Raw genomic sequence first — 65,017 nt, forward strand, 5'->3', positions numbered from 1 at the left:
TTTCAATTTGGGAAAGGGAACAATAAATGAATTAGAAAACTACTACAATGAAAGAGGAATCTATCTTTGGAAACTATTTTCTCCTAAATGATCCAACTGTGGACCAGAGATCATGCGGCCCAAGTTGGTCAAACAGTCCATCCATATAGTCCAATAGCATAGTTCAAAATCCCTAAAACCCGACTCGTTTTGAGGTTCGGTCAGGTTGGGTCGACTCAAAGACTCGCCTGACTCAGGCAGAAATTTGGTAGTTATAAAATAAATAGAAGAAAAAAAAAAACTAAGATTAGGATAATGGAGAAAAAACAACATCGCACCTGAGTAGGTCCTGATAATGTATGCTGCTTCTCTCAAGGTGGGACCCACTTGATGGATGGCCTGAATCTCACACAGGCATGCCACATGGGCACATCAAGCTGTGCGGGGAGGGCTGCGATCTACATGACTCTGAAATTAACAGACTTCTGGTACATAAGTGTTTCCGATGATTTATTTAACATGAAATAAAATCAGCTGGGGTAAACATGATGCATTGATTAGAAAATTTGGATTACCATTAATTTTCCTTCTTACATTAGGAAAGCATGAACTTACATATTTCAAGCAAGCGACTATTGCTGAAACCATTGTTTCAATTTCTGAAAGGTCACAGGCTTGGACGCAGCAGAATACTGACATCCATTCCGGTACCCTCTTCACTAATGCATTTGGCCTCATCTGCAGGAGACAGGAAGAGAAGTCATTCCAAAATAACATGCACCCATATGATTGCAATTCAATTTGATATAGCACGAAAATGCACCCTAATTGTAGTAATCATTCCTAATCATTAAAACTGAATGTTTGCAATTCAATTCACTTATGCATCCAAATATACGCTTGAATATTCCATTATTCCTACAGTTTTCTTGCCATCTCAAAGAAATTGAATTAATAGTTGCAGTTCAATTCAATAGTGCGCGCCAACACAGCCACTAATCATGAATATACCCTCTCTCTCTCTCTCTCTCTCTCTCTCTCTCTCTCTCTCTCTCTCTCTCTCTCCTTATAAATACGAACCCAAAATCCCCTCCCTCAAAACAAAATCTTCGTTCTCACCTTCTTAGCTACTTACATTTGGAGAGAGAGAGAGAGAGAGAGAGAGAGAGAGAGAGAGAGAGAGAGAGAGAGAGAGAGAGAGAGAGAGAAGATGAGTGTAGAAGTGTTAGATGGCGCCACCATCCGTGCATTTGTGGAGGACGAGCTTGCCTTCAATGTCTCCGTCAACAACCATTTCGCAAGCCTCGACATAGACCACGACGGTCTCCTATCCTACACAGAGATGATGAAAGAGCTAAAGAGTCTTAGGGTCCTAGAGACCCACTTCGGCATTGACTTTGTGGAGTCAAGTCCTGATGAGATTGCACTCCTCTACCGTTCCCTCTTCCTCCAGTTCGATCACGACCACAATGGGACCGTGGACTTGGAAGAGTTCCGGGCAGAGACTAAAGAGATGATGCTTGCTATGGCGAATGGGTTAGGATTCTTGCCTGTTCAGATGGTGTTGGAAGAGGATAGCTTCCTCAAGAAAGCCGTTGAAAGGGAATCTAACATGGTCGCTGCTTAAGTCAAAACTAGTGTTGAACGCTTATACATCAGGGAATTCCAATTTTGTTTTTTATTTTTAATTTTTCATAATATGTATCCATTTCAATCTATGCTTTGAGAAATAAGTGTTGGGTTGCTCGAGGGCTTGTCCACACATTTTTGTCATATCTTTCATCCCACTGACAGAATATCAAATAAGGAAACAGGTGATGGTCCAACTGGAACTGTTTGGTGGACCCACCTTAAAGTGGTCCTATACTCAAAATTCATGATCAAACGATCCTAACCTGTGATTAGCGGACGTGTTATTCATTAAATTTCGACCCTTTATCACTTATCCTTTCATTCATTAGAAAATAGAAGCACAAGAATCAAGAAATAAAGATCAAGACACACGTGGACACTCACCACGTGTCAACTCACTGTTGAGGAACCGTGACAGCATGAAGAAACAAATCAAGCAAAGTAGATACAATTGCACAATCAAGTCCAAACAAGAACAATTTGAATTTTATGTGGAAAAATCATTGCGGAAAAAAACTATGGCATAAAGCGACTGATATATACTATGAAAGCATAAATTAAATGAGATAGAGTGTTACTGATTCGAACAAGCCTCCAATCCACTTCACAAGTCCTAGGTATGCCCTTGAAACCCTTAATAATGAATTAAAAAGTCATTTCTATTCTTCTATGCTACTCTCAAATCTTGATTACACATGATCTATAAAGTATCACAATTGGAGTAGGAAACAAATTGCACACTTACACAACTCTACGGGCACGCTCGATGTGACTTTTGACGGCATCGACATCCCATTGAAAACCTCATCAAAACTTCTTCAATGACATTGAGTAGCAATGAAAACCTCAGTGGCATCAAAACTTCTTTGATGACATTGAGTAGCAATAATAAAATGTTCCAGCAACCAATATTAGATTTTTGAATTTTTTTGATGAAATCGAGTATCTATCAATGACATCGAGTGGTCCGTTAATGACATAAACAAACTCTGTAATTGACAGATTTAAGACATAAACAACACTCACCAAGTATCTAGCAAGGATTTGTGCTACCAATGTCTCTCTCTTTTTTAATCTTAAAGATATGCTTGTATATGAAGAGGATACATTAATTGAGGCATGTTTATTATTCTTGGGATTCAAACACAAGAACTTCTGCTTTGCTACCATGTTTGGAGTCTTTAGCTACGGATATAAACCGTAAGTATATTACTATGGATTAAATCCGTAGCTAAAGACTCCAATCATCCGTAGCCTTTGCTCGTATTGATGGTCTCTTAGAAGTTCTACGGGGGGCCCTCCACAATTTTTGTGTTCAATCTAATCCGTCCATCCATTTTGACAAATCATTTTAATGCGTTAGCTCAAAAATTAGATAAAGTTAAAGCTTAAGTGGACCACACCATAGGAAACAATGGAGATTAAGCGCCTTTTGTTGATTTGTGGTGTGGTCCATGTGAGTCTTCTATTTGCCTCATTTTTTGGGATAAATCCCTAAATAATTCTTTGAATTGAATGGAAGGCATAGCTAAATGACATACGTCATGGTGGGCCACACGGAACCCCTAACATGACCGTTCATCTCAATTTGGCGGCCGCGCGCACAAAAAACAAAAGAGCCCGCCCGCCCGCTGCATTTTTCATTCTCGCGCCCACCTCTCTCTCTATCTTCTCTCGCTCCTTTCTCTCTATCTTCTCCCCACTTCTCTCTCTCGCTCCCTGCCCATCCTTGACTGCGTGAGGGACTCGTTCTAACGGCTCCACTTCTCTCTCTCACGACCTCCCTCTGTCTCTCTGAAGCTCACTTGAATTAGATTCACGAAGGCGAGGTATTTTTTTTCTCTCTCTCTCTCTCAATCTCTCTCAATCTCAAGGTTGATTTATGAATTTGGGGATTTAATAATTTATGGATTTCCAATTCGAATGTGGACCCTCATTTAGGGATTTGGGATTTTAGGGCTTACAGATTTGAATGTGGACCCTGAATTTGGGTTTTTTTGATTTTACAAATTGGGGATTTGGGGATTTGGGGATTTTGTTTCATGGGCCGTCGATATTGTGAAGGAAACATTGATGGACCTTTTAGATTATGAAGAAAATGTTGAATCAATGGTTTTGTCGAATTTCAAGAACATCGAACGGTTAACAGCAAGTTTTTTTTTCAGCATCTGCATACTCACGCATCGAAGCACTCTCTCACTATCTAGTTCTATGCTTGCCTGTTCAGAACTCACAATGCTTTCCACCAACTTTCCATCTGATTCCATGGCCTTCTCATTTAGAACAACATCGATCCCAGTAGCTAGATCGATATTTTTGCATTTCGTGTCTCCACCCACATCTGAAGTAGAATGAGTGACCATTTGAATTTGATCAACCTCATTGGTCATCACCTTTTCTATGTTCCCTACAGCTGTTTGAGTTTGATTAACCTCATCCATCACTTTCTCTTCCATCTCCACTGCAGCCAAGTTACCACCGTCTCCTGCAGCAGCTGTCAAGGGATGACCAACTTGCTTGATGGGAAGAGCATCTCGGTTTTGGCCTTCTGAAACAGAGGAATGATCCTCAACCAGTAACTTAGATTCAACATAACTATTACTATTTGCTGCAGTATGTTCTTCACCTACAGCTTCAACATGGTTTCCTAAATCACAAGCTTTATCTTCCTCTACAACTTGAACATCATTTCTAGAATCACCTGCTGGATGATCAACTGGCATCTTCTCCTCCCTAGTCATTGAATTCAGAATGGCAGTCCCATTAAGACCCATGTCAACTTGAAAAGGAATAGAGGGATTTTCGACCAAAGCGCCTATCAGGTTGTCGCTACTCCCAACAGGGAACTGATCTCCACTAGCATTAATCTCTTTGTGATTCTCACTGTCTAACAGAGTCGCCTTTTCCTCATTCACAGTGGCAGCACCATTATCAGACAGGCTCATATTCATGCTAGTAACAAACATGAAATTAAAATTTAGATCGGGTAACACAGACCTTGTTAATTCCACAAGCGTACACACAGCCCCTCTACAAGCTGCCACATCTCTCAAATTGGCATGTGTGCCAAACAAGAAATCCCCCATCAGGTGGGCTTGCTCGTGTATATGCTCTATCACCAAAATAGGCATGTACCACCATCGGGTACACTAGTCTATGAAACAAATGGATGACTAGAAAGAAAGATATTCGGCCAAGTTTCTTCGGTCATCTATTTGTTAGGTACACTTTGCATAGCCCACATGAAAACTACAGCTTGATCTTTTCGCGAGGGAATATACACATAGGGCCTGCTTAATGGAATGCTTGGATTCTTACATGCATATGCCACATTAGTATATGTGATCGCTTGTAGAGAAACTGATAGATGGTTTGGATCTCAAGCATGTACCACAATCCATAATGGTACTATGTGGCTTTTAGAGTTGCTGGGATATACAAGCATCACAAGGATACGAATGAGGATTCTGTGGATTTTCTTGCTTTCTTTTTTATTTGTGATGTATGCATTTCTATTCCCCAACTTCTAAGAGGGCATTATTGCAATCTTCTCTTAGGCACTTCACAAATAACCAAATTGTGGAAATTCATCAACCATGAATTTGTATATCTGCATCCAGACTATCCACATCTTGTGCTCATAGTTGATAGAAAGTAAGCTGAAAATTACATCCATCAAATGATTCGAACCATCCATTTTGTGGTTGATGTCATACTTGGGCAGAGTGTTGGACCATGTAAACCAACAATATCTTTGCATCAATACCATGGAGTTTAATAAACTAAATGCGTACCAGGAGATGTTGGGTTGTTGTTGAATCTTGAGGAGGCTCAGAGACTTGTTCTTGCTCGCCTTCTCTCCCTTTACATCACTTTCAAGATAGGGAAGAAGTGGAAGACATAAGAGATGCTTGGGGACCAACACTTCTATATACAGGGGACTCTTAAGAACATTCAGCCCATCAAGGTTCCTTAGCCCTCAAGTCTCTATGCTTTTAGAATGCCCACACTTGCTAAGACCCCACCACATGAGTGTCTATGATCAGCCCATATTATGTAGGATATGATCAAATCATAAGTGGGGCTCACAAACATGCTCATTAGTTAAGATCCAACAACTTGATTCAATCTATTTAATCAAATCATTGATCTATGATGGCCCACTAAACGGACAATAGTCTTACATTCTCCTCTTGAGCCACATAGATCGATGCTTTACTTGTAAAAATGAGTTAAGTGTTAACTGACAATAGTCTTGGTATTGATTCCCTAGTGGGGGTGGCTAACAGTGAAGTGTTAACTGACAGTGGGGTGTACTAACAAGCTATAAAAAAATTAAAATTTTTTTTATTAAAAAAAAGAGTTTGGAAATATTTTTTTTATTCAATTTTCTCATACCATGGAGGAATCTGGGCCATTTTAGGATGCAGTCCCAAAACTCAATCAGATCCAAATCTCAACTGAAACACACAAGATCTTGTTTTTAGCACGATATAACTTTGTGCTTAGCATCTCCAAACTTTAGTGTCAGGTTGATTTTGTCCAAGAGGTTTATATGGTGCCTAGCTTGTTGTTTGGTTTTTGGTTTAGAAACTTGACACTTACACATGCTTCATATTAGTCGAAGCTCGAATTGTTTTAATTTTTAAATCTTGTTAATTTTGAAAAGCTTCTCCATATTTATCTTTTTCATTTGAATGCATTTCAAATTGTATTGGATGATATCAAGGTTTTATTGATGTTAAGGTTTACCTACTTGTCTCCTCTTTTATTCAACTATGGAATGTGGGTTTTTTTGTGTGTGTGTGTGTATGGTTTCTTTTGCAAGAATAATACTTGATTTATATTTGATTCCAAGCAGATCTCCTTTTGTCATATGGCTATGAAGATGACTTAAAAGCCCTTATCCCACATGTCCCTCGACGCTACCAATGCCTTCTTATATCTCTACTTCAAGGTATGGTATCTCAATTCTTTGTGTACTGGATTTGAAAGCTCATTCCTTTTCATTCATCACTTACTGCTACCAGCTTTTAAAGTTCATATCTATGTTCTTATACTACTTTAAAAAAAGTTCTTGGAATACTTTAATGGTTGTCAATGTTAATAGCCTTAAATGGTCATGTAAAAGAAATCAATTATACCTATTTACAAGTGCGGGCATGGTTTGGTGATCCAGCTTGTTGATCTGATGGACCACACCTTGGATGGAATGTGCTCCAACCAATTCTAGTTAATTTTTAACCAAGTTACTGATTAAAGTCAGCCAAGTTGGATGGAGTCGATCTGACTGGGCCAGTTTTTTAGTACACGATAGTTTTCAGGATACTGCGTTAGTTGTAGTTTATCAGCTAACTTTGAAACTGTGCACAGGTTGCAAGCTGGGGTGCTTACCTGTTGAAAAGAAATGTATTGGGAATGTCCTTTGCACTGAGGGACTCACACGAGGCACAAGTGCAATTTTCTTTGGAAAGAGGTGTGCCTACCAAGGTACCCCAATTACTAAACTTGTTGCCGCTGCATGCGATTAGAACTTGGAACCGTAGGGAGCAACCTAGATCTAAGTCTCTTCATAACTTTTTATTGATTTTATGCATGTCTTCTATATTCTAGGACTTATCTGGTAGTTGCTAGTTGACCTTCCAGCACTGATACAACCAGATATGGTTATTCATCTGGGATTTCTTTCTGATGGATCTACTTACACTTGTTTACATCAAGAAAATTTTAGCTCCGGAAAACATCTATTAACATCCTTTTGGAACTCAAGACTGCAAAAGATATTCATAAGACACTGATGTGCGATGCTCTTCACACTGTGATTGATTGACCTCATTGGTGGAGCCTGTACTTCCCTTCTTATAATTCTTCTAAAAATGTCAACAGTGGCCAGATTTGGTGTTATCTATTAATACCTTTAAAGTATATGGATCTCTAATAACTTCAACTTCCAAGAAGCATTTAATTTGGCAGGTGCTATTTGCTTTAAAGTATAGGTGGATGTTGTACATTCATGTATTGATTACTCAAGTATGACGGTTATGCGCATTCTTTCAGGTGGATGTTGCATGTGGGAGGGTTGGAGCTGCATATTTCAGATTCAAGCATCTGGTACGTCTCTTGTCAAGAATGCACATATGTAGTTCATCAAACAATACATTATGTGATATCGTGTGCATGATATCTATGTTGTAATTTCCCTCATGTATTTTGCTTAAAATCCATGTTTATGCATGATTCTCATGCATTGACATAGATTTGGGCCAAAAAGATCGAAATAGAAAATTTGAGAAAACAGGGGAATTTTCTTTTATAAAGTAAGTATTTGGGGCCAAGTGGTTATGTATTTGTTCCATTAAATTTGCTTGAAATTAATGGAGTAGACCCGGATGTGCGTTGAAGCTATCCGGATGTGCGTCGGAGCTATCCGGATGAGCGGGGTCTCTGGAAGGTGGGAACCTGTTATGACCATGATGAAGCTATCCATTTTCTATGAAAACGACATTGGACGGGCCTGGCCATTTGGACAGGACGTGTTTATGTATTTGGTCGAAATTAATGGAGCAGACCCGGATGTGCGTCGGAGCTATTCGGATGAGTGAGGGTCCCTGGAAGGAGGGAACTGCTGTTATGACCATTATGAAGCTATCCATTTTTTATGGACAACATTGGAAGGGCCTGGCCATTTGTGCCGGATGGCCGTGTTTATATCTGTATTTGCAGGGACCATACCCTTAACCTAAACCAAAACCTATATCCTAAATCCTAAACCCGAACACATTCTCAAATCCTATAACCTATAACCTAAACCTATAACCTATAACCTAAACCAAAGACCTATAACCTAAACCAAAACCAAAACCTATAGCCTAAACCCGAACCCATTCTCAAATCTAAAAAACCTATAACCTTAACTTAAACCTTAACCTATAACCTAAATCAAAACCTATAACCTAAACCAAAACTAAAACCTATAACCTATAACCTAAACCCAAACCCATTATCAAATCCCAAAACCTATAACCTAAACCGAAACCGAAACCAAAACCTATAACCGAAACCTAAACCCATTCTCAAATCCCAAAACCCAAACCTAAACCTAAACCTATAACCTAAACTCAAATCCCTAAACCTAGACCTAAACCTAAACCTATAGCCTAAACTCAAATCCCTAAACCTTAACCTATAACCTAACCTAAACCTATACTTATAACCTAAAACTATTCTCAAATCCCAAAACCTATAACCTAAACCTAACCTTTCCCTAAACCTATAACCTAAACTCAATTCCCTAAACCTAAACCTTTAACCTAGACCTAAACCTAAACCTATAACCTAACCTAAACCTATACTTATAACCTAAAACTATTCCCAAATCCCAAAACCTATAACCTAAACCTAACCTTTTCCTAAACCTATAACCTAAACTCAATTCCCTAAAGCTAAACCTACACCTAATCCTAATCCCAACTCCCTAACCTAAACCCAAACCTAAACTTGAAAATCCAAACTTAAACCCAATCCCGAACCTGAACCCGATTTCCTAAACCTAAACCATAACCCATTCTCAAATCCAAAAACCTATAACCTAAACCTAAACCAAATCCAAAACTTATAACCTAAACCCGAACCCATTCTCAAATCCCAAAACCTATAACCTAAACTAAAACCAAAACCTATAACCTAAACCCGAACCCATTCTCAAATCCCAAAACCTATAACCTAAACCTAAACCTTAACCTAAACCTATAACCTATCACCTAAACCAAAACCTATAACCTAAACCAAAACCAAAACCTATAACCTAAGCCCGAACCCATTCTCAAATCTCAAAACCTATAACCTAAACCAAAACCAAAACCTATAACCTAAACTTGAACTCATTCTCAAATCCCAAAACCTATAACCTAAACCTAAACCTTAACATAAACCTATAACCTATAACCTAAATCAAAACTAATAACCTAAACCAAAATGAAAATTTATAACCTAAACCCGAACCCATTCTCAAATCCAAAAACCTATAACCTAAATCAAAACCTATAACCTAAACCAAAACCAAAACCTATAACCTAAACCCGAACCCATTCTCAAGTCCCAAAACCCAAACCTAAACCTAAACCTAAAACCTAAAATTCAACCTATAACCTAAACTCAAATCCCTAAACCTAAACCTAAACCTAATCCTATAAACTAAACTCAAATCCCTAAACCTGAACTTATAACCTAACCTAAACCTATACTTATAACCTAAAACTATTCTTAAATCCCAAAACCTATAACCTAAACTCAATTCCCTAAACCTAAACCTATAACCTAGACCTAAACCTAAACCTATAGCCTTAACGCCAATCCCTAAACCTTAACCTATAACCTAACCTAAACCCATACTTATAACCTAAAACTATTCCCAAATCCCAAAACCTATAACCTAAACCTAACCTTTCCCTAAACCTATAAGCTAAACTCAATTCCCTAAACCTAAACCTAGACCTAATCCTAATCCCAACTCCCTAACCTAAACCCAAACCTAAACTTGAAAATCCAAACTTAAACCCAATTCGGAATCCGAACCCGATTTTCTAAACCCAAACCATAACCCATTCTCAAATCCAAAACCTATAACTTAAACCAAAACCAAAACCAAGACTTATAACCTAAACCCGAACCCATTCTCAAATCCCAAAACCTATAACCTAAACTAAAACCAAAACCTATATCCTAAACCTGAACCCATTCTCAAATCCAAAAACCTATAACGTAAACCAAAACCTATAACCTAAACCCGAATCCATTCTCAAATTCCAAAACCTATAACCTAAACCTAAACCTAAACTTAAACCTTAATCTAAACCTATAACCTATAACCTAAATCAAAAGTAAAACCTAAACCTAAACCTAAAACCTAAACCTATAACCTATAGCATAAATCAAAACCTATTACCTTTCCCTAAACCTTAACCTAAACCTATAACCTATAACCTAAATCAATACAAAAACCAATACCTATAACCTAAACCTATAACCTATAACCTAAATCAAAACATATAACTAAAACCAAAACCAAAACCTATAACCCAAGCCCGAACCCATTCTCAAACCCAAACCCATTCTCAAATCCTAAAACCTATAACCTAAACCAAAACCAAAACCTATAACCTAAACCAAAACAAAAACCTATAGCATAAACCCGAACCCATTCTCAAATCCAAAAACCTATAACCTAAACCTAAACCTAAACCTTAACCTAAACCATAAACCTATAACCTAAATCAAAACCTATAACCTAAACCAAAATCAAAACCTATAACTTATAACCTAAACTCGAACCCATTCTCAAATTCCAAAACATATAACCTAAACCAAAACCCATTCTCAAATCCCAAAACCCAAACCTAAACCTAAACCTAAGCCTAAAACCTATAACCTAAACTCAAATCCCTAAACCTAGACCTAAACCTAAACCTATAGCCTAAACTCAAATCCCTAAACCTTAACCTATAACCTAACCTAAACCTATACTTATAACCTAAAACTATTTCTAAATCCCAAAACCTATAACATAAACCTAACCTTTCCCTAAACCTATAACCTAAACCCACGTCCCTAAAGCTAAACCTAGACCTAATCCTAATCCTATGGCCTAAACTCAAATCCCTAAACCTTAACCTATAACCTAACCTAAACCTATACTTATAACTTAAAACTATTACCAAATTCCAAAACCTATAACCTAAACCTAACCTTTCCCTTAACCTATAACCTAAACCTATACTTATAACCTAAAACTATTCCCAAATCCCAAAACCTATAACCTAAACCTAAGCTTTCCCTAAACCTATAACCTAAACTCCATTCCCTAAACCTAAACCTATACCTAATCCTAATCTAAACTCCCTAACCTAAACCTAAACCTAAACTTGAAAACCTAAATCTAAACCCAATCCCGAACCTGAACCCAATTTCCTAAACCTAAACCATAACCCATACTCAAATCCAAAAACCTATAACCTAAGCCTAAACCAAAACCAAAACTTATAACCTAAACCCGAACCCATTCTCAAATCACAAAACCTATAACCTAAACCAAAACCTATAACCTAAAGTTGAACCCATTCTCAAATCCCAAAACCTATAACCTAAACCTAAATCTTAATATAAACCTATAACATAAACCAAAACCAAAACCTATAACCTAAGCCAGAACCCAGTCTCAAATCCCAAAACCTATAACCTAAACCTTAACCAATAACCTAAACCAAAACCTATAACCTAAACCAAAACCAAAACCTATAACCTAAACTTGAACTCATTCTGAAATCCCAAAACCTTTAACCTAAACCTAAACCATAACATAAACATATAACCTATAACCTAAATCAAAACCTATAACCTAAACCAAAACCAAAACCTATAAACTAAACCCATTCTCAAATATAAAATCATATAACTTAAACCATAACCTATAACCTAAACCAAAACCAAAACCTATAACCTATACCCGAACCCATTCTCAAATCCCAATATCTCTAACCTAAACCTAAACCGTAACCTAATCCTATAGCCTAAACTCAAATCCCTAAACCTTAACCTATAACCTAAACCTAAACCGTAACCTAATCCTATAACCTAAACTTAAATCCTTAAACCTTAACCTATTACCTAACCTAAACTTATACTTATAACCTAAAACTATTCTCAAATCCCAAAACCTATAACCTAAACCTAACCTCTCCCTAAACCTATAACCTAAACTCAATTCCCTAAACTTAAACCTACACCTAATCCTAATCTCAACTCCCTAACCTAAACCTAAACCTAAACTTGAAAACCCAAACTTAAACCCAATCCCGAACCTGAACCCGATTTCCTAAACCTAAACCATAACCCATTCTCAATTCCCTAAAGCTATAACCTATAACCTAAACCTAAACCTAACCTAAACTTATAACATTTTCCTAAACCTTTAACTTAAACCTAAACTATAAACCTAAATGTATTCTCAATTCCATAAACCCAATACTAAACAAAATCCTAATCTCAACTCCTTAACCTAAACCTAAACTTGAAAACCCAAACCTAAACCCGATCCCGAACCCGATTTCCTAAACCTAAATCTTAACATATAATCAAGTTCCCAAAAGCTATAACCTATAACCTAAACCTAAACCTAAACCTATAACCTAAACCTAAACCTTAACCTAAACCTAAACCAAAACCTATAACCTAAACCTTAACCTATAACCTAAACTTAATTATAACCTATAGCCTAACTTTAACCTAAACCTATAACCTAAACCTAAACCAAAACCTATAATCATATGGTGAGACCATTTCTTTTGTGTCAATTTCATTCCTCTTTGAGTTTTTTTTAATTCATTAAGAAAAAAAGTGGTTATACGTGATGCACTTCTTTCACTGTCTTTCTTTTCCCCAATGGGCATTCTAATTTATGAATGACATGACTGTTTGTAGGATGATGGAATATACGAAGCTGTTGAAATTTCAGGGTGAAGTCGAGCACATTTCTCTAATGAAGCCAAAGATTTGTATTTTCAGCATTATTGTAATTGTAACTGTAATTGATTGTAATTGTAATTGATTGAATGAAGGATTGTAATTGTAATTGATTGAATGAAGGATTGTAATTGAATGAATGAATGAAGGATTGGAGTTGAATGAAGGATTGTAATTGAATGAATGAATGATTATGCAAGTGGTAATTGAATGAATGAATGATTATACAGTGGTAATTGAATGAACAAAGGATTTAATTTTTAGTGTACAATATAGCTACGGATATTGACCATAGCCACTAATCAACAAGTGTAGCCTTTTCAATTTTGGTATATTGCTACGGACTTTCAACTACAAATAATATCCGTAGCCGTTTGAAAGTTTTCGCTATAGATATAATTGTTACGGATTATATCTGTAGTTGTTTAACTATAGCTATGGATTAAATCCGTAGCCATAGGTTCCAGACTTATTATTACGGCACCTACGACTTGACGGTCGTGTTACGAACTAGCTATGAACTAAAATCGTAGCCATAGGTTTATGGCTACGGCAAGCCGGTGAGCGTTCCTCACGCGGCTCACTTCAAGCTTTCCTCAGAACAATGTCCTAAATCTAATGAGGAAAAGCAGGTTATGTCTCATGTGCCCTATTCGAATGCGGTTGATAGTTTAATATATGTCATGGTTTGTATGAGACCGGATATTTCACAGGCAGTCGGTGTTGTGAGCAGATACATGTCAAACCCCGGCAAGCAACATTAGGAAGCGGTGAAATGGCTACTTCGATACATTCGAGGTACGAAAGACTACGTTTTAACTTTTGAAAAGACATGGACAAAGTTGGTAGGGTATGTGGATTCTGACTATGCAGGCAGTATGGATTCCAGGAAGTCTACTTCAGGATACTCGTTTATACTAGCGGGTGGAGCAATCAGTTGGATGTTGAAGCTTCAGTCAGTGGTGGCTCTTTTCACGATCGAAGCGGAATATATGGCAGTGACGGAAGCGTTTAAAGAAGGTGTTTGGCTCAGAGGCATGATAAATCAGTTGGGACTTCAGCAGGAGGCCGTGCCGGTTAACTGTAATAGCGAAAGCGCTATCAATTTGGCTAAAAATTCTGTTTATCACTCACGTCCTAAGCACATTGATGTTTGTCACCACTTTATCCAACAGGTGCTTGAGGAAGGAGGCGTCATACTGGAAAAGATTCACATCAGCGTGAATCCAGCAGACATGCTCACCAAGGTCGTTAATACAGAAAAGTTCAAGTTCTGTGCAACTTCTCTGAGCTAGGCGATGGCATAAAAGAAGGACGGAGTGTGCACGAGAAGCGTTGATTGAAGCTATGATGAAATGAAGAAATAAGATAAGAGGTCAAGGAGCTATATAGTTAAAAATTGAAGACTTAGTGGAGATTGTTGTCTCAAGCCTTAAATCTTTAGATTTTTCTTCGCTTCAACCGATGGTCAACCACTACCGGTCGAAGTCCAATGAGCTCACTTTTTAGTGTCTCGGGACTCACGACCGGTCGTGGTGATTGCTCGACCGGTCGTAGGGGCCTACGACTAGTCGTAACCTCGGCTCGACTAGTCGTAGCTTGCATTCGCTTCGAATCGATGTGGATCTGAAATTTGAGCCGTCTTTCACAAGAGTGCGAAAGGAAGTTGCCTAAACTATAAATAGGGGTCCCTAGGGCTTTTTAAATGATGAAAAATAATTCTAAAGCTTTCTAAAGGGGTTCTAGGGAAATCAAAAGTGTAGTAGGGTGAGATTCGAGGTTGTTCGAATCGGGTAAGTCCTCTCTCTTGTAAGTTTTTTTCATAGTGGATTTCTGTCACTTTGTGCCGTGGTTTTTTCCAGCAAGGGTTTTCCACGTTAAAACTTTATGTTCTTCTCAAATTGCTTAAATTTTATAGTAATTAAGTATCATTCTTTGAGGAGATATAGGTTTGAAGCTTAAGTAGGTCACAGATTAGTAATTTGCATGTAGCTTGCACGATAGAGAGTTTTAAACAAAGGCTCTGTGAGACCCATTGTAACGATCATTGTGTGAAATTTATATTATCCATATGTTACTCCAGCTCATATTAAAATGTTAACCCAAAAACGAGATAGGTCTTAAGTCCCAGTATGCTATAGATTAGGAAAATATAAAGATGGGTCGACCACCCTTTTGTCTTTTGCTTTGGTGTTGGTGGCACATGTCACCTCCCCTGGTACGGTATAAAGAGAAATAGAGACAACACGGAATGCGACCAATCCAAAACATCGCTTGGATGTATTGGATGGCCATTCCGAACACGTGGAAGAGGAGTAATTAAAAAAAAGAAAAGTAAGAAATAATATTAAATGAAGGCAGTAGATAAAGACAACAGACAAGGAGCTGCAATCATGGCACAAAAAGGACAAAACAATAAAAGCAAGTCAATATCTTTGTGATAATTTGAACCAGACATGTCATGGGCTTTGCCATTCGATTGGAAATTAACCAAAATTTACCTTCACGGAACTCAACCTAGCCATCTAAAATACATGACTTTTTTTCTGTTTTTTTTTTTTTTCCATTGAATGTGAACGTGAGCCATTGCTATTTTCATCTCCACTCCGTTCGCTTTTGGACCTACAAATGAACGGTTCTCACCTAGACCAGGCATGCCATGTGTGAAGTAAATGACATGGATCCATTGTAAGGACTCAGATTGCATGGTGTGGTAGACGCCCACTGATTTATGTGGTGCGGATTTGGATTTACCTTATTTTTGGGTTCATTCCCTAACATGGTAGAATGCATGGATGGTGTAGGTAGAACGTGTACATGCCGTGGGGCTTACAGAAAATTGTCATTTTAACACACCACCAAGGTCGGTGGTGTGTGCCACATGAACAGGGATTGATTACTATCCCCACCAAGACCTAGCTAGAGATGGACTGTCCTAGAAGAGGCTATGTGGGGCCATAGTGATGTATGTGTTTTATCCATGTTGTTCTCCGTATATTTTGACTGATCATTTTAGGTGATGAGCTCAAAAGTAGGTAGATCAAAGGCTCAAGTGGACCACACAGGAATCAGGTGACAATGATGCCCACCATTACATCGATCCTTCCAAGGACCATTGTGATGTTTATTTGAATCCAATCTGCTTCTTAAGGTCACATAGATATGGAAGAAGGAAAAACATAAATATCCATGATCAGAAACTTCTGTGGCCCCCTAAGAAGTTTTCAACAATAGGTGTTCAATCCCCAGGGTTTCCTTTGGTATGGTCTACTTAAGCCTTCAATTTACCTTCTTTTTGGAATCATCTTCTAAAATAATCTTTCAAAATGGATGAGCAATATGTATAAAATGCATGCATCACGGTAGATCCCACAGATTCCCTACCCCCACAGAACTTTCTTAAAATGCCTTTATTAAAGGAAAACTTGACATGAAAGAGTAACAGATCATCTGCTTGCTGCAAAAGTTTAGTTAGGCTTATATAAGTAATGTCATTGTCCACATGTTATCCCATTTTAGTTCTCATGCGGCTGGAGAAAACAAAGACAACTTAACCTTTCATGTGGTTAGCTAGCTATAGCTAAAAAAAAAAAACGTGTGCTATAATTGCACATGTGCTTGCATGTGGGTAGGCGGCCATCAACATGCACGTGGCATTAGCAAACCTCCCAATAAATAAATAAAAGCTAACCTTTGTTTACTTATTGGTATTGTTGTTATGATCATTGCAGAGCAGTTGGATTGACAGGGCTGGCAATGGGTAGGCCGTCATTTCACGCTTGGATTGTAGTGACCCTCGATTAAATAAAAAAAGGAAGAAAAAAAGATAGACGCAGGAATTTGATTTTCATTTTTCCAGCTCTTAGTAGGGCTGTCAATGTGCTGGGCGGAGTCAGCTGAAGTCTGTCCAAGCCCTGCCCACAAAGTAAAACCTAGGCCCTAGCCTGGCCCATGATGATTATGCAAGTCTGAGCCCAAGACCTGTCGCTCACTTTTGTGGGAGATTTGGGCTGTCCATTTAGTATACCACATCATGCATGTTACATGACAAAAATGCCCTTAGAGCGTGTTTGGTCCATGGAATAAAATGGTATTGAGTTGTATTAGATGGGATTAACATCATTATTGTACAATGATTGCATGTTTGGAAATACCATGGTATTTTACCCATCCAATCCCATGTTTGGGATAAAATTCTTGCCATGGATAAACAATGGATTAAGAAAAATCCTGTTTGGTATACCATGGAATTGTAATTAACAGGCCAAATTCACAACGGATGTAGTTCACTTGTAAACATATATAAACATAATTTCGCGTGTAAATGGTGCATATGGATAAACGACATGGATAAACGCATGAATCACTATGGGGCCCACGTGTTGTGGATTTCAAAATTCACGAAAATCTTGCATGGAACCAAATGCAATTCCATCCCACCTAATCCCAACCTTTCTCATCCTCCCCAAATGTTGAATGGAATTTGCTGGGACCAAATGCAATTCTATCCTACCTCATCCCATCTAATACCATCCGCCAAACATCCCCTTAGAATCTAACAAAGGCTGGGCTGACAGGCTCTTAAACAACGCCCAAGGCCATCCCAGCTTGAAAAATCCAACACGAACAGACTGACGGGCTCTTAATGAAAGCCCAAGCCCAAGCCCATCCCAGCCCATTTCTACGACGATGTGCAGAGTGGATGGCCAACACACCAAAATTCCATCATACAGATCCTAGCTGTATTAACCTTTTGTTTGGTTGAGCAAACCTCTGCCATATTTTAACCCGACCACCATGTGTGGACAACCTATTGAAGGTTTACAATTCTTCCAGGCCGGTGGATGATTGGTGCATGCGATCCACAGTGGAGACCATTTCTATTTGGATGAATGAGCCGTGGACCCCACTTTCCCCAACTTGTGTAAACTGAAAATCCTAATGGCACTTTATAAAGTTTTGGGGCTTATCATCCTAAAAATATGCCTTTATCCAAGCAAAGAAAACTGTGATAAATAGTGGAAGCTGAGAATAGATCCTTTGAAGTGTTGGGGTTCCCTCCTCATGTGAAGGTGGGACTCACACGTGTGGGCCTGAAGAGCGAAACACATGAGGCCCTGGGTGTATTTTGGTCTTTTAGTTTTATCTTCTTCTTTTTTTAAGCAAAAGTTATTTTTTTTCGACCTGGAGAATTCTTACAACATTTTGAGAATGGGTTTTCTTGAAGAAGATCAAGAGCCTTGTACAATCTTCTCTATTAGGTGTTTGATTTTCCACCTAAAAAGTTATTGTATCTCTTGTATTTTAGGTGTTTGATTATTTTCCTTCTTGTGTTGGAATGGTTAGCATTTACGGGCTGCCTTCTGACCAAACTTGCCTATTCTTCTGGCAGAACACACATATGGTGGGGCCCAATTGATGGACATTGTGGCCCTTGCACATATATATTGTTGGCACGTGTGCAAGGAGTAGGAATTGACCCAAGCATATGCAAAGCAAACAAATCAGAGATGTGTCTATTTGTATAGTCCATAAGAATGGACCACTTGCCCATCACGGGCTTCTTTTTTCTTTTTTCTGAAGTCTTATTTGGACTTTCTATTTTTAGTAAGTATTGTTATTTTATAAAAGTTTCAATTTATTTGCATTACTGGTGTTAATTAGAATTACATTCTATTATTTAAATATTTGTAAGGACAGTTGCACATAAGGTGATGCCACCAAAATCAAATTGACTAGACCATCTTGATATTAGATTAATGGACATTTGTTTCTTGAGGTTGGACTTCTTGATGCTTTTCTTTTTACTGACGATTAGACGGCGTTCATGGTGAGTAAAGACAGTACTTCTATAATATTCTGAATTATAATCCATCTACAATATAACCAACAAAAAGGAATTACATGTCCTGTATGAAATTTGCATTGAGTGTTTGATCCAAATAGTAAATTAGGAGTCATAAAATGAATTTACACAGGGGACTGTAGGGTCCAATAGCCCTTTACAACCGATCAGACGGTACGTGCCTAGTGTCGGGTCTTAGGCCCATAATTGGAAGGAATTAGAGACATTATGCAATGAACCGACATAGGTTCTGTCAAGGAATGAGATGGCCTCCACTGGGCCATTTCACGCCCACAGAAACGCACGGTCAGGATGCTATTACGCCCATTAACAATTAATATCTGTGGTCAAAATAGTTCGTGTAGACTATGGTAAAAGTTTGCCACCATTTATTCAAGTTATGTTTCTCATCCACTGACCACTGGGCAGACTTTGAAGGCAATGCGGTCCACCCAAATTGTGGAACCCACAATGGATGGAACACAGCCTGAAATCGTCAATGATCAAACGCAAGTAGTCCTCTTGATTCACAAATTAAATTTGAAATAGTGATTATTTTATTTTTAACTTTTTCAATTGATAGCTAACAATTGGATGGTTAGGATTTTTCTATCAGCCTGATCTTCAGGATGTAATCCATCCACAGTGGACCTTACAATTGGATACCTTGGGCTGAAGTTAATGGTTAGCACGTGTAGAATGGATGAGACACCACAGCTTAAAGAATATACGCGGACAATCGTTGTGGTAGTGTACCAAACTGCGAGAGAAGTGCTGTTTGACTTTTGACTATCACAGGAGCTCAACGCGTGTGGTTTTCCATGGGACCGTTTGCTTGTCTTTAATTGAGGGGAAGAAACTTATGATAGAGCCATCACTATCGTAAGAGAGGTACAGCTCTCCCTTCTACAATCCACATGGACTGGTATATCAAGGACCTGGACCGTCCAATAGTGGAATTTTACTAGACGGCCCACATGGATATTTAGAAACCATAAATAGGAATATCCAACCCATCATTTTCTCTCAGATTTCTCTCAACCAATCATCTTAAGGACACAAATCGAAGGGTTGGAAACATTCTTTTTATGGTCAATTTTTAAGAAGAATCCATCATTGGAAGGATGCACCAGGTGTACAGTCCTGATTAACCGTCGAACCTTGTACTTAGATGATGCAAGGATCTGTTTACCATATTATGATATGACCATGCACCCTGTAATATTTGTAAGAACCTCCAGACCGACCTCCATCTAAACAACGTGCCACCTGATTTCAACGTACCGAGTCCTCTCTCTCTCTCTCTCTCTCTCTCTCTCTCTCCCCCCCCCCCCCCTTATAAATACGAACCCAAAATCCCCTCCCTCAAAACAAAATCTTCGTTCTCACCTTCTTAGCTACTTACATTTGGAGAGAGAGAGAGAGAGAGAGAGAGAGAGAGAGAGAGAGAGAGAAGATGAGTGTAGAAGTGTTAGATGGCGCCACCATCCGTGCATTTGTGGAGGACGAGCTTGCCTTCAATGTCTCCGTCAACAACCATTTCGCAAGCCTCGACATAGACCACGACGGTCTCCTATCCTACACAGAGATGATGAAAGAGCTAAAGAGTCTTAGGGTCCTAGAGACCCACTTCGGCATTGACTTTGTGGAGTCAAGTCCTGATGAGATTGCACTCCTCTACCGTTCCCTCTTCCTCCAGTTCGATCACGACCACAATGGGACCGTGGACTTGGAAGAGTTCCGGGCAGAGACTAAAGAGATGATGCTTGCTATGGCGAATGGGTTAGGATTCTTGCCTGTTCAGATGGTGTTGGAAGAGGATAGCTTCCTCAAGAAAGCCGTTGAAAGGGAATCTAACATGGTCGCTGCTTAAGTCAAAACTAGTGTTGAACGCTTTTACTTCGGTGAATTCCATTTTTGTTTTTTATTTTTAATTTTTCATAATATGTATCCATTTCAATCTATGCTTTGAGAAATAAGTGTTGGGTTGCTCGAGGGCTTGTCCACACATTTTTGTCATATCTTTCATCCCACTGACAGAATATCAAATAAGGAAACAGGTGATGGTCCAACTGGAACTGTTTGGTGGACCCACCTTAAAGTGGTCCTATACTCAAAATTCATGATCAAACGATCCTAACCTGTGATTAGCGGACGTGTTATTCATTAAATTTCGACCCTTTATCACTTATCCTTTCATTCATTAGAAAATAGAAGCACAAGAATCAAGAAATAAAGATCAAGACACACGTGGACACTCACCACGTGTCAACTCACTGTTGAGGAACCGTGACAGCATGAAGAAACAAATCAAGCAAAGTAGATACAATTGCACAATCAAGTCCAAACAAGAACAATTTGAATTTTATGTGGAAAAATCATTGCGGAAAAAAACTATGGCATAAAGCGACTGATATATACTATGAAAGCATAAATTAAATGAGATAGAGTGTTACTGATTCGAACAAGCCTCCAATCCACTTCACAAGTCCTAGGTATGCCCTTGAAACCCTTAATAATGAATTAAAAAGTCATTTCTATTCTTCTATGCTACTCTCAAATCTTGATTACACATGATCTATAAAGTATCACAATTGGAGTAGGAAACAAATTGCACACTTACACAACTCTACGGGCACGCTCGATGTGACTTTTGACGGCATCGACATCCCATTGAAAACCTCATCAAAACTTCTTCAATGACATTGAGTAGCAATAGTAAAATGTTCCAACAACCAATAATCCAACGGTCAGATATAAACCGATGATCATGTGTGGCCCACCTAATAGGAGTCTTACATAGACTTGCCTATTCTTCTAGCAGAATACACATACGGTGGGACCCCAAGTGATGGACATTGTGGCTCTTGTTGGCATGTGTGCAGGGAGTAGGAATTGACCAAAGCATATGCACATCAAACAAATTAGAGATGTGTCTGTTTGTATGGAGTCCAAAGGAATGGACTATTTGCCTCCATTGATCGAGTTCCAACTCTTCTGTCTCAAGATCGTAGAAAGTGTTGATCGGTTCAGACACATTATGGGGTGGTGCGCTTGGATGTACTATGTGTCCATATTACTTCAATTTAATGTGGACAAGACTCCTGATGGGTAATTGTGAAGGGTTTAGCTACTGATGCCCTCTTCTATTAATAGGTTGTTGAAATGATGTTTTCATCTATGGATCACCAACCATATTCAATCGATCAATCCCCTCCAGAATTAAACGGAGAAAGAGAGCACTCTAAATGTTCTTTCCTCTCCAAATAGTAAAGAGACAATGGTTCGATGGATCTGGATACGAATCCAACCCAATTTGCTTGCCAAATCCTCCAATGAGGCAATAATGATGTGGTTCAAGGGTGCTTATATTGCCAATTACCGTTGGATATAAGGAACCTTTACAAAAATAAAGACAACACGTTCTAAGAAACAAGTTACTCAAACACATCTTATAAAAACTCCCGTTATTGCAAGGTGCATAAAAAATTAGGGGTAGCAATGGGCCGCATTTCGTCTTGGCCAACATTTACGACTCGATGGCCAAGCTAAACCCTGAAAAAAAATGGTCAGCCTGGCCTGGAAATTGATAAAACCCCTATCTCCTACTTAAATGTTCCTAATCTATAATTCATTCAAGTGGGCCACATATGCATAAAGAAATAAACATTTGGAGGAATGAAACAAACCATCTACAATTTTACATTAAAGACGGATGAACCATCGGGCAATTCATGCATGGTCAGGCTAAAATGACTTGAGCCCAAGCGGGAAATTATGATACGGGTCACAGCAGCCATCACAGCTCCCTTAACAGTCAACTTTGTTTTAAAGGAATAAAATCTGTCTAACCCAATATCATTATAATGTCCCATTACAGGCATTTTCTTTATTTTTTCCTAATGGAGTCAAACTTCACATAATAACTCCCACCGTTACTGTTATGTGACCTTTTCTTAACAGCTGCTAATGCCAGAAAGGTTCCATTCAAAGCCGCAAATGCCCTCAATGATGGCGACCGCTTTAAGGGTTCCATGATTTAGATAGTTTGATTTGAATTGCCATAGTATCATCCATGACACTACCAAAGTATCAAATATGGCTTTGATGTAGAATCAATTACCATAGTATCATCCATGACACTACCAAAGTATCAAATATGTCTTTGATGTAGATCGAACATAACTATAGTGAGGATATGGGTGACACTCATCTCTATAGACGTGGCATGTACCTTAAATCAGAACTGTTGGAAGGATGGACCCAACGTGGAGAGGGTATAAACGCAAACCCAATTCATTAAATGACCTGACCAGCAATTAAAGGATGCGTTTATATATATATATATATATATATATATATATATTTGGACCATTCATTACTTTTTTCATTCTTACATTATGCCTACCCACAATTGATCTGTTGGGCTTGTAAGTGTAATTTTTTGGATTATAATCCATCTACAATGTAACCAACGAAAAGGAATTACATGTACGTCCTGTACCAAAAGTTACATCGAGTGGATGGTCGAATCCGCTAATCAGGAGCCAGAAACTGAATTTACACTGTGGGCTGTAGGGGCCAATAGCCCTTCCAATTCCGGTCAGACCGTCTGCGGCTTGTTTCGGGCCTTCAGTCCATTGGAAGGAATTACAGACCTCATGCGATGAATCGACATATATAGGTTCCCTCCAGGAATGAGATGGCCTCCATTGGACCATTTTACGCCCACAGAAATGCACGGTTAGGATGTTGATACGCCCATTAATAATAGATGTCTGTGGTCAAAAATATATTCTGAAGAGGGGTTGAAATAGTTGCGTAAGACTGATGAAAGTGCCACCATTTCTTTAACAGTGGTGTCTCATCCACTGTACAAAAGGCAGACTTTTAAGGCAATCCGGTCCGTCTAAATAGTGGGACCCACTGGGGGTGGAGTAGACCCCGAATAGTCATTGATCAAACGAAATTAATCATATGGATTCAGAAATTGAATTTGCAATGGCGATGGTTTTAAAAACAAACTTTTCCAATTGCCAGCCAACGAATGGATGGTTAGGATTTTTCTATTAGCGTGATATCCAGGATGTGCTCAATCAACATTTCGACCTTACAATTGGACGTCTCGGATTAACGTTAACGGTTGACACGTGTAGAATGGATGCGACACCTCACTTAAATGGACACGGATTTCCTGCTATGGCTTTCGCACGAAGTTCCTGTGTGGGGCCACTGCAATGTTTGCCACTCCGTTCATCCATTTTTTGATCTCATTTTAGTACATGTGACCAAAAATAAAATGTATCCAAAACTTAAATGGGCTACATGAGAGAAAATAGTAGGGATTTAGTGACCACCGTTGAACCATTTATATGGCCACAAAAGTTTTGTATTAGTTTAAGTTATTGGTGTTTTTACTTCATCTCTGTGAAAATGGCCTTATAAACAGTTTGGATGGAATATAAACATCATGGTGGAGCCTAGGAAGGTTTCAACAGTAGGCATTCCTTTTCCCACTGTTTCATCTCGTATGGCCCACTTGAGTTTTTGATCCTCCTCATTTTTTATCGAAGGTCTTAAAATGAGATCAAAAAACGGATGAACAGATTGGATTTATCACAAACATTACAGTGGGCCCCACACAGAATCTTGTGCAGGAAGTTCCTGCGAAAGCCTTTCGCAGGAAATCCTCGTCCCTTAAGGGTGTGTTTGGCCGGAGCGATCCCATGGGATTAGGAGGTATGGGATGGCTTTTAAGGTAATGATGGTAGCATTAGTAGATGGTCGGCCGTCTTATGGGATTTTCATATCCCTTTACCAAAACATGTGCCTGTTTGGTCCATCACAACCATCCTAGGATCACTGACGTGATCCTGTTTGGATGGAGATGGGATTCCATTTTAATCCTTGCGATCCCACACCCACAGCGTGAGGTGGTTTGACTGCTCTCACCCAACATGCTTGTACTTCCACACCCAATCCAAACCGTCTGAAACCATGGCCGAATCTCTGTGGGACCCACATCGTTATATCTGTGTCATCCAAACCATCAATGTGTTGTACTGTATCATCCGAACCGTCCAGAATGATTTGGATGGGTGGAAATATGAAGGCCATGACCGGGCTTATCATTGTGCGTACACTGCTTCCTATGTATGACTGTCCTGTTCGTGATCTGGGTCAAGCCACCTAATGCCAGGGAGCGGATTTGCTGCCACCCGGTCTTCATCTCAGCCATACACAACAAGGGATGATTAATTCCATTTGTGCATATGTGTGGATGTTTAGGGAATCAGATCCAATTGGATGATTATGATATCAACTCCTAATGCAAGACGTACTATGACTATAGTATGTCATAAAATCATCCATTAATGTACCAATGTTAGTAAAACATACCCAACAATATCTATAATTTTATCATAATATACAATACGAAAAAAACAACCATTACTCCAATCAGGAGTGCCAATAATCTCTCTGCAGCTGAAGGGGGGAGATCATCAGTAGAAGTTGGCCTGAAAATAGTTGCCCGGGCTGTCCATTGGATAGACAGCATTGCAGAATGACGGACATCAACTGCATCCGCTGAAGCTCCCACATCTCCAGATGGAGCTCCACATCCATGGGTCGGTGGTTCAGTTGCCAGATCGAAAAAACTGTCCCAATATGTTGTTGCATCTCTTCAATTAGTAAACGCTCGATGGCGGCTCCGACTGTATCCATCCACCTCGACTCGCGCATCATCCCATGTAAGATAAATACCTTGCCGACGACCAACCAGGACAACATAGTATTTTTTCTTCGCCATCTGCCAAGAGAGGTTCAATATCGCAATGAATAACAACAAATTGAAAGTGATGCCTTTACATCACAAAGAAAAAATGTTAATCTAATAAAAACATATGATGTCAGTTTGGGGAGCGTAACTTCTCTCTGTACGAAGTGTGTGGTCCTATCAATAAAATACTTATACAAGAAAAGCTCCAACACATCCAGAATTATATTGAATAATTACATATCAAGTATATGGAATCCAAAAATATAAGGAACATAACAAAATAAAGAAGTTATTACATGCCCAGAAAAAAAAAACATCCGTTCACCAAAAACCACAAAATCTAAAAAGAAAAAGAGTTTCTTGTAGCAAGTGCTCTGCACCTCTAAATACCATATTAATGGTACCCCACTTGCAAAGTTTTTAAACCTCAAAGATCAGCAACAATCAAACAGAACCACCACCATCATTACCTTTCAAATCAGACAGTTTTTTTTAGCCAATCAACAAGGCAATCTGGCCGTAGGGCAACAAAAAAGGAGGCAAGCTCGTGATCTTTATTCAAGAGCTGACCAACCTCAATAAATTCAGCATTGGTTAGCCCTTGAACCTCTTCCAGTAGGTCTAAGACACATCGTGTTTGGTTGATATTCTTTCCTACAGAGAAGTTACGCATAGCCTCTGCGACACTCGTGAGAGATATGCCTACGACATTACATGGTCAAGCAGGTTGCATCCTTTTTGTTGTTCCACTCCCACCACAACTAGTATTGGAATCAGTTCTATGGATGGCAGTATCTTGAAACGGCCTATTTTTCCTTGTTTGACTGTCCGTTGATTAGCCATATATGCCAGGTGATTCAGAGAGGTTTTCCTCAGAAAGGTCCACGGTAGCATCTGTGTCATCGTCCAGCCCTCTCCACGAATCATTGAGGTCTCGATAAACACGAGAACAGGATGCTGTAATGTTCCTACTTCCTTGCGCATATCTGCCCGTAGCCTGGTCAGACTTGACAATCACCGATAAATCATCCATCCGTTCAATTCGCTTGCCTTGCAACCTCTCAGCTCGCGGATGAGACTATAAACATGATAATTTTAAATATCAGTAAATGTCAGTTAACTATCAAAATTTAATACAACAAAATACTTGAATTTAGGTTACCTTTAAATACTCCTCCCAAACCTCGTCTGGGGCCGTCACCACCATCCGCTCGCAGTCCCAACCAAAACCGCTCGCAGCTAGCATGTCCTTTATATCACTGTACTCCCTCTTGTGATACCTCAATCTATTCTGTATATTTTGCCAGGTGACAATAATCTGTGTACGTTTATGTACCTCGTCGGCTGCCGCTTAATATGCTTCTCGTTTGAAGCCATTATCTGCCTTTTTACCTAGCGCGATTTGCTCAATCAAGGTGTCGAACAAAACTTGATCCATAGTTCCAGTCCATTTGATCTTTGCAGCACGAGAGGAAGGCTCTGCCAGAGATTTTACGGACTTCCCATGCGGTGAGCAACGTGTCGGTAGAACCGGGCTATGCAATGGCGATTGAGTCGGAGTCGTAGTAGAACCTCTCAAATTGGCCGACATATCACCTATGTATAGAAGGGAATACAGTTACACAAAAAGAATAATAAGGAATACAGTATGTGTCAATTATAAGATTTCCCAAAATGAATATGTACACGTCTAAAACAATTCTTGATGTATGAAGATTTTTTTTTTTCAAAAATTGTACAAGGTGCAAAAAACTATTACTTCGAAGTTGTACAAAAAACAGGTAAAGAAATTACTTTCCCCCAGGCAGTAGGTCATGATTATCACAAAAACCAAGTAGGATTATCGAATCCTACTATTGTTTTGGGTGTCTTCCCACATACGCTCCGTGATCCTATCACGAGTTCTGATCCAGTCATCCTTCGCTTGTTGAGTGACTTGGACTAGCCATTGCCTTTCATCAATTGTTGATACCTCATTTGGGGTAGTATTTGCCTCAACGTCACCCACTAATACACCTATGTCACACAAGTCTTGGTCCAACCCATCCTCACTCCGTATGAAATTATGTAGCACATAACAAGCAACGACAATTTTCACCTGTGTATCAAAGGGATATTGCACAGGCGTCTTTAGAATTGAAAATCTCCCCTTCATCACACCGAAATATCGTTCAATTACATTTCGCAATTGCGCATGCTGATAATTAAATAATTCTTTCACATTCATGGGTGATCTCCCGCTATGGTACTCCTGCAGATGGTATCGAACTCCACGATAAGGGGCCATGAACCCTAGTGAATGAGCGTAACCAACGTCCACAACGAAGTATTTTCCTACACAATTGCAGGAATAATTCTTTCAGTTTTGCATGAAGACGATAATATGCACCAATTAATATTCGATTGATACTGAATATTAGTTACCGTGGGGCATAATAAGTAGATCGTTAGATCGCGTCAGGGCATTATGTAGTACCCGCGCATTCGACGTTGAACCTTCTCATCCAGCTAACACGTACAATATTGACATATCAAATGAACAAGCTGCAAGTACATTCTGCGACAAGAAACCTTTTTAGTTGCGGAAGCTTGCATGTTCTGATGCTGGTATGTGTGCCGAAATATGCGTCCCATCGATCGCACCCACGCAATCCTATAACGGCAAAGTTGTCGAGCCTATAGGATTAGTATCAGATGATATCTCTTTTTACGTGTAGATTTATAAATGATTAGTTAGTCTATAATGATACCTGAAAATAACTAGACCAACGAGTATTTTCCTGAATCTCAATCGGTGTTTCTTCGCCCACCTGCTTAACATATTCAGGGTACAGGGAAACAATCGCCTCTAAAACTTGGTAAAAGTGACGGCTTATAGTTTCACCAAATCGACAAAATCTGTGTCCTATCACACGATTTCAGACGTTGTGGCCAACTGTATGCAAGAAATACACAAGTTGTTCTTCCAAACTAACATTACGTGTATCGCGTAGGGTCGTCTTATCACGCAGTACTTCACATAGATGGAAAAATGCGTCCTGCTTCATCCTAAGTTGGGTAATGCAATCCTTATCTCCTGTTCGAATAATTGAATTGATAAATCTGGCACGCGCGTCATCTCTATTCGAGCTGGTTCTCTAAACATGTAGTGCCGACAGTATTCCTCAATACCTATAACACATGCAACCACCGCTAGGAGAACAATGGAATCAGCCATGTCATCCTCATCTTCAGAGCTATCACCTATCAACCACGTATGAATACACGTGGAAATAAAGGACTTTACAAAAATCGTAAACCGCCCAAGTAGAAAAGAGTTTGAAAACAATTAATTGAAGTTGAAATTGTTTCACTTAGTGTTTTCATTGATTAATCGAGTTAACAAACACGTTCCATCGAGAACAAGTTTTAAAAAGTCCAAATTAAACAAGTTTTATAGCTGAAGAGTAGAGGAAATCTGTCCAAGGAGTCGAAAAGAAAGTATTCTCTTCTTAGAAACTATTTATTAAACAAGTTTTAAAACCAATAGTGGAACACTGTTCGTAAACCAATGGCAAAAGCAAATTGAAATTGGACAATTGGATGTTTCTCATTGGTAACTAAGTTATAGTATGAATTGCTTGGGTGCCACGAACGCAGCGGGTAACTAAGTTACAAGTGTTTGTGTTTCACCTATCACTCTGCCTAGGCATCAAAGTCTTTCCAAATCAAGGAGAAGCTACTTTCTTATCGGAAATACACAAATTGCCATGAATTTCAGAGTTACTTGCACATGAATATCACATATTCCCATGCACATTATCAACCTAGCAGTATCCACATCCATTAGGTTGTAAAAGAACATACCGAAACTATGTGTTGCAGATATGTGGACGCGATATCACTATAACCGAATGTCTCGCTCTAATCTGTAAATAATCACGCATATATATGAAAACGTAATTAGTTTTTAAAGCAGTTGATCAACACAATAGATTTGGAAGTGAACAAAGAGCATCCACCAAATGTTTTGAATCTGCATAATGTGTTAACTCTGATAAAGAAATGATCTAACCTGAGAAAAATACGCACCAATTTTATAGTTGTGGCACCCACAAGGTGAGAGTCCTGCCATTTTTTTTTACCTGTGGCTCGCTCAATAAATGTTTTCATTTTATATCAAAGCTGTCCATTGAGAAATTTTGATGCTACAGCCATTTGCACCAATTTTCTTATATATGGTGCTGTGCCAGGGAGCCACCTTGATGCATATATTCAATCCTACTCTCAGATTTGCCCCTCACCACAAGGACACAGCATTTTTCTTTTATGTTATCTTATTAGGTTCCTTCATGGAGGTCCATATCCAGCCAACAAAGGAATGTATCGCCATGTATTTTGTTGTGCAATATCAGAACAAAAAAAACAGATGGAACATGTGGTAGCAACATTTTCCTCAGAAAGGTATATCAAAATGGTATGAAGTCAAAATAGTAGTCAACAGAGATGAACAAAGATTGAATATTCCATATCATCACAGGTCCAATCCAATGATCCGTAATGAAACATGCACCACATGCATACTAGGCAATCATGAATCACAAGTGATCATAGAAATGAAAACGAATAAACACCCAAAACATTTTCAAAGTATATGCTGGGTCCAAAAACCGTCTCCAGATCTTAATCCATGCATCAAATCAAATAACTTGTGGTGGTAATAGAGATCAGGCAAAAGAACGTCTTCACCCACCGTTATGAAAAAGAAAAAAAGAAGAGGAAAGACCTTTTTTTTCTTCGAAATATCAACGTTTCTATCAACAACATCAATAACCACATTCCGTCTAAAATATCTTTCTGACAATGCTACCAAAACAGATACAATGCACCAGAGATGAAAACACACCAAAGATGTCAGATAATGAATTAGCAACTGTCCATAATGTGGATGCAGATAGATGGTTAAGAATAGTAGGAATTGACCATCCACCTTTAAAAAAAACATCGGATAGAGATGAATTAGCAGTGTTTCGGTTGCGGGAGCAAATGGATGAAATGAGCATCCACATTGAAAAAATCATCCGTTCAGCACGTTTTATGACCATGATACACCCTGTCTCCGAAATTTCAAGTACTACGCAATCCGTTCACACAAACAATCAACATACATAGACTACTACAGGCCAATCGAAGATATTACAGGTGTACCTACGCACGATGTTCCCAAAATTCTGGTCACTTGAAATTCAGATAGGAAAAAAAGTAAATTAATTTATATGTTAGGATTTCCTCAAGTGAAGGGGAGAAACCAGTGAACAGTAAAACCGTTGGCATCCTTATCATGCCATGTTCAGTATTAGTACACAAGTTCAAACAATCCGCAAATCAATTGAAATATTAACTCAGTTGAATCGTCGGAAGATCGAATTCAACCAGCCAGTATAGATATGTGGTAACCCTAATAGAGAATAGCTATTATGTCAGTCATCCACCATAGTACAGAAAAAAATGAAAAAGAAATATAACAATAGCCGGAAATATATGGAACGTGTATTAAGTTGAAGATCCAACGGATATCCTTTCACCTTCACAAAAACCAAATTGTTTGGTGCTAATAACAGGGTGCCAAAAGTGCTGAGTAGTAACAGTAATCAAGTAATATGTAAAGAATAATAACACACAGAGGTATGAAATTTTTTCTCTCCTAAAATCCATTTTAATCCACCACCGTGTCCATGGGCGGTGTGTAAACCGAACCATTTCTATGTCATGCAAGAAGTCGTGCCTCTCCAAAACCCGATGATCTGTATGACATACCCACTGATAGCAACTGCTCTGTGTAGAATCCGAGCACGATGGATTTCAATCCCAATTCCTTAACCAATCCATCTCCTGATCTCCGCCAAAAGAGGCGTTAATCGTGCATGCATGCGAACCTACAGATCTGACCGTCGACCCTTCACAGTGCAAAGCATATGGCAGAATGATGGATTTTGCGAAGTCGACTACTTGCAATTTCGAAGAGATTAATTTCACACATGGACATTAGAAAAAGTTTTGGAAGTTTTGAAAACGGGACGACATCCGATTGAAGTATTGATAACAACAGAACATCCTGAAACGGCTAATCCGGAGACAAATTAGGAGAAAATCAGGGTAAGGGAGACATACCTCACGCAAGAGCAGCGACACCTATGCAGAGACGGGAGCTTACCTTCCCCCCGTAGGGCGATGAATGGAGCAAGACCTGCTGCAACCATGGATAAATAGCCGGTGATGGACGTTGCTGACCGAGGACCATACCATCAGCAGTTCATCTCTGCTAGTACGGACCTGAGCACTGCGGGAAGGGATATTTTAAGCAGCGAGGGCGTTTCCTCTCCGGACACGCGAAAATCCAGTTGCAGAGTGAAATCCCGCGGGATTTGTTGGTGGGCTCGAGGAGACGAGAGAGGTGGGATGGGATATCAGGGCGATATCCACCATACACGATTTCAACAGCCATGGGATTGAGAGGCATTGCGGATCCCACGCGACGCAAACGCGCGCGTGGGATGTGCACGCGGGATTGCGTCATCCCATCCGCCGTAAGCTATATTAATCCCACTGCCCAAACACGCCCCAAGCGGGAAAATCACCATCGTGGATCCGGAAACGGATTGGCTACTCCCCTGCCACCAGCCCTGTGGCTGGTGGTCGGTGCTCTGTGGGCCCCACCATGATGTATGTGTTTCATCATTCTGATCATCCTTTTTAAAGATCATTTTAGGGTTTTAAACCAAAAAATGAGATTGGATATCTCAGGTGGACCACACCACAAGAAAACAATAGTGATTGGATATCCACCATTAAAATCCTCCTAAGGCTCATTGTACTGTTTATTTGACTTCCAATCTGTTGATTAGGTCATTAAGGCCCAGATGAAGGGAAAAAACAAAGATCAGCTTGATCCAAAACTTTTATGGCCCCCAAAAGGTCTTTAATGGTCGACGCTCATTCAACACTGTTTCCTGTAATGTGTTCCACTTGAGATTGGGATATATCTCATTTTTGGTCTCATACCATAAAATGATCTGGAAAAATATATGGACGGCATGGATGAAATACGTACATCATGATGGGGCCCAAAGAGCACCGACCACTAGCCATTGGCTGATGGCAAGGGATGCCAATCGTTTCATGTGGAACCAAACATATAGACAGGTGCGGTTTGACTTTTGACTATCTTAAGGGACGCAACGCGTGTGGTTTGCCTTGGGTCCGTATTCTTCTATAATTTAATTGAAGAAAGTTATGATAGAGACGTCTCTATCATAAGAGGAATATAGACCTCCCATATATCATCCGCATGAACTGGTAGATGAAAGATCAGGACCATCCAGCTAGTGGTATATAAATTGACTTTCCACGTGTATGATTTAGAAACCATACATATAAGTATCTGAGCCATTATTTTCTTTCACTTTTTTCTCAACCGTTCATCTGAATGCCGCCATGGTTTGGAAACATCCTCTTTTAGTCAACTTTTAAGAACGATCCATAAACGGATCGACGCACCATTCCAACGGCAAGCTAGCAGCTAGCTGATTACAACGTACCAAGTCCTCTCTCTCTCTCTCTCTCTCTCTACTTATAAATACAAACCCAAAATTTCCTCCCTCAAACCAAAATCTTCATTCCCACTTTCTTAGCTAAGGGCCCGTTTGGCCGGTCGGATTGGAAGGGATTGGATGGTATTAGAAGGGATTGGAAGTCAAATCGGAATTGGAGAGGGCCAAAGAGTCGGTGATGCGATCCCAATCCCATGATCTCAGAAAATGAGGACATGACCATTACATTTAAATCCCATCAAATCCACCTTAATCCTTCAAATTTGCCGGGACTGTTTGGTTCTGAGGATCTAGAAGGATGAAAAGGTTTAATAGGATTGGTAGCGGCCAAAGAGATATAGCAATCGGGATATATCAATCATGGATCTCCGACATCCTGATCGAATTCACCATCATCGCTGAAATCCATGCCATCCACCCTAATACCATTCAATCCTTCCAATCCACCCGGCCAAAAGCTTGGGGCCTGTTTGGGTGGTGGGATTAGAAGGGATTAGGTGGGATGGGATTCGTCTCGTTCCGTGCCAATTCCCCTTCATGTTTGGAAAGAAATGGAAAAGCTTGGAATTACATTAAATGGAATTGCATTGGGTCTCGTGCCAATTTCACTCCATGTTAGCAAGTTGTGTAGGTCCCACCATGATGTGTGGGCTATATCCACACCGTCCACCCATTTATCGAGATTATTTTAGAGCATGGACCAAAAAATCAGGTAAATCTAAAGCTCAAGTGTACCCCACCATAGAAAGCAATGGGGATTGAGTACTTACCGTTGAAAACTTCTTTGGGGCCACCTAAGTATTGGATCTACCTCATTTTTAGGAACATGCCATAAAATAAGGTTATAAAACAAATGAACAGTTTAGATATAACATACCGTATGTTATTTTCAGTAATTTTAAATGATGGTGGGTATATCCATTCAATGCATTACCTTATTATCAACAATGCATGGCATTGATTTTATCCTATGGCAACTGGGGAAAATCTCTGCCATGGGTAATAATTATGTTTTTTTATCCCATCCCACCCAATCCCTTCTAATCCCACCGCCCAAACAGGCCCTAAGTGTTTTCTACGTACTACTTTTGGGGGGATAGAGAGAGAGAGAGAGAGAGAGAGAGAGAAGTGTTAGATGGCGCCACCATCCGTGCATTCGTGGAGGACGAGTGGACCTTCAATGTCTCCATCAACGACCGTTTTGCAAACCTCGATGTAGATCACGATGGTCTCCTATCCTACACAGAGATGATGAAGGAGCTAAAGAGTCTTAGGGTCCTAGAGACCCACTTCGGCATTGACTTTGTGGAGTCGAGTCCTGATGAGATTGCACTCATCTACCGTTCCCTCTTCCTCCAGTTCGATCACGACCACAACGGGGCCGTTGACATGGAAGAGTTCCGCGTGGAAACTAAAGAGATGATGCTTGCGATGGCGAATGGGTTAGGATTATTGCCTGCTCAAATGGTGTTGGAAGAGGATAGCTTCCTCAAGAAAGCCGTTGAAAGGGAATCAAACATGGTTGCTGCTTGAGTCAAACTAGCATTGCCCACTTTTACTAGAGAGAATTCCATTTTTTTTTTCTTTTTCTTTTTAGTTGAATATGTATCCATTTCACTCTATTATATATATGGGAAACAAGTGTTGGCTTGCTCGAGGGCTTGTCCACATACATATTTTTGTCAAATGTTCCATCCATGTATAAGTAATTTCTAAAACTCGTGCAGATTTCCACCGAGTCACGACCCTACTCAGTCACACCCAACTCAGTCACGAGTGTGACCCTATCCGCTTTGTAAGACTAGTCAAATTGGCTAACTGAACTAGGTCTTCTCAACCAACTTTCTCTTCCATTTATCTCAGAAATACCCTTTCTCCATGAATTTGCACCTATCTGGCGAAGTCACTTTGTCAACTGCGCCGTGGCTACTCCATAAATTTTGGATGACCAACGATACTCTGGTGTTAGTTCTTCACCGTTTTCAAAACTAAAACGCCACCTATCTCCTTGAATAATGAAAACTGTTCAAGTGTCCAATCAATAGTATGAAAATATGGATGGACAATATCATATATAGAAGATAGCTCTATTTGATGGCAGTATTAGCCAGAGCTCGTCTTGGCTTTACAAAGCCTTAGATTTGAACTCACTGGACACGTAAGAATGAGAAGAGAAACTTTGCTATTTTTTTACTGATGCTTACAAGCTTGCTGACTTGATTACAAACAGACTGGAAGAGCTCCCTTGTATAGACATTTTTCACCAAGGTGAAAAGACACAAATACCCTTTTAAATTACACTATAGGGGCATGGTATTAATTGCTGTAACAAACACCGAAATAAAATATTAAAAGATTCTGCATGGAGGAACTGAACATCCGCATGGAGAAACGCCCTGGTTGCTGGAAGCTTCTTCCAACATTTATTGTCCTTGAGAATCTAACAGACAGTTTGGTTTGGACTTCTAACACTCCCCTTCAAACCAAAACCGGCTTCATTCCGAGCATCGTTCTTAGTCGTTTGAATGCATCTATTGGTAATACCTTTGTAAAAATATCCACCACTTGTTCCGTAGTATGATAATACTCTAATTTTATCATTTTCTGCTTCACATGATCTCTCAGAAAATGATATCGGGTATCAATGTGTTTGCTTCTTCCATGTTGCACTGGATTTTTGGCTAGTTCAATTTCCAACTTATTATCCACATACATGATTGTGGATCCTTCCTGTGGATGTTTTAGCTCCTTTAGTAGGTTTCTCAACCAAATTTCCTCACAAATAATGGACGATGCTGCCACATACTCTACTTCACATGTGGACAGGGCGACCACACTCTACTTCTTCGATATTCCATATGAAAGCAGTCGTTCCGAGACAGAATACATAGCCAGTGGTGCACTTTCTTTCATTTTGGTCACCTCCCCAATCACTGTGATCTAAGTATCCATATAGCATTGCTTCATCATCTTATGGATACAAAAGACCGAATTCCATTGTTCCTTTGACGTACCTGAGGATTCTTTTTGCGGCTAGCCAGTGTGATTCTTTTGGTACTTCCATGTACCTACTTAGAAGCCCAACACTGTAGACGATATCCAGCCTTGTGATTGTGAGGTACCTTAGGCTTCCAATCAGACTCTTAAACATAGTCGAGTCAACGCTTCTTCCTTCTCCATCCTTTGTCAATTTTAAGTCCGTTGCTACATGCGTGTTTATGGCATTGCAATCGTCCATCTTGAACTTTTTAAGCAATTCCTTGGCATACTTCTTCTGAGATATATATATATATATATATATATATATATATATATGCCACCATGTTATTCCTTCACTTCAATGCTCAGAAAAAAGGACATCAGACCTCCGTCGGTCATCTCAAACTCCTTAAACATGGCCTTCTTGAATTCATCAAACATCGGTCGACTGTTTCCTGTAAATAGCAAATCATCAACATGCAAGCATGCTATAAGCATATCGCTATGAGCATTCTTCTTGATGTAAACTGCATGCTCATATGGACATTGGGCGAAGCCGTTCTCTTGAATATAGTTGTCGATGCGTGCATTCCAAGCACGTGGAGCTTGCTTCAACCCATAGAGGGCTTTCTTCAGTCGATACACCTCGTGTTCCCCCCCTTGCATAACAAAGCCTTTAGGTCGGTCAACATAGACTTCTTCTTTCAGAATTCCATTCAGAAATGCAGATTTCACATCTAGTTGGTAGATCATCCAACTATAATGGGCTGCAAGGGAGATAATCATCCTCATAGTGTCAAGGCGAGCAACAGGAGCGAAGACTTCTTCATAGTCCACCCCGTACTTCGGTTTATAACCCTTTGCTACGAGCCTTGCCTTGTAGCGATTGATCTCACCATTAGTATTTCTCTTAATCTTGTACACCCATTTGACGCCAATAGTTTTCTGACCATTAGGAAGCGTAGTCAGCTCCCACGTGTCATTTTTCTCAATGGCATGAATTTCTTCTTTCATAGCGGTTCTCTAAAATTCTTATTTTATAGCATCCTGAAATGTCAGAGGCTCATGATCTGCATATAAGAAGAAAAGATTGACCTCTTCAGTTTGCTCATAGATGTCGCTTAAGTTTTTCATTTTTATAGGTGTCATGGGTGAGGACGAGCTGGCTGAATTTTGACTTGATGGAGTGCTTTCAGGAGTAATAGAATGTACTCCTGGACTTCTGTGAATTGATGATGCGTCCGAAGAAGGTATTGCGGGCGTTTGCTCTTAACGGTCATGCCTTTCTTCATGTTCCTCTGTTTCGACTAGAATATCTTTGGTCGATTCTTCATCGTTCCATTTCCAAGCTTCTTCCTCACTAAAGACCACATATCTTCTCACCACTACTTTATTAGTTAGTGGATTGTAGAGCTTGCAGGCTTTAGATCCTTCACTGTAACCGATGAAGATGCATTTTTCACCCCGATCATCAAGCTTCCTTCTTCTTGCTTCTGGAACTTGAACGTAGGCAACACATCCAAAGATCCCTAGGTGTGCCACGCTCGGTTTGTAGTCACTCCATGCCTCCTGTGGTGTCATGTTTCTGACGCTCTTGGTTGGATACCGATTGAGCAGGTAGGCAGTACATGTAACTGCCTCTGCCCAGAAGCTCTTTGGCAGGCCTTTCTCCTTTAGCATGGTCCTCGTCATGTCAAGGATGGTGCGGTTCTTCCATTCCGCAATGCATTCTGTTGTGGCGTGTAGGCTGCAGTATGTTATTGCTTGATGCCTTGTTCCCTGTAAAAATCTCGAAATGCATTTGAGGTGTACTCTCCACCTCTGTCAGATCTGAGTACTTTAATTTTGTGACCACTTTTAACTTCAACACGAGCTTTGAAAATTTTAAAGATAGTGAAAGCAGAATATTTTTCTTTGATGCAATACACCCAAAGTTTTCTGCTAAAACCATCAATGAAGGTAATAAAGTATTTATTACTTTCAAAAGAGAGTGTTTCAAGTGGTCTGCAAATATCAATGTAAACCAACTGAAGTGGTTCCTTTGCTCTTCTAGACACTCCACTTAGAAAAGAGTTCCTTTGTTGCTTGCCGATTGTGCACGCCTGACACACATGTTCTAGAGCTTCAATAGCTGGCAAGCCATGCACCATGCTTGATAAAGATAAGAGTTTGAAGCTACTAAAATGGAGATGCCCAAAGCGAAGATGTCATCTCCATGAATCATTCTTTATGAGTCCATAGAAACATTTCTCAGCCTTTGTGTTAATATGGAGCGGAAACATGCGATTCTTCGCCATTTGGACTTGAGCCACAAGTCTCCTGTAAGCATCTCTTATAGAGAGAGAATAGTTCTCCATGTGTATGACATACCCCTTCTTAAGGAGTTGGCCGATACTGAAGATGTTATTTTTCATGTCTGGTATGTAAGATACATTAGAGATGTAATTTGGCTCACCATTCTTCTAATAGATTTTAATTTTTCCTTTACCTATTACAGGTACCTTTGATGAGTCGCCAAAACTCACGTCACCACTAACTCCTTCTATGAGTTCTACGAATAGTTCTTTATTATCACTCATGTGGTTGCTTGTACCTGTGTCTAGATACCACACATATGGTCATTCGCATGCCTTTTCTTGTGCGAGAAGGAGTGTGGAGTCTTCTTGTTTATGGTGTGATGTTTTAGCATAGTTGGATAGTTCATCTTGATCCACTTTGCTCCAACACTCAGAGGGATAATGGCCGAATTTCTTGCAATTGTGGCATTGAACGTTCTTTGTGTTTCCACGACCACGTATGAACCGGCCTCTACCATTTCATCTTCCACAGAAAGTGGTAGACTTTTGTTGATTTTGTTGATGGCTTTGATGATATCTACGCCCCCTGCCTCTTGCACGATTGCTAGTGTCACGGCCGCCTCGTTGTGTATGGTTATCGTTTTATTCATTTAGAGTTAACTTAGACTCTAAGGCATGTTCAAGCATTGAACAAGCATTCTTTTGCATTTATTGCTCATGCACTTACAACGATCTCATTAGTTCTTTAATGGACAGTTTTTCAAAGTCCTTTGATTCTTCAATCGCCACAACCACATGCTCAAACTTGGTTGTGAGAGATCGCAGTGCCTTTTCAATGACATGTATGTCTTCAACTTTTTCACAATTTCTCTTTAAATTGTTAATAATAACAATTAGATGTGAAAAGTAATCAGAGATATTTTCACCTTCCTTCATGTGCGCCGCTTCGAACTCGGCTCTGAGTGTTTGAAGGCGAACTCGCTTTATTCGATCAACACCCTTGAAGATAGTGCCAAGGGTATCCCAAGTTTGCTTGCTTGAAGTCGCTTCGGCAATCTTTTCAAAGATTGATTCATCCAACCCTTGATAGAGGATGAATAAAGTCTTGTTGTCTTTCTTCCTTTAATTTTTGAGAGCGGTCTTTTCTTCGTTGGTAAAGGCGGCTTCTTCCTCCATAGTGGGTTTTACATACACATCGATGACGATCTCCCATAATTCTTGTGACCTAAACAACACCTTCATTTAGATGCACCATTTTTCATAGTTGTCCTTTAACAACTTAGAACCTGCGGCTGGATTTAGCTGGCCATCTTTTCTATTTTTTAGAGAAGGAATGACTGATTTTTATTTTTTTTAAATGAAGGGAGATAGAAAACAGTTTTTTTTTTTTTTTAGCTAGAAAAACTTTTAAAATCTGTTTTTTTTTTTTTTTTTTTTTTAAACAGATTTTTCTTTTCTTGGCTGGGAAAAAAATTGCTAGCAACTTCAAGCAGCAAAAAACTTGGCTTTGCAATTTGAATTAAAAAAAAAAAAAGATTTTCCTTCAGAGAAATCCGTACTTGACTGAAAAAAAAAAAAAAAACTTCTTCTAGAAAAATGAACCTAGTCACTGAGAAACAAAAACCAGACGACACTTTTACTAGGGAAGGATCTTCTCACGCTGATCGTGATGGATCACAAGTTCAGAAACAGAACGTAGAGGAGGGTGTTGCTAAGGAACGCTCCAGACAAACTGTTTGTGATAGAGCTCAAGCTGAGAAAAAGAAAGAAGAGGATGCTGTTGCGGAGGACGACTCTGATACCAGTTTGATGGCAGTATTACTAGAGCTCTTCGTAGCTTTACAAAGCCTTAGATTTGAACTCATTGGACACGTAAGAATGAGAAGAGAAACTTTGCTATTTTTTATTATTGCTTACAAGCTTGCTGACTTGATTACAAACGGACTGGAAGAGCTCCCTTATATAGACATTTTTCACCAAGGTGAAAAGACACAAATGCCTTTTTAAATTACACTATAGGGGCATGGTATTAACTGCTGTAACAAACACTAAAATAAAATATTAAAAGATTCTGCATGGAGGAATTGAACAGCCACATGGAGAAACGCCCTGGTTGCTGGAAGCTTCTTCCAACATTTACTGTCCTTGAGACGGTTTGGTTTAGACTTCCAACGGTATTGACTGATATTTAGCACAATCCGTTCACTCTTATTTTTGCAGAGTAGTAGAAGGAGATTTGAGTGGACCTAATGGATGGTCCATGGAGATGTGTACGTCAACTAGTCCAAATGCAACCAGGTGCATCAGAAAGTTTCCATACACTTACCCTACTATATCATTTCTCTATATTAAAATGACTACAAATGTGTTTCTCTTTTCTTTTCTATTAATAAGGGTATGCTTGGTTGTTGGAGAAGTCATTGCTTGTTTTCAGGTTTCCGAAGAATGTTAGATTTGGCATAGTATTTCTTAGCTAATGATTAAATTTATTTTGTAGATACACCTGCAGATTCTTTAGGGAAACCTAAGAAATGTATAAGTTTCTTTTTTTAAGTTTTCGAGTTTTTCATTCCTTAACTAAAAGCTTGGACAAGTTTTTTAGAAAAAGCTGGGGAATGAAACTCCTGGTAAATGTTAAAAACTATTTTTTTTTTTTTTTTAAATGTGAACTAAACTTTCATTATTTAATTTTATAATAACTAACTACTAAGCTGAAAACATGTTGAGGAATTACTCTCTTTCTTTAACCTTTTTTTACAAGAGCAAAGGGAGAATATTCAATTTATAATTAAGAATTGTAAAATTAGGCTAAGGAAACTACGGGATAGTTACAACTAAAGAAAATTAGCCATCATCTTATATGATTAAACTAATGACATGATTCCTTATCCTCCCTTCTCCCTCTCGATTTGCAATCTTTTCTTTGCTGGATTGGGTGTGAAACATTAAACTGATATGAAGTGTGACTGGATGCAAATTGGTTTTTGGTTGAGAGATTGTTCATTCTTCAGTTGGTAGGCGTTCTTGGAGTGTTAGCCATGAGAACATTTTAATTTTGGGATGCAAAGCTAGTGATTGGGAATAATGTGTATGAATTGGGTTGGGTCAGGTGGGTCGAGTTAGGGTTGAGTATAGAGAAATTCGGGTTGGGTTTGGTTTAGGTACCACGTTGGGTCCTCACGAGGTTGGGTGGCTATTTTCCCTCTTCTCATTATTTTTTGTTAGCTATTCCCTTTCAAAAAGCAGTTGCCAATCAATCCAAAGCCTATATGAATCGCCTTCCCTTGTGTAAAACTTTCACTCTGAATGATGGCAACTGCTTGAAGGGTTCCACAATTTAGATTAATTGTTTGATTTGGGTTACATACTTGTACAAATGCAACTGCTCGTGTATCATCAATCACACCACTAAAGTATCAAATAACTCTTCAATGTAGATCCACCATATGGGCTATAGCTAGGATATGGGTGTGACACTCATCTCTATAAACTGGGCGGCATGTACCTTCAATCAGAAATGGTGTACCCAATTAGGAGTGAGTATATATATTCAAAATCCAATTGATTAAATGAGTTGACCAGCAATTAATGGATGTGGTTTTTGTTATATTTGGATCATTCAGCACAATTTTTTTTCTTTCTTACATAAAGGACCACCTTCGATTGAACTGTTGGTCTCTAATGTAGAGCGGACCGTAGACTTATTCCTGACACAGATGGACTAAAAGAAGCCCGAACGGAAGCGGACATAGTCCGTCAGATCTGGCCTAGTCTTACTTGAGGCATGACGTAGCTAGGCCCCAAGTGCGTTTGGATCGAAAAAATTCATTTTGGATTAAGAAAAATAGTCGTTCAAAATGTAAACTGTAAATCAATCATAACTTTTGATTCAAGATGAGTGACGTGATACAACCTATGAATTTTGACTAGAATGGATCATCGGGGGCCAGCCAATTCACAAAAGCAGATCGCGTAAACTTATTATTTTTAGTAAGTTTTAGATTGGACGTATCTTTTTTATATTAGAGTTTTAGTATTTGATGTCTTCTTACGATTTTCTTCTTATCATTTCGGGAATTACCCACTTAATTAATTTATGACATTCTATTTTTAATAAATTTTATTATTCTTTTAAAAAAAATCAGTTTATTTGCATTACGATTATTAATTAGGATAGTGTTTTATTATTTAAAGTTTGTAATCTCATTTTAAAGACAGACTTTAATAAATTAATTCAAAATTTTCTTGTCTCTTATAGATTTAAGAGCCATTATATCTTGCGGATTCAAAGTTCACATCATATTAAGAATACGGTGTTCCCTTTTCTACTCCCGTCCTTGCATTAGACTCATACATGTAAGTATAATTTTTTAAATTATAATCCATCTACAGTATAACCAACAAAAAGGAATTACATGTCCTGTACGAAAGTTGCATTGAGTGTTTGATCCAGTCAGTCAATCAGGAGCCATACAATGAATTTACAGGACTGTAGGGCCCAACAGCCCTTTACAACCAGTCAGACAGTCTGTGCCTCGTGTCTGCTTAAGGCCCATAATTAGAAGGAATGACAGACATTATGAGATGAACCGACATAGGTTCTGTCGAGGAATGAGATGGCCTCCACTGGGCCATTTCACGCCCATAGAAACGCACGATCAGGATGCTAATACACCCATTAATAATAGATGTCTGTGGTCAAAAATATATTACGAAAAGAGAGGTTAAATAATTGGTTTAGACTCTGGTGAAAGTTTGCCATCATTTATTCAAGTTTTGCTTCTCATCCACTGACCACAAGGCAAACTTTGAAGGCAATCCAGTCCACCCAAATTGTGGAACCCACAATGGATGGTACACAGCCCCAAATCTCAATGATCAAAAGCAGGTAATCATCTGAATTCACAAATTGAATTTCAAATGGTGATTATTTTATTTTTAACTTTTCCAATTGATAGCCAACAAATGGATGGTTAGGATTTTTCCATCAGCCTGATCTTCAGGATGTAATCCATCCACAGTGGACCTTACAATTGGATACCTTGGGTTGAAGTTAACGGTTGACACGTGTAGAATGGATGAGACACCACAGCTTAAATAATATAAGCGGACAATCGTTGTGGTAGTGTACCAAACAGCGAGAGAAGTGCTGTTTGACTTTTGACTATCACAGGAGCTCAACGCGTGTGGTTTTCCATGGGACCGTTTGCTTGTCTTCAATTGAGTGGAAGAAACTTATGATAGAGCCGTCACTATCGTAAGAGAAGTACAGCTCTCCCTTCTACAATCCACCTTCTACAATCCACATGGACAGGTAGATCAAGGATCTGGACCGTCCAATAGTAGAATTTGACTAGACGGCCCACATGGATATTTAGAAACCATAAATGGAAATATCCAACCCATCATTTTCTCTCACGTTTCCTCAACCATTCATCTTAAGGACACAAATCGAAGGGTTGGGAACACTCTTTTTATGGTCAATTTTTAAGAAGAATCCATCATTGAAGGATGCACCAGGTGTACAGTCCTGATTAACCGTCGAACCTTCTACTTAGATGATGCAAGGATCTGTTTACCATATTATGATATGACCATGCACCCTGTAATATTTGTAAGAGCCTCCAGACCGACCTCCATCCAAACGACGTGCCACCTGATTTCAACGTACCGAGTCTCTCTCTCTCTCTCTCTCTCTCTCTCTCTCTCTCCCTCTCCCTCCTTATAAATACGAACCCAAAATCCCCTCCCTCAAACCAAAATCTTCGTTCTCACCTTCTTAGCTACTTACATTTGGGGAGAGAGAGAGAGAGAGAGAGAGAGAGAGAGAGAGAGAGAGAGAGAAGATGAGTGTAGAAGTGTTAGATGGCGCCACCATCCGTGCATTTGTGGAGGACGAGCTTGCCTTCAATGTCTCCGTCAACAACCATTTCGCAAGCCTCGACATAGACCACGACGGTCTCCTATCCTACAAAGAGATGATGAAAGAGCTAAAGAGTCTTAGGGTCCTAGAGACCCACTTCGGCATTGACTTTGTGGAGTCGAGTCCTGATGAGATTGCACTCATCTACCGTTCCCTCTTCCTCCAGTTCGATCACGACCACAATGGGACCGTGGACTTGGAAGAGTTCCGGGCAGAGACCAAAGAGATGATGCTTGCTATGGCGAATGGGTTAGGATTCTTGCCTGTTCAGATGGTGTTGGAAGAGGATAGCTTCCTCAAGAAAGCCGTTGAATGGGAATCTAACATGGTCGCTGCTTAAGTCAAAACTAGTGTTGAACGCTTTTACTTCAGGGAATTCCATTTTTGTTTTCAATTTTTAATTTTTCAGAATATGTATCCATTTCAATCTATGCTTTGAGAAATAAGTGTTGGGTTGCTCGAGGGCTTATCCACACATTTTTGTCATATCTTCCATCGCACTTACAGAATATCAAATAAGGACACAGGTGATGGTCCAACTGGAACTGTTTGGTGGACCCATCTTAAAGTGGTCCTATACTCAAAATTCATGATCAAACGATTCTAACCCGTGATTAGTGGACGTGTTATTCATTAAATTTCGACCATTTATCACTTAATCCTTTCATTCATTAGAAACTAGAAGCACGAGAATCAAAAGATAAAGATCAAGACATGCGTGGACTCACCATGTGCCAACTCACTGTTGGGGAACCGTGAAAGCATGCAGAAACAAATCAAGCAAAGTACATGCAATCACCCAATCAAGTCCAAACGAAAATAATTCAAATTTTATATTTAAAAATTATTGTGGGAAAAAACTATGGCATAAGGCGATGGATATGTACTATGAAAGTAGAAATTACATGAGATAGAGGGTTACCGATTCGAACAAGCCTCGAATCCACTTCACAAGTCCTAGGTATGCTCTTGAAACCCTTTAATGAATTAAAAGGTCATCTCTATTCCTATACACTACTCTCAAATCTCAATTACACATGATATATAAAGTATCACAATTGGAATAGGAAATAAATCCCACACTTAAACAACTCTACGCGCATGCTCGATGGAACCTTTGATGGCATCGACATCCATTGAAAACCTCAGTGGCATCAAAACTTCTTTGATGACATTGAGTAGCAATAATAAAATGTTCCAGCAACCAATATTAGATTTTTGAATTTTTTTGATGAAATCGAGTATCTATCAATGACATCGAGTGGTCCGTTAATGACATAAACAAACTCTGTAATTGACAGATTTAAGACATAAACAACACTCACCAAGTATCTAGCAAGGATTTGTGCTACCAATGTCTCTCTCTTTTTTAATCTTAAAGATATGCTTGTATATGAAGAGGATACATTAATTGAGGCATGTTTATTATTCTTGGGATTCAAACACAAGAACTTCTGCTTTGCTACCATGTCAGATCACCACTTGCTCTAAAAGCTGATAGAGAATGGTGCATCAATATATATAAAGGAACTTTAACACTCCAAACGAGCTATCATAAAAGGATTTCACCTATGTTTAAAAACATGGACCGGATCTCAACCCATTTCTGTGGATGGTTCGGCCCAACAGCCGTTCCAAGTGGGGAGAACCGGTGTGGCCCGTTTCGAGCTTATTCAAGTGGTGGCCCATAGAATAGGATATACAGACATTATGCAATGAATCAGCTTAGTTTCTAAGCCAGAATTAAGACGCGTCCTATGAGCCATTTTACACCCACAGAAAAGTTGCTAATAAGCCGATTTTAATAATAGAGGTCTTCGGTCAAAATATTCTCTGAAGATGAGGTCAAAATAATTGGGCTAGGCCATGGTGATATTTCACCACCATATTTTAAGCCACAACGTGTCATCTACCATACGCAGGGCAGACTTTTAAAGCAGTGAAGACGTGTCGTCTACTGTACACATGCCAGACTTCTAAAGAAGTGAAGGCAATGTTGTGAGGCCCACTTTGGATGGGTCATAGCTCGAAATTGACAATGGATTCACAGGATGAATTTGAAATAGTGATTATTTAACTTTTAACTACTCTTCAATTGATAGCTCACAGATGGATGGTGGGGATTGATCTATCATATCAGTCACTTCCAGGATTTGCTCCATCAACAATTAATGGACCACACAACTGTACGCCATGGATTGCCGTTAAAGTTTCCCACGTGTGTTGAATGGATGAGACACCATAGTTTAAACAACATAAGATGACCATCACCATAATGTTGTCGCAAATTATCAAGACAGGAGCGTTTTAAGAATCAATGACTAAATACATGTAATTTTCCATGTTACTGTGACACAAGGAAGAAACATACGGTGTAAAAACACGGTTCGCTTTTTTGCCACTGAATTGAAAAGACTTATGATAGAGTCGTTTCTACCGTAATAAGTTTATAAATCCCCCATCTACCATCCACCTGGCCTGTTAGATGAAGGATCAGGACCGTCCAACTATATGCCTATGACTCATAAACCATACTATTGTAAAAATATGAGCCGTCCCTTACTCAAATTTTCCTTATGCATATGAAGGCCCACCAATTAAACGTTCGGGAAACATCCTCTCTTTTCTTTCTTTTTTTTTTGGCCTTTTTACGCATGAGCCATCCATGGTAGGGTGCACCAGATGTACAGTCCGGATTGGCTGTGGACCCTTCCAGTTAGATGGCACAAGGATCTGTATACCATATTATGATATGAACGTCTCCACCCTATAATTTCCGTAATAACGTACCGACCAAGATCGAAACAAGCGGCCATTTGAGAAGTTCAAACAACTAGCAACCAGCCAGCTGATTTACATCTCTCTCTCTCTCTCTCTCTCTCTCTCTCTCCAACACACACACACAGACTTATAAATACAAACCAAAAATCCCCTCTCTCAAACAAAGATCTCCATTCCCATCTTCTTTGCTAAGTGTTTTCTATCAACTTACAATTTGAGAGAGAGAGAGAGAGAGAGAGAGAGAGAGAGAGAGAGAGAGAGAAGATGAGTGTAGAACTGTTAGATGGCGCCACCATCCGCGCATTCGTGGAGGACGAGCAAGCCTTCAATGTCTCCGTTGATGACCGTTTCAGAAGCCTCGACACAGACCACGATGATCTCCTATCCTACACAGAGATGATGGAGGAGCTAAAGAGTCTTAGGGTCCTAGAGACCCACTTTGGCATTGACGTTGTGGAATCGAATCCTGATGAGATTGCACTCATCTACCGTTCCCTTTTCATCCAGTTCGATCATGACCGCAACGGGTCCGTCGACTTGGAAGAGTTTCGGGCGGAGACTAAGAAGATGATGCTTGCAATGGCAAATGGGCTGGGATTCTTGCCTGTTCAGATGGTTTTGGAAGAGGATAGCTTCTTCAAGAAAGCCGTCGAAAGGGAATCAAGCGTGCTCTCTGCTTGAGAACTTTTGCTTGCCACAAGTTCTTCAATTTTGCATGTTGCATGTGTGCCAGTTTCCTATCTTTGCACTACGTTCTGTTTAAGTTTTTTCTTTTCTATTCTTTTCTTTTTTGCTTTTGTACGTGAAAGTGAGAAAACGTATCTTTTGTAGTGTGGTTTCTACTTCTGGGGAGATTTTTACATATTGAGGTTTATATTAGGATATCATTGGAAAAATCTCACCAAATATAATAATATTTTAAGTTAATTTATAAATTTTGAAAAAAGAAATTACTTTCTTTTTTTTTTTTTTTTTTTTTACCATTTTCCGAGTTCAAAATCTCGTCGTGTAATCTATTTATCACGGTTATTATCATAATATTTTCAAATGGCCATTCTCTATATATGGAATAGTAGGATTCATGCGGTTGACCCCAGTTAATTTAATTTGAGATAAGGCTTAGACGATGATGATTACTACAAATGGCATTAGACCACTGTCCGGATCGCAGTCCGGACCGATGATGAGCAATCAAGCATGCCATGGCTACGCTGATTTTCGACAGTCTATACGCCTCCAGCATCAGCTTACTGCTTTTTTCAAACGAAAATGCTAATGTAACTCGTGTTGGTATCATGGCTCAAATCGCGACTCAACTTGGAACGTATGACTCACTATATGCTTTTAACCATCCATTCGGTGGCCGAAAATTAGATTGTTAGAGTGGATTGCCTGCCAAAGGAAGCTAGGTGGAGGCGACTATGATGCTTGGAAGAAATCCACCCCGTCCATACGTTTTTGCCAGATCATACAAAGGCCCAAAAGTGAGGCAGATTCAAAACCCAAGTGGGCTACATAACAGGAAATAGTGAGGATTGAACGGCGACATTCGTGGGTCCACAGAAGTTTCGGATCAGGCTAATATTTTTGTATTTTCAGTTCATCCAAGTAAGAATGACCTTGTGAACCGTATGGATGGCATATAAACATCAAGGTCGACCCCTCGAGGTTTCAACGATAGCCATTTTATTACCCACTTTTTCTTGTCGCACGGCCCACTTGAGTTTTGGATCTGCCTCATTTTTTGGCCTATGGACGGGGTGGACTTCTCACAGACATCAAAATGGACCCCACTTAGCTTCCCATCGCGGGAAACTAATCCACGTCCTTGATTGACCTATGTGATTTAGATATATGACTCATTCACAATGGGACCACAATTTGAATGGTCTGGATTGCTCTACGTCAGTGCATCGTACGAGGAGGCTCAGTCACCATCTTTTTTTTTTTTTAATGGTGCAAGACTAACATAGGTGTTTAGCCGGGAAGCGGATTGTGTAATGAGTAAACTCTGTGGGCCCACCGTGCATTATGTATTTTATCGACTCAGTCCATCCATTTTACCTGATAATTTTAAGCCTTGAGCCCAAAACTGAAGTACATACAATGCTCAAATGGACCACACCACAGGAAACAATGTGAATTGAACGCCTACCGCTGAAAAATCCTTGGGGCTAAAGAAGTTTTCGATCAAGCTGATATTTGTGTTTTCCCTTCATCCATCCATGGCTGTGTGATCTTATGAACAGGTTGGATGACAAATAAACATCACTGTAGCCCCTGGGAAGGTTTCAACGGTGGAAATCATTATTCCCACTGTTTTATGTGGTGTGAGAGCTTTCGATATGCTACAATTTTGGGCTCAACCCCTAAAATGATATGAAAAAACGGGTGGACAGCGTGGATAAACCACATACATTCACGGTGGAACCAACAGAGTTTACTCAGTGCGATAAAAGCGTAGTGAGTTACTCAACACAAAATCCGATTTCGTACCGTCGAGGCACACAATTGATTGATTGTTCCAGCCTGATCTCTGGGCTCCAGAACAAATTCCGGGGCCCACCCCACAAACGGCCTGGATTAAATCTCGTTGGTAGTTTTAGCCGGCTCATATTCTAAAATTCTTTCACTGGGACTGTTGAATTCAAAACACGGCACCAGCTTTCAAGAGAAGAGTATTCACCATGAATGCTTCCTTGCGACGATTTAGCTTCTTCGGGTGGCAACAAGCCGGGCCGCTGGGTTGACCAAGGGATGCGTCACCAAGTTCTATGGGCCCCACCATGATCCATGTGTCATATCCACACCGTTTATCCATTTTGAGTGATCATTCTAAGGCATGGCCCCCAAAACGAGACAGATCCAAAGCTCAAGTGGACGGCACCACAGAAAGCAGTGGGAATTAAACGCCTACCATTGATCACTTCTTGGGGGCCACAGGTTTTAAATCAAGCTTGTATTTGTCTTTTCCCTTCATCCAGATCTGTGTGACCTTATGAACAGGTTGGATGGCAAATAAACGTCATTGTGGGCCCTAGGAAGGCTTCACTGTTTTTTATGGTGTGGTCCATTTGAGCATTGGATCTGACTCATTTTTTAGGTCCATGCCTTGAAATGATCTCACAAAATGGATGGACGGCGTGGATATAACACATACATAATGGTAGATCCCACAGAGAACAAGCCCGTTATTATGTTAATCGGCATGGTTCGGCCTGAAATCAAAGACCCAATTCAGAATGGGTTAGAGATGGGCCATAATGGAATGTTAAGGCCCAATAATTAAACGGGTAATACGATGGGGTCTCCAATTTGGACTCTGGTTTAGTTGGGCCAAATATCTAGAAATTTCATTATATTTTGCACCGAATTAGACTGATTAATCATGATATATTATGATATTTGGTGTAACCAAACACACCCTAAACAAATTTCAATTTGGGAAAGGGAACAATAAATGAATTAGAAAACTACTACAATGAAAGAGGAATCTATCTTTGGAAACTATTTTCTCCTAAATGATCCAACTGTGGACCAGAGATCATGCGGCCCAAGTTGGTCAAACAGTCCATCCATATAGTCCAATAGCATAGTTCAAAATCCCTAAAACCCGACTCGTTTTGAGGTTCGGTCAGGTTGGGTCGACTCAAAGACTCGCCTGACTCAGGCAGAAATTTGGTAGTTATAAAATAAATAGAAGAAAAAAAAAAACTAAGATTAGGATAATGGAGAAAAAACAACATCGCACCTGAGTAGGTCCTGATAATGTATGCTGCTTCTCTCAAGGTGGGACCCACTTGATGGATGGCCTGAATCTCACACAGGCATGCCACATGGGCACATCAAGCTGTGCGGGGAGGGCTGCGATCTACATGACTCTGAAATTAACAGACTTCTGGTACATAAGTGTTTCCGATGATTTATTTAACATGAAATAAAATCAGCTGGGGTAAACATGATGCATTGATTAGAAAATTTGGATTACCATTAATTTTCCTTCTTACATTAGGAAAGCATGAACTTACATATTTCAAGCAAGCGACTATTGCTGAAACCATTGTTTCAATTTCTGAAAGGTCACAGGCTTGGACGCAGCAGAATACTGACATCCATTCCGGTACCCTCTTCACTAATGCATTTGGCCTCATCTGCAGGAGACAGGAAGAGAAGTCATTCCAAAATAACATGCACCCATATGATTGCAATTCAATTTGATATAGCACGAAAATGCACCCTAATTGTAGTAATCATTCCTAATCATTAAAACTGAATGTTTGCAATTCAATTCACTTATGCATCCAAATATACGCTTGAATATTCCATTATTCCTACAGTTTTCTTGCCATCTCAAAGAAATTGAATTAATAGTTGCAGTTCAATTCAATAGTGCGCGCCAACACAGCCACTATGCATGGCATTCAGCATACAAGTATCCATTGAAAGAAACATGGTCATCTCTCAACATGCCAGAAGTTCACGCCAGAGAAGAACTCTATGGATGTAAATGAGGAGAACTTCATGGATGTAAATCGACTATGATCTAAAACGTGATTATCTCTAAATCGCAATTAAGGCTTTTAAAGCCATGTATTCCAAAATTCATCCAAGCTTTTTCTATACAAATCGTACATAAAATACATTAAGAGTGCCTTGTAAGAGCTGAAGCAAGCTTCATCATTCTCAGGCATAATGTTTTTCAGTTTTGAGTAATTGACTAAAAGTTATCCTCACCGTTATTAAATTTTATCTACAGACTATTTGCTAAGGGATCAACACAGATCAACAACTATCCATAGCCTTGGGCTCCTAAGACATGATCAAGAAAGGGTTAAAAAGTTGTATTTGTATCTAGATAAAAAGCCATCGTATGAAGGGCTAGACTACATTTCATTAACTGCGATTTACCCATGGTTTAGTGATCCAAAATGATTAGAATGTGAACGATATCTGGAAATCATTTTCATAATCAATATGCAAAATAACATAGAAGCAATGATCACAAAACAAAGAAAGCAGGAAGATATGCGTGACTCAATATCCGTCATTTCAGAACTCCCAAAAGTACCTAACATGTTAGGTAGCAAAGCCTATGCATAAGATTTTCAGAGGAAAGGAATGCATCATAACGCAAAAAGAATGGTCATGCTATTGTCGAATGTCCTTCATAGTTCATTCATAGTTCAAATCCTCACGAACCATGCAAAATGAAAACCATTTATCAAGAATCAAACAAAATGCAGTATCACTCTCACTCCTAGAAATAAACAAATAACAATACCCAGTTCCCCTCTTGCCAGGCAAAGATATGGCATAATTATAACCAAGAAAAGGCTACAAGCACAAATTACATAGAATCATGGATGGCATAATCATCGGGACATTATACTCCTGAAGAACTCTATCATCCATCAAAGGTCAAACTATTTCATGAGGATCAACAGCATTTATATTTATGTTTGACGCTGATTTTATGAAGGGCTTCAATTGATGAGATTCCCAATAGATTTTTCCTGGGTGACATATTTGCCGTGGGGATTTCAATGTTTTTCTTCCCACGATAAGCAAACAATCAGAGTCTAGAATGCCAAAGGAAAAAAAACTCAATTTGATGCCTGCAGGCCAATTATACACTGATTACATAAGTATAACCATCCTATCAATAGCCCAACACATGGATTAAATATGTATTCAAATGTCCATCTTGCAAAGACCCAGCTAGAAAAAAAGAATCTTGTAAATCTAAAGATTTTGAGATGAATTCTTACTTATGTTCGAGAGAGAGAAATAATCTTGCACAGTTATGTCTTGCTCTCAGGTCATAGAATAGCTTAGCTTATATAATTTGTTGGCAGCTTGATGGTCCAGCCCCAGCTACTTACCTCTTTTAACAGACTATAACATTAACCCACAAACACCACCAATGGGAACCAACTGGATTCATCCACCTATCAGCAAAACCAAAGGGATGACTCTATGGAAATAGACAGTTCCCAAAAAAGAAAAAGACAACCACTTAGTGAATGAGTGATTTGTCCCTTCCGAAGCATCCAAACATCATGATAGGAATTTTAAATTGCCTGGATTGCCCTTTGAGAAATAACAAACTGAGATTTCAAGTTGAAATATCAGTAGACAACAGACATGTTTCTCCAAACCCTACAGATTGAATCAGATTGCTCTGGTGAAGTTCCAACACCCATTACAGGTTACCAGTGTGTTAAATAGCGAATAGCATGTAGCATAGCGTTCACTCCTCTATAGCATGAGGCTTAAGCAACATAGCATGTAGTGTAAGCTACAAGCTATTTCTAGATTTTTAATTAAGGTTGTGCTTGGTTGCGCCAAAAATCATGTAATCTTATGATATTTTGCACAAAAATAGTCTAATTAATAATGAAATTCAATAACATTTTGTGTAACTAAACACAACATAAAATAATAGGAAAAATAGAGCAAAAATTAAGTATAAAGGTAAAGAAAGAGCAACCTAACTTTTTTTAATACTATTGCTTATATTATTCTACTAACATCATTGAAAAGATTAACTACTTTTTATTAAAAATAAAACAAAATGTAAGAAATCATTGAAAATATACTTGATTTAAATGTTATGGTGAAAAATAACTTGTAGCGTAAGTTACATGGCATGTATGATGTAGAACATGTCACAGATACATTCCAAGCAAGATTGGGCCAAAAGAAGGTGGACCGTAAATTGACCGTAACTTTTGATCCGGGTATCGTTACGGGGCGCACAACCTATCAATCTTTACTAAAACGGGCCATCTGAGGTGAACCGACCCACAAAGTGGGTCGCATCTGTCCATTTCGTCAGAAAAACGTGCACTTTCAGCTCAAAAACGAATTTTTAGAGAAAAAATATTATTTTTAGTAATTCCGAATTTTTAATATTTTTCAATTTTTAGAGTTTTAGATTTTTTTTTCCTTTCTAGAAATAACTTTTAATTATACTAAGACTCTTCTAGAGAAAGTTTATTTAGAATTTTTATTTTTAGAAATTAGGCTTTAGAAGATTTAGGATTTTTATTAGAGTTAGAATTTTGCTATTTTTGGTAATTACGAATTTTATTTTATTTTTTTTCTTTATTAATGGTGTAAGGAGACACATTAGACAATTATCAATTATTGATTAAATCAATTTCAAATTTATTAGAATTTATTTCTATTTTCTGCTTTCTTTCCTCGTGGATTCGAGAAGTCTTTGTGAGGAGTCCAGAGAAGCTCCGTGGATTCTGAGTAGTTATCCTCTTGAGGAAGACGGTGATCAACCTCATCACGTTCATCCCTGCGTCAATGTACCATAGGCTATGTAGCATGTAGCATATGTAAAATTAGCATGTAGTGTAGGCTACACGTGACTTAAACTATTTTCATGAGTTACGTAACATTAAGGTTAAGCTATATTACATAACATGAGCTACACGCTACATAGTGAAGCTATTTAAACACTGCAGCTTACTCACACAACCTTGAACTCCTGACTGCTGTACCTGGGACCAACTTTACCTAAATCGCCAACCCCCTTGTTGTTTGCCCCTCTCATTTGCATTCCTGGTTGGTATTTTTACCAAGCCAAAATTATGGCTTTATACTCTTACTGCCAACTACGTTGCAACATAAATTTGTATTTAGAATGTAAATATTCATTAGAATGTAAATGTTCATACTTTGTTTTATGCAATAGCATGCATATAATGGGATCTGCAATACTATGCATGTGGGATCTGCAATAGTAACATTCGTCGTCCATATATAAATTACAACATCAAATCGCATTTAAAAAACTAGATTGCATATACTTAGTGTATGTAGTGTACCATGTACCCGTTCCCATACCACATTATGGTCCTGCTATCCAGGAGACCTTGCATGAAGCACCTCCATGGGACACCTTGTACCATTGAGAAGAAGTACACACCTAAACTTTGAACCGTAGCTTGATGAACATCATCTCGAAACAAGCAACTCATCGGAACAGCTGATGGTGTTCAATGCTGAAGATAAAGCAATTGGACATTTAGTAATTACATCCTATTGAGTAAACTAATCAAACCCAATAGCTACCCTGACCATTACATGAACTTGTCTACGTATGTGTCCAACAGGGCAGCATCATTGCATACACACAATGGCCATGGATTAGTTCGATGTACGTATTTTATCAACCCACTTGTGCATGCCACATTCCCAAACAAGAAATTCAATTTACCCATCAAAGGAAGTGATGAGTTAAGGACATCTTCAAGAAGCCTTACAGGCATCGTTCTTTGGTTATAGATACTGAAATTTCCGTAACTATGTGCTTGTGTAACCTACGATTAAGATTATACTGTGCTGTCCGCAAAAAGGCAGGGTGGGCAAAATTACTTTTCTGCCCAAACTAATATCCATTTTTGTTTCAGGCCCCACCTGAAACATGATGGACCCCTATCTGGGACCAAAAACTAAAAATAAAAAATAAAAAATAAAATAAAATATATCCTGCACAATGTGATTTCAGTTTCTAACCTGTTCCAAATGCACAACAGAGCAGATAACCATCCCTTCCACCAGAGTAGTTGTTTCACTCGCAACCTAGAGTTAAATCCAAATGGACCCTAAAACACTCCACTTCTATACGTAATTTAGAGCGTGGTCCATGAATATTGTGTTGCTCCGGAAATGGCTTTGGAGGTTCAGGATGGGGGCTTTGGAAAGAGGTGGTTCAAAGCAAATACAGATCCACGATTGGGGGTTAGTGGACTAGGGATTCTTCAGCTTACAGAGCATCAATTTTGTGGAAAGGAGTCTCTTTTCTGAAGATAGCTTTCTTGGGCGGGGAAGGCATCTCAGTGGCAACAGTGAAAAAATCAGACTTTGGGAAAATGTGTGGGTGGGATCCTCACTGTAAAAAGATGAATTCCTTAGTATCTTCCGTTTGGCCCTGGATTTGTCCGTTATGGTAGTTGATAGATACTCCCGAATAGGAGACTCGGTCATTTAGGAACCCCCATGTAGACGGTTTCTTCGTGATGAGAAAGTCAAGGACTACGTGGCACACCTTGAGCGCATCCACTTTTTCACCCTGGTCTTATCTGAACTGGACAAGATGATGTGGAAGGTTGACAAATCGGGGTAGTTCATGGTCAAGTCCTTTTACTCCCTTGTGAGAGGGGATAATCGTCAAAGAGAGGTGGGAAGCACAAGTTTTGTTTGGTTCTACAATATCCCTCCAAAGATAGCGGCGTTCAGATGGCTGGTTGGTAGGAAGAAAGTTCTAACCATTGACAATCTTTGGAAAAGAGCTATGGTGATCCCAAAGATCTGTAGCTTGTGTATGCAAAATGAGGACTTAGTGGACCACTTTTTTCTGCATTGCCCTTTTCTGGGCCTGATTTGGGCAGATACGTTGAGTCGATTTCTCATGATGTGGTCCACCCCGACATTGGTGGACTATTTGTTATATGCTTGGAATGGGGTGAGCCTAGGGACCAATAAGGAAAATGCTTTGGAGAATGGCTTTGCTCACAATTTGGTGGGCTGTTTAGGATGACAGAAATGCAAGGTGCTTCAATAATTCTAGCAAGTTGGTGGAAGGAATCTCCCAAAGAGCTAGAGGGTTGATCATTGAATGGGCTTGTAGTGTTTAAAAATTAAAGGGTTGTAATCTGGACTTTCTTGGGTAATTTCAGGTCGCTCTCTCAGCCCTTCTTGTTGTTTCTGCTCCTTTCTGTTTGTTCTTTAATAAAAATTTCTTGTCTTCTCTCCCAAAAAAAAAAAAGTTTAGAGCGTGATAAGATCCTAATAACCAAAAGCTTGGAAGGGAAACACGATTTGATTAGAACACAGAAGCAGTCCATTAGGTATGTTTTTCAGTGACCAAAGACTTAAATGGTTTCATGACCATTAAGTGTCAAAAGGATTTCAACTCTTGATGTATTGTGAATTAGAATAATGCCCAAATTCAAAACCTTTTGGAGATGACGCATGCACGACAACTCCTGTTGCTTTCATGGTTCCTTGAGGGAAAAATAGAACTGCTGCAATTATAATGTCAATGGAGATATGCTTTATGGATATTCAAATTGTGCAACTTTATGCTCGAAGGGATTTCATCATTCCATGAGAGGGTTGAAGGATTAACGTGCCTGGCATCAATCAAAACTGAAAGTCACTCTTAAGAAAGGAAATGAAGGTTGTAAAACTGAAACGAACCTCCAGTGTAATCTATCAAGCTCAGTTAGGATGGAAAGTTGAATTGTAACCAGGGTCCACAAAGCCTCACCATGGTGATGGTGTTCTTAGGAACGAAGAAAGAAAAAGACCAATTACCATAGTTAAGTAAAACTTAGGTCAAAGATCGAAACACAGCTACGGCTAGGGATCTTTTAGATAGGATTTCAAGATTTGGCTCATCAGACATGGGCCGTCAATCAGGATTTTGGAAAGTGGCATTTAGGATTGAAAAGGACTTAGGTGGATGTAGGGAAATTGGGGATGGATCATGTAGTCGTTTCTGGTAGGACACATGATGTGACAACAAAGCCCTAAGGCATTATGACAGTGTCCTAAGACAAGTCCATTCCAAGTTGTACCAAGTGGTTCCCGCAAGAGAGCTCGTGATTTCACTAGTTTTCATTAGTATAGGGGATCTTGTGGATTCTGGTATATGAGAGGGACCTAAATGATGAAGAGATTGAACACTTCCAAAATCTTATGGAGCTATTGAATATGTGGAAATCGAGTTCAAGGGAGGGAGATGAACAGAGTTGGAATATGGTCAGTTTCCATCCACCAATAACTTGTATTAGAGGGCTACAGGCAACTACCCTAGTAGAACACATTTGGAATAATCCAGGATTTCCCCCGGTGATTGTATTGATTGGTTAGTTGTGAAGGATAAAAAGCTCACCATCAATCCTTTGAGAGGCCAAAATACGTTCATATTAATGTTTGTATTTTATGCCTTTAGAAAAAGGAATTGATGGAACACTTCCATTTCGGAGGCACTTGGCAGAGATTTTCAGCACTGGTTAGGAGTGAGTTGGTTCAAGTTGAAGGCTCTAAAATGGCAAGGGAAAGGCCCAAAAGGATGCAAAAGGAGATTGTAAGAAAGACTTGGGGACCTATGATTTAACTATGGATATGGTCAGTGATAGAGTGGAATGGCGGAATGGGATTCGATTCCTGACCCCAATTAGTTGGGATAAGTATTAGATGATTATGACCTAGCAGAGATTTTCCGACCTGTTTGGGATAGTACAGGTGATGTCGGGGGTAATTGTAGCGTGATTGAGGCTTTTTCATGCATGGCATGAAGGCTATAAGGGAAAAAGGAGATGACTTTGTGTCATCTTGCCCTACTAGCTGGGCCACAATCAATATGGAAAGGACACAGCAAATGACACTCTGCAAGAACTTACCCTTTGAAGAGCTAGTGGTAGAATAGTCAACTGGACCGTGGCCTTTAAGGTCCTTGAGGACATTGCCAGGTACAGAAAAGAGCAAACAGGAGAAAATTGGGAGGAGGGTTTTTCCTTGTACTGTGATAGATATTTCCTATCATCTAAGTCTTTGCCCCTTCTTCTTTGGGTTTGTCTTGCATTGTTTTCTTTCTAATAAAATGGTTGTTAGCTTACCCAAAAAAAAAAAAAAAACCACCATATGTATTAGGCAATGAGGACCAGCCTGGGATCATGGAGATCATCGCAAATAATCGATGAGATGTTTGACTTGTCTATTGATTTAGAAGATTCTCACAGACATTGGTCAATAAGATGAAGAGGATTCTTTCAGTCACAGGTTTGTCTATCAATTACTAATACATGAAAAGGAAACAATTATTAAAGAAAAATCACGTTTTGTACTTAGAAGATATTTCTAACCTGTTTCAGAAATGAATTTTCTACAGCAGAATCTATGAAGAACAGAACATGGGAGTTCACATTTTCTTCAATCTCAACCAAAATTTCATGCATGCTCAATACTCTATACAGTTCATTAAAAACAATAATACTAAAATTAACCAAAACATGAAGATTATTGATTTCAATTTTGATGAAAGATCCCTCTTACCTCTATTTCTCTCTCCTCTTCTTCTTCTTTTTCTTCTTTAATCTCGCCGTTTCTAGAAAATTCAAGTCCATCCAGGCACGATCAGCAATACATTGAATTCGCACATTCCTAACCATAATCACCCAAATAAAGCCCACAAACATCACACACACACAAAAAACACCTAAACTTGAAAGAATGGTCCAAATAATATGAGAAACGGAATAAGAATGGCTATTTATAACTAGAAATTTGAACCCACTTATTCATATTTCATACATAAAAATAAAAAATAAAAATCATATCTTCCTAATCCAAATTATCAAAATTAAAGCTACAAAGACATGTAAAACCCAGAATTTTTATTTATTCAACAACCAAATGGAATTGTATAACACAGTAAAACCATCCATGGAAAACATAAAAGAGAGATCCGGCCAGACCAGCATCCAACACCCACAAAGCCGAATTCTTCCCATTCTAAGAATCCGATACAATGTCTTTACAATTGAACCCGCATCCGCACTGCGGGCAATCCAAGAAATTCGAAAGTGGGAAAGATGCCGAGAGCGGGCCCACGTAGAAATCAAGCTCCCCATTGCCTGTGCTCACTTCGGTGATGCCCATCCACACAAAGAGCACTTTCACACTAACCCCTTTCAGATTCCTCAAGGACCCAAAGCTCACTTTCCCTGTAATCTTCCTCCCATAGCTCAAAGAATACCCTCCTTCCACCCCAAATTTACATTCTCCATCCAGATAGACCTCAAAGCTGCCATCTGTATTCAAGACATAGCTTCTTACACCTTGTGGAAGGATGCCTCTTGGGAAGTTGAATTTCTCAAGCATCTCATAGGCAGTTGCGCCTTGTTCTTGGGAAGATGTCATGGAAAGGCAGGAGATGAGGCAAAACACAAAAAGCGTTTTGGAGATCTGCATGATTGGGAGATGGGTTTTCAAGGATAGAGGTTTTTTTGGATTGAAAGATAGGAAGGTTTGAAATGGGAGTTTTCTTGACGGAATTGCTTTCTCGGGGGAGTCTTGAGGTGCCCGAAAGCTGAAAGAAGATAAGGAAAGGTGCTTGCTCATGACATGTGCTGTGATGAGCTGCATGTCTACGAGGAATAGGAATGCTGCGTTCAGCCTCATTGACAAGACAGATGGGACACTGTGATGGACGGTAGGATGTAGCGTACGCGTGGCACGCCCAGAGATGTACCGTCGCTCTTACGTTACGGTGGGACGGCAAGCGAATTGCATGGTGTGCCACACGGAATCGGATTGGCTACTCCCCCTGCCACCAGCCCGGTGGCCGATGGTCGGTGCTCTGTGGGCCCCACCATGATGTATGTGTTTTATCCATTTCGTTCATCCACTTTTACAGATCATTTTAGGCTTAATTCCAAAAATAACAGGGATATAAATCTCAGGTGGACCACACCACAGGAAAACAATAGTGATTGGATATCCACTGTTAAAATCCTCCTGAGGTCCACTGTACTGTTTATTTGACATCCAATCTATTGACTAGGTCATACAGACCCAGATGAAGGGAAAAAACAAAAATCATCTTCATCCAAAACTTTTATGGTCCCAAAAAAGTTTTTAATGGCCGATGTTCATTCAACACTGTTTCCTGTAATGTGGTCCACTTGAGATTGGGATACACCCATTTTTAGTCTCATATGTTAAAATGATCTATAAAAATAGATGTACGTCGTGGATGAAACACATACAGAATGGTGGGTCCCACATAGGCTGGTGGCACACACCAACTTCCGTCGTGTTGACGTCACACAGTTCTCTTGGCCACGATGATCTATGTATTATATCCACACCGTCCATCCATTATTTTAGAGATGGCCCAAAAAATAGGTAGGTCGATTACTCAATTGGACCACACCATAGAAAGCAGTGGGGATTGAACATTATAAAGAGGGTGGATGGAAAGTAAACATCATGTGGGCCTTAGAAAGGTTTCGAACTCCACTATTTTTTTGTGGTGTGGTCCACTTGAACTTTGGATTTTTCGCAGATGCTGGGCCCGCCCATGCGTTAAACTGATTTCTCAAAATGGATGGACAGTGTGAATATGATGCACGTATCATCGTGGACCCGCATGATTTAGTGATGTCAACACACACAGACTTCGGTGCTGTCACACCACGCAACCCACGTCCTTCTAAAATCCACGCCGTCCGCCAGTTTCGCCGGATCGTGTCAAAAAATGGGTAGAGATTCAGATTCGAATAAAGATGAATGAGACACGAGACCGCGACGAGCGAAAACCGGACCGCGTACTGAGTTACTCAGTATGCTTTTATCGAACTAACGTAGGTGGCTTATCCACGCCATCCATCCAATTTTCCAACTTGATAGTTGACCCTAAAATTGAAGCATATCCAAAGCTAAATTAAATCATGTTGAAAAAGATGTCTTAAATCTGTATTTTCACACTGCTCAATCAGTCGAGGGTTCACTCGACTCAAAGTCAAGCAAGAGATATCCGGGCCGCTCGACCGGTCGAAAAGGTCCTTTGACTAGTTAAAGTCTTGGCTCAACTAATCAAAGTCCTAGCTCGACTAGTCGAGGGTTATGCAAATTCTGCGCGATGGACTGCGTAAATTTGAGGCGGTTTCGCAAAGGTGCAGAAGGGTTGTTTCCTAAACTATAAATAGGGATTCCTAAGGCTATTCTAAAATTATTCTTAAGCTTTCTAAAGGGATTTCAAGGGTTCCTAAAAGAGTTTTAGGGTATTTAAAGGGTGTAGCAAGAGTGATATTCAAGGTTGTTCGAATCGGATAAGTCTTTTCTCTTTATAATTTGTATTTTCATAATGGAATTTTATCGCTTTATGTCGTGGTTTTTTCCTACAAAGGTTTTCCACGTTAAATTTTTGTGTTCTCTTGCGTTTGCTTGGTGCTCTTAGATTGCTATCCTAGATCTAGATCTGTGTGATTCCGCAGCATAAATCCCCAACAAGTGGTATCAGAGCAATCGTTGGGGCACAGATCTGAATCTGAGAGATCAGTAATAATGGGAAGCACTAAGTGTGAGATTGAGAAGTACTCGGGGGAAAAATAATTTTGAGTTATGGAATATTAAGATGATCAGTTCCTTAATCAAGCAAGGCGAATATGGTGCTTTTGAGGAGCGAAAGTCTACTATGACTGATGATGGATGGAATACTTTTGATAAGAAAGCTTTATCATCGATCTGTTTATGTCTCATGGATGAGGCTCTCTACAATGTCATAAGGGAGAAAACTGCGGCTAAATTGTGGGCGAAGTTAGAGGATGTCTATGCAAAAAAATCCTCTGAAAATCTCCTACACTTAAAGCGGCAGTGGTATAACTTCAAGATGGCGGATGGTGGAGATTTGGAGACTCACATTAGCAACTTTAATAAATTAGTTTGCAAATTGCTGGATATGGATGAAGTAATGAAAAATGAAGAACATGTATGTATGTTGCTGAATTCTCTTCTGCCGTCGTATGAGTCATTCAAAGACACAATGTGCACCACGAATAAAACCCTGAGTGTTGACACCGTTATCTCAACCCTTCAAGGGAATGATATGAGAAAACTTAACGTCGACATGTGGATATCTTCTGATGCATCATTTACAGGGGGTAGGAATTCTGAACAAGGTACATGTTCTTCAGGTTCTAGATCCAAATTCAAGGGCAAGGGCAAAGGAAAGGTAAAGTGCTGAAATTGTGGAAAGGAATGACATATGAAGAAAGATTGTGAAAATATTATCGAAGAGAGAAGATTATGAGGCTTCGTACAGGGAGGCTAATGCTGCCACGTCAGATGGATCGAGTGGATGTGATGGTTATGTTTTGTCTGTGTTTATGATCAGACGGACATACGATGATCGTAAGGACGAATAGACGCTAGACACAAGGGCATCTTTTCACATGATTCCTCATCGGAGTTGGTTCACCAACTATAGGGAGTGCGATGGTGGACAAGTATTTATGGGCAATGACAGTGCCTGTAATATCATGGCTGTTGTTACGGTGCGTGTCAAGATGTTTGATGGGACAGCATACCCTGACTGAGGTGAGGCACGTTCCTGACATGAAAAAAGTCTGATTTCTCTCGGTGCACTCGAGGCTATATGGTGCATGTTTACAGGTATTGATAGTGCTCTTAAGGTATCTAAGGGGGCACGGGTAATTATGAAAGCGCAACGACTTAGTAACATGTACAGGTTGATCGTAAGCACTTCAAAAGGTGGAGCTGCAATTGTTGTAGCGGATTCCACCTCTGTACGTGTGTGACATGTTGGGCATGGCCACATGAGCGGACAAGATAGGAAGGCTGAGACGCGCAGACAAGGACACAGAGCAGGTGGAGCAGCCACCTATGAGAAGAATCACACGGCATAATCGCAGGATATCGACGAAGTACATGGACGACTTCAATATCGCAGGGGATTCATCTTCTATTCAGATGGCTCTAGATGAGCCTGGTGTTGAGAAGTTGAAGATGACTATGGGCGATATGATGGACTTGTTATACCAGACTGATATATGGGAGCTGGTGGAGTTTCCAGTGGGCCGGAAAGCGATTGGATGTAGGTGAATCTTTAGGAGGATACAACATAGATACATGGTAAATTTGGTGATGAAGGATTATGCTCAGAGAGAAAGGATTGACTTCTCAGAGATATTCGCGCCGACGGTATAACAGGCGTCTATTAGGGCGTTGGTTGGCCAATGTGATCTTGAGCTGGAATGATGGATGTGAAGTATACACTTCCACAAGGGAAAGTGAAGAGCAAATCTACATGAAGCAACCAGAGCGGTTCGAAGTTAAAGGGACCGAGAAGAAGAGTTTGCAGGATGTTGTGGTACAACCTGTCGCCTAGGCAGTGGTTTGATTCCTTCATGGTGAGTTAGGAATTATATGTTGATAACATATAAATCGCTAGTTATGACATGTCTGAAATCAATGTACTGAAGACTCAGTTAAGTGGGACATTCAGGATGAAGGATCGAGGGGCTAAAAAGATGGTTCTCGGCATTGAGACTGAAAGAGGAGTAGGCTTTGATTATCTCAGGTAGAATACCTTGGGTAAGTATTGATCAAGGATGTGATGGACCAGGCAAAGTCGGAGAGCGTTCCCTACGTGTCTCTCCTCAAATTTTTCTCAGTATATGTCCAAAAACAGATGAGGAAAAGCAGGATATATCTCATAAGCCTTATTCGAATGCGGTTGGCAGTGTATGCCATGGTCTGTATTAGACTGGTTATTTCACAAGCTATCGGTGTTGTGAGCAAATACCCCGACAAGCAATATTGGGTAGTAATGAGATGGTAAGAAGACTACATCTTTCCTTTTAAGAAGACATGAGCAAAGATGGTTGGGCACGTTGATTCTAATCCGAGGGACATACTCTCTTAGATCATTCTTGTAGAGAAGTTCAAGGTCTATGAAACTTCTCTGAGCTTGGCGATGGAGGAAAAGAAGGACGGAGTGTGTACGAGAAGCTATGATATAATGAAGAGATAAGAGAAGAGGTCAGGAAGCTACACGGTTGAAGATTGAAGATAAGGTGGAGATTGGTGAAAAGGATGTCTTAAATCTGTATTTTTGCGCTGCTCGACCGGTCGAGGGCTTGGCTC

The 65,017-nt window shown here is 39.5% G+C and overlaps 7 protein-coding genes and 1 long non-coding RNA gene across 8 annotated transcripts; 5 read left to right on the forward strand and 3 right to left on the reverse strand.

Annotated features, from left to right (window-relative positions):
• Window positions 1-1,095: 1,095 nt before the first annotated feature.
• On the forward strand, window positions 1,096-1,670 carry LOC131227614 (uncharacterized). The gene has a single exon (XM_058223423.1). The coding sequence runs from the start codon at window positions 1,190-1,192 to the stop codon at window positions 1,604-1,606; it is 417 nt and encodes a 138-aa protein (XP_058079406.1). The 5' UTR covers window positions 1,096-1,189; the 3' UTR covers window positions 1,607-1,670.
• An 18,699-nt stretch (window positions 1,671-20,369) lies between these two features.
• Window positions 20,370-20,867, forward strand: LOC131227635 (uncharacterized). Its single transcript, XM_058223442.1, has one exon. The coding sequence runs from the start codon at window positions 20,430-20,432 to the stop codon at window positions 20,844-20,846; it is 417 nt and encodes a 138-aa protein (XP_058079425.1). The 5' UTR covers window positions 20,370-20,429; the 3' UTR covers window positions 20,847-20,867.
• A 5,688-nt stretch (window positions 20,868-26,555) lies between these two features.
• Window positions 26,556-27,289, reverse strand: LOC131227649 (uncharacterized protein At2g29880-like). The gene is made up of 2 exons (XM_058223452.1): window positions 26,917-27,289; window positions 26,556-26,832 (listed from the first exon to the last, which is right to left on the reverse strand). Exons 1-2 carry the CDS (start codon window positions 26,998-27,000, stop codon window positions 26,590-26,592), a joined length of 327 nt encoding a protein of 108 aa, XP_058079435.1. The 5' UTR covers window positions 27,001-27,289; the 3' UTR covers window positions 26,556-26,589.
• A 7,024-nt stretch (window positions 27,290-34,313) lies between these two features.
• LOC131224378 (uncharacterized) lies at window positions 34,314-34,916 on the forward strand. The gene is made up of 2 exons (XM_058219880.1): window positions 34,314-34,342; window positions 34,444-34,916. Exons 1-2 carry the CDS (start codon window positions 34,314-34,316, stop codon window positions 34,874-34,876), a joined length of 462 nt encoding a protein of 153 aa, XP_058075863.1. The 3' UTR covers window positions 34,877-34,916.
• A 9,485-nt stretch (window positions 34,917-44,401) lies between these two features.
• Window positions 44,402-45,015, forward strand: LOC131227660 (uncharacterized). The gene has a single exon (XM_058223459.1). It carries the CDS (start codon window positions 44,466-44,468, stop codon window positions 44,880-44,882), a length of 417 nt encoding a protein of 138 aa, XP_058079442.1. The 5' UTR covers window positions 44,402-44,465; the 3' UTR covers window positions 44,883-45,015.
• A 2,463-nt stretch (window positions 45,016-47,478) lies between these two features.
• Window positions 47,479-48,521, forward strand: LOC131227670 (uncharacterized). Its single transcript, XM_058223468.1, has one exon. The coding sequence runs from the start codon at window positions 47,588-47,590 to the stop codon at window positions 48,002-48,004; it is 417 nt and encodes a 138-aa protein (XP_058079451.1). The 5' UTR covers window positions 47,479-47,587; the 3' UTR covers window positions 48,005-48,521.
• Window positions 48,522-50,732: 2,211 nt separating this feature from the next.
• Window positions 50,733-59,223, reverse strand: LOC131236700 (uncharacterized). The gene is made up of 4 exons (XR_009166842.1): window positions 55,856-59,223; window positions 55,165-55,341; window positions 51,352-51,474; window positions 50,733-51,204 (listed from the first exon to the last, which is right to left on the reverse strand). It is a non-coding gene; the product is annotated as an uncharacterized LOC131236700 (long non-coding RNA).
• A 637-nt stretch (window positions 59,224-59,860) lies between these two features.
• Window positions 59,861-60,493, reverse strand: LOC131224406 (uncharacterized). The gene has a single exon (XM_058219881.1). It carries the CDS (start codon window positions 60,491-60,493, stop codon window positions 59,861-59,863), a length of 633 nt encoding a protein of 210 aa, XP_058075864.1.
• Between the last annotated feature and the right edge of the window lie 4,524 nt (window positions 60,494-65,017).

The sequence above is a fragment of the Magnolia sinica genome, chromosome 2, assembly GCF_029962835.1.
Source record: "Magnolia sinica isolate HGM2019 chromosome 2, MsV1, whole genome shotgun sequence".
Classification (NCBI taxonomy): domain Eukaryota; kingdom Viridiplantae; phylum Streptophyta; class Magnoliopsida; order Magnoliales; family Magnoliaceae; genus Magnolia; species Magnolia sinica.

Bases quoted from the DNA above. Each gene is read 5' to 3' on its own strand.
- LOC131227614 (XM_058223423.1), top strand. From the start codon at position 1,190: ATGAGTGTAGAAGTGTTAGATGGCGCCACCATCCGTGCATTTGTGGAG.
- LOC131227635 (XM_058223442.1), top strand. From the start codon at position 20,430: ATGAGTGTAGAAGTGTTAGATGGCGCCACCATCCGTGCATTTGTGGAG.
- LOC131227649 (XM_058223452.1), bottom strand. From the start codon at position 27,000: ATGCTAGCTGCGAGCGGTTTTGGTTGGGACTGCGAGCGGATGGTGGTG. The intron at 26,833-26,916 runs GTAACCTAAATT...TCATGTTTATAG, and splicing joins TTTGGGAGGAGTATTTAAAG to TCTCATCCGCGAGCTGAGAG.
- LOC131224378 (XM_058219880.1), top strand. From the start codon at position 34,314: ATGGCAACTGGGGAAAATCTCTGCCATGG. The intron at 34,343-34,443 runs GTAATAATTATG...TTGGGGGGATAG, and splicing joins GGGGAAAATCTCTGCCATGG to AGAGAGAGAGAGAGAGAGAG.
- LOC131227660 (XM_058223459.1), top strand. From the start codon at position 44,466: ATGAGTGTAGAAGTGTTAGATGGCGCCACCATCCGTGCATTTGTGGAG.
- LOC131227670 (XM_058223468.1), top strand. From the start codon at position 47,588: ATGAGTGTAGAACTGTTAGATGGCGCCACCATCCGCGCATTCGTGGAG.
- LOC131224406 (XM_058219881.1), bottom strand. From the start codon at position 60,493: ATGCAGCTCATCACAGCACATGTCATGAGCAAGCACCTTTCCTTATCT.